Here is a 72,089-nt window from a genome sequence, read left to right on the forward strand (position 1 = left end):
TCTGTTTGACTCAATGCCCAGGCGTATCAAGGCCGTTATTACGGCCAGAGGTGGTTCTTCAGGGTACTGATTTCTTAGAATCTATGCACCCAAATTGCGTGAAAATGTAATCACATGTCAGTTCTAGTATAATATGTTTGTCCAATGAATACCCGTTTATCATCTGCATTTCTTCTTGGTGTAGCAATTTAATGGCCAGTAGTGTAGTTGGACTTGCTTCAAGGCCTTCTTTTCGAAATCTCCCATGGACAAATTCTCCATAGCCAGCGGTAAATCACACCCTATAGTGATACCATCCGTCTGTTCATAATAATTTCCAGTGAACAGGGAGGAAGTTTAGGTGAACACAAACTCTAATAGTCTTGTCAGGTTGGTTTCGAATTTCTTGCTTATCAGTTTCATGGATTCATTTAGTGTTATGCTGACTAAAGGTGGAAACTTCATCAAAACTCACCAATAGATCGTCAAATATGAGGAAAAGTTCTTGTAGATGTTGCAGAAAATGAATGGAATTATGGATATGGTGTTGGAATTTCCTCACAGATGGACTCAGGACAGCATCAGTGTTTGGTCAAGTGATATGTTGCTGCCCCTGTATTGCTGACTATTGGCCGCAGTGGGATGCCCTCTTTGTGGATGTTTTGTGGTCGACACACATTGTGGAACAGCAGTTCACGGTTGAAGTTTCTTAACGATTTTCGAATAGAAGGTTCTGCATAGAACTTCGATGACGTTTCTTTGATAGCGACTTGTCGCATCTCCTTCATAATACTTGCCTATAAGCTACGTCATTGAGAAATCAATAATTCACTATGTTCCAAGCGTATGAGTAACAACTTAGCGTTCCCTTATCAGCAGACAGGACGACCAAATCTAGACAGACACATAACTCGCGCATTTCAGTTCTTTTTGCTTTTGAAATGTTGTTCTTCGATGGTGTGGCGTGGTCAGGGCACAAGCGTTTTCACGACGTATTTTCGACCTCGTTCACTGGTAGAGCGTAAATGGCCTGTTCACACTGCTCATGATGTCCACAATCGGTAGTGATATTGAAGTGGAGGACAGGGGGAGAGAAAGTTTAGTCCTTTCCCAAACATCGAAATTACTACATCGTTAATCGTCTTACGTGTTTTTACGTCGACTTGCAAGACTTTCATACTTCGACGTCTGCTTGGTTGTAGCTTTTTATTTTATTTTATTTATTTATTGTTCCGTGGGACCAAATTAAGGAGAAGTCTCCACAGTCATGGAACGAGTCAATACATGAAATTATAACACGTTAGTAGAAACAGATAAAATGAAATATAAAAAACATATTCAGGCGACAAGTCGTAAGTTTAAATAAAGAAAATCAACAATGTAACACTGGAATTTGCTTAATTTTTTAGCTCTTCCAAGAGCTCATCGACAGAATAGAAGGAGTGAGCCATGAGGAAACTCTTCAGTTTAGACTTAAAAGAATTTGGGCTACTGCTAAGATTTTTGAGTTCTTGTGGTAGCTTATTGAAAATGGATGCAGCGGAACACTGCACTCCTTTCTGCACAAAAGTCAAGGAAGTGCATTCCACATGCAGATTCGATTTCTCCCTAGTATTAACTGATTGAAAGCTGCTAACTCTTGGGAATAGGCTAATATTGCTAACAACAAACGACATTAAAGAAAATATATACTGTGAGGGCAATGTCAGAATTTCCAGACTATTGAATAGGGGTCGACAAGAGGTTCTCGAACTTACACCACATATAGCTCGAACAGCCCGTTTTTGAGCCAAAAATACCCTTTTTGAATCAGAAGAATTACCCCAAAAAATAATACCATACGACATAAGCGTATGAAAATATGCGAAGTAAACTACTTTTCGTGTTGAACTGTCACTTATTTCAGATACTGTTATAATGGTAAATAAAGCAGCATTTAGTTTCTGAACAAGATCCTGGACATGGGCTTTCCGCAACAGCTTACTATCTATCCGAACCCCTAGGAACTTGAATTGTTCCGTCTCGCTTATAATATGCCCATTCTATCTGATCAAAATATCGGTTCTTGTTGAACTGTGAGTTAGAAACTGTAAAAATTGAGTCTTACTGTGATTTAGCATCAAATTATTTTCCACAAGCCACGAACTTACTTCATGAACTACATTATTTGATACTGTTTCAACATTACACACAAGATCCTTCACTACCAAGCTGGTGTCATCAGCAAACAGAAATATTTTTGAATCACCTGTGATACTAGAAGGCATATCATTTATATAAATAAGAAACAACAGTGACCCCAGCACCGCCCCTTGGGGAACGCCCCACTTAAGGGTGCCCCATTGGAACATCGGAACTGAACATCACTACCACTCTCAATATTGCGGAGAATTGCCTTCTGCTTTCTGTTCTTAAAGTAAGAGGCGAACCAATTGTAAGCTACTCCCCTTACTCCATAATGGTCCAACTTCTGCAGTAATATTTTGTGGTCAATACAGTCAAAAGCCTTCGTTAAATCAAAGAAAACACCTAGCGTTCGCAACCTTTTATTTAATTCGTCCAAAGCCTCACAGAGAAAAGATAATATAGCATTTTCAGTTGTTAAATCATTTCTAAAACCAAACTTTACATTTGACAGCAAATTATGTGAATTTAAATGCTCCAGTAACCTTGTATATACAACTTTCTCGATAACTTTAGCAAACATCGATGGCATAGAAATAGGTCTAAAATTGCCAACATTATCCCTGTCTCCCTTTTTATAAAGTGGCTTCACTACCGAGTACTTTAATGGGTCAGGAAACCGACCACTCCTTAAGGAAAAGCTACAGATATGGCTAAGTACTGGGCTAACATACACAGAACAATACTTCAGTATTCTGCTAGATACCCCGTCATATCCATGAGAGTTCTTGGTCTTTAGTGATTTAATTATTAACTCAATCTCCCTCTTGTCAGTATCATGGAGGAGCATTTCAGGTAACAGTCCCGGAACACTTTTTTCTAAGAGCGCTATATGATTCCCTGTTGGCACCAGGTTTCTATTTAGTTCAACTGCTATATTCAGAAAGTGATTATTAAATACTGTACATATATGCGACTTATCAGTAGCACGGACATTCCCACTACGCACTGATTCCATATCCTCGACCTGTCTCTGCAGACTAGCCACTTCCTTTACGACTGACCATATGATTTTAATTTTATCCTGAGACTTAGCTATTCTATCTGCATACCACATACTTTTTGTGTTATGGGTCGACAGAAGTGCCGACACAGTGTTGTTATGATGGGCCGAATAGGCACGCTATCAGCTCCCCCAGAATACCGCGAAGTCTGAAACAGGATGCTCAATGAATGCTAATAAGAAAAGAACGGAGCGTCTCATATACTTAACTTTATTCTCTTGTGTGGTACATCTCTATGGTGAATACAAGTAAGACTCTCTCCAGATATGGTTAACTGCGCCTTGCTAGGTCGTAGCTATGGACTTAGCTGAAGGCTATTCTAACTGTCTCTCGGCAAATGAGAGGAAGGCTTCGTACGTCTAGTCGCTAGCAATGTCGTCCGTACAACTGGGGCGAGTGCTAGTCCGTCTTTCGAGACCTGCCATGTGGTGGCGCTAGGTCTGCAAGTACTGATGGCGGCGACACGCGGGTCCGACATGTACTAATGGACCGCGGCCGATTTAAGCTACCACCTAGCAAGTGTGGTGTCTGGCGGTGACACCACATTTTGCCTTCCTAATAACATTTTAAGCACCTTACAATACTGTTTGTAATGGGCTGCTGCATTTAGATTTTACTGTTTCTAACGTTTTGATATAATTGCCACTTTGACTTACAAGATATTCTTATCCCTCAAGTCAGCCACCCAGGATGTCTGTTTGTGCTAGTACCCTGTTTTGAACGTTCTAACGGAAAGCAACTTTCAAAGAGCACGAGAAAAGTCTTGAGAAAAGCATTATATTTATCGTCTACTGTATCAGTGCTATAAACATCTTGCCACTCTTGTTCCTTGATAAGGTTTACAAAGGTCTCTACAGCAACTGGATCAGCTTTCCTAAACCGTTGATGACTATATTTAACATGTCTTGCAGCACAAAAATCTTTTAGAGTTAAAATTTGTGCATCATGATCTGAAAGGCCATTCACCTTTTTGCTAACAGAATTCCCTTCTAGTAATGAGGAATGAACAAAAATGTTGTGTATGGTTGTTCTACTGTTCCCTTGCACTCTCGTTGGAAAGAATACGGTTTGCATAAGATTATATGAATTAAGGAGGTCTACCAGCATCCTTTTCCTTGCACAATCACTTATACAATTAATGTTGAAGTCACCACATATAACTAATTTCTTGTATTTTCTATAAAGTGAACCAAGAACCTCCTCTAGCTTTAGCAAAAAATGTTGTGAAATCAGAGTCTGGGGATCTATAAATAACAACAGTTAGAAGTTTAGCTCCATTAAATTTAACCACACCTGCACAACATTCAAACACCTTTCCAGTGCAGTACTTTGAAACATCAATTGACTCAAATGGGATGCCGTTTTTCACATACGTGGCTACTCCCCCACACCGCAAAGAGCTCCTACAAAAGCTGCCAGCCAACCTGTATCCTGGTAAAGGAAGCCTCTGAATTATCTCCTTATTTAAGAAGTGTTCAGATATACCAATAATTTCAGAGTCAACACCTATAAGCAGTTCACTAACTTTATCTCTAATACCTTGTATATTTTGATGAAATATACTAATTCCCTCATTACTCGGATACCTAAGCTTTGTCAAAAGTGGTTCCTTTGTTAGAGAGACTTCCCTTAAGCAGAAATACCTATCAGCTGACCTCAATCTAAAAAAGGTGCAGCTCTAACACCCACTACTGCAGGAATTTTCCCATAAGTGATCCCACCACCCCCACCTATGCTGTCACCTATAAGCTTTGCCAGCCTCCCCTTCCCAAACCTGTTGAGGTGCAGGCCATGTCTAGTGAAACCCGTCCTGCTGAGAGACTCCACCGATACCACTGAAATGTGACCCATGCTTTCTGTTATCAGCGCACCCCCAAGTCTCATGTTATTACGCCTGACGGCTGTATTAAGATGAGGCCGATCGTGACGCTGAAACAGTTGTAACCTCCCCCTCACTTATCGACCTTAATGACAGTGAAAAATTAAACCGCGTGTACCTAATGGAAATTTGGGAAAAGCAATCGTCACCGAAGTTAATGTGTCGGTAAAGAGGGAGGAAAGGGTTACATCTAAATGAAAGGAAAAATGCTAATGAAACTGGTGGAAATTAATTTTGAAAAGGGGTAAAGTTAATAAAGAAAGTAAATGTGCGGCCGTTACGTTAACAATTAACTAGAGGTAATTAGATATTTGAGATTTGGGGAAATTACGGTCACCAGTCCTAAGGACAATTACTATAGTAACTGAAAAAGAAAGGTTATTACACATATAATTAGCACTAGAAGCGTGGCAACTGAAGGTTGACACGTGTAGTGTGAAAATTGAAAGTTTGTCAGAAGTAATAAATTTCGCTACACTCTGACGTAATTTAGCAAAAGAATTAATAAAACCGGAAAATCGAAAGTTAATTTAGTTACTGAAGTTAATAGTGAGCTTTCTTTCTGAAGCACATCGAAATTCAGTAAAATATGGTTAGTCTTGGACTACCTCAACAATCATTTCAAAAGCTACTTGAATCTATGCAATTTAGAAATAAGAGATTTAACTTTGAACTTGAATTAAATGATTCTGAACAATTAACAATAGTAAAATTTAGTACGTACCAAGCTGAGCTGCAGTCACAGGTAAGCTAAAATACGGTAACAAAACTCGCACTCTTAATTTGTGCTTGTGCAATCTAAATATTGTAGCCAGCTATGATTACCTTAACCGAACTTTGAAATTAAAGCAATGAAATCGAATGATTCTGGCGTTTGAATTTCAACGACACTCAGGTTCATTCCAGAAGAGGAAGGGCCCTGCTTGGTAATGCAATTGGGACAATGAGCAACAAAGGTTCATGCTAAGTTGCTGTAATTTTGGGATGCAACAATTTTAAAAGTTTGAAAAGCTGAGGTCTGCCATACAGTTCTAAAACTTTACGTGCTTCCAGTCTTCCTTGTTGGTTGATTGAAGGTTTGAAGCCGTCGATCGAGGAGGTGGCGACAATCACTCATTGTCGGCCGTCGCTGTTGCAGAAACTGGATGTCGGCGCGCCTTCTTCTCGACACGGTCACCAGACGAAACGGGCTCTTGATGTGCGCCAGCTAATGCTTACCGTCCGCGACACCATGTCAGAAACTATCATCGCAAGTCGAGCGCAATTACATGCTGCCAAACCCTGAAAGCGCGGCAACTCGCGGGAGCTCCACATAACACACCTGCTCCACTCGCTACTCCTGGCAGACTCTCCCTGCTCAGCCCGCGCTCCACACGGTAGAGTTAACACTACCAAAGATCCTAAACACTTTCGTTCTCCATACGACCTATCGATGTATTTGTTCGATAGCATAGTTTTCCCTAGGCCAGACCCAGCGTATAAATACAAATAATATTCACAAAACAAACCAACATAAATGCATATATATATATATATATATATATAAACAGTAAAACAATTACAATATACAAAGAGACAGAAATGTCATATCTTCAGGTGACAAAATAAGGAAAAAAATTTGCAGTGCAATAGATGGAAATAGGATATGCATTTCCGGCGTTACACGGTTCCACGAAATGCACATTCGTGTTGCCAGTCTGAGTGGCTATCTTTTCCAGGTCATCATCTATGTCATACTCCCCATCCCTATCAATACTATTACCAGCCCCACCCACAATCACTACCTGATCCTCTTTAGTAAAATCCCTACATAACCCCCCTATGTTAACAGTCACCTGAGCCAATCCTGCATTAGGCTTCACAATGCTGGTGACCTGGTACTCACTCCCCAACACTTCCTGCAACTGCTGCCCCACACCTCTGCCATGAGAACTACCTAACAGCAGAACCTTCTTCTTCCTCTTCGACTTTGCAACTGTTCTAGCCACCGTAACTACTGAGGTCTGCTGCATACTTCCTACATCTACAGCTACTAGAGATTCCTCTCCACTAGACTCTGACAGTTGGTCATATCTATGGCAAACACCAATAGTAAAACTATATGAAAATCTTCTTCTCCTAGCAGATCTATTGCCAACAGCCAGCTCCCATTCCCCAACCCCCTTCTCCCTCCTCATCCTCCTGTGCGTTTTTCAACTGCACTTGAAGAGTACAGATCTTACGCTCCTGCTCCTCTATCAACTTACTCTTGCTACATAACCTGCAGTTCCAGGAGAGGATCTCACCAGAATGCCCACTGGCTTCTCCACTGCATTCCCCCCAGTGAAAATACTTCGAACCAGACTGAAGCGCCTAGAACCGCTCGACCACACCGGCCGGCCCCGTGGCACGTAGCTAGTATGCTATACGCATGATTTGCATGCCAAAATCACTTGCAGTCTGTTAGGATCTCCGAATTGTATTGCGATTCATTGAATCATGCTTAAAATTTGCCTTCATTTTCATTTGAAATTGTTTAAATAATAATTTATCTGAAAAGACATTGCGTAATTCTGACGTACGGTTTGGTTTATGCCATACAAATGACGTCACAGATCACCATTGCATAAGAAGCTGCATCTTCTGCAGGTAGGCAGTTTTCCCAGGAGTTGAGAGTAGTTCGTAGCTGAGTGATGGGAGGGAAGGGTGGTGGTTCTGATTGACAGTTACGGATAACACTGTGTATATTAGTTTTTGAGAAGTAGTGTGGTGACAGCAATGATTAGATCTGCATTAAACTTGAGCAAATAAATGTTTGTATTTGGTGCTGAAGGGTAAGAATAATAAATACACATTGCAAAGTGTTACAGTTTGTTACTGAAACCACTCGGATCACTGCAGTCGTTATATGAAACGGTAGATTTGAAACCCTACACAAAGTGACTACAAGAAGATAAATATCCGAGGGAATTATGGATTTGGGAAACTCGATGGAGACTCGATTTATGTGCCACAAAGAAACCATAAGGAGAACTCAGTCTGGATACTACTGGTTGGATTTCACTTATCTGTGTTAAATGTACTATGTGGGAAGAGCGCAGTCCATGCTGACACTTGTAATCAGATACTACCATCCTCGTTCAGGGCTTAGTAAACTTCCGTTCAGTTTCCCTCGACTTCATATAGTCCCCAACACCTTTCACAACAGTACTGCGGAAAGTCGTGGCAGAAGGCAGAACTTTTCAGAGAACCGCTAGTACGGATAGAAGAAGTTGACCAATGAAAATGCCCTCAGTCCAGTGTAAAGCGAACCTTTGTGCTGACTGGCTGAAGGGCTGGAATGTTGAAATATTTTCAATAGGAACTAAAGCTGTATGCCGAAGCGGGACTCTAAACCTGCAACCTTTGCCTTTAGCGGACAAGTGCTCTGCCGACTGAGCTATCCAAGCACGACTCACTATCTGGTTTCCGATATATTATGGCGTTTGCAATATCAGTAAATCAGCCGGCAGCCCTCGTGAATGTAAAAGGGACATCGTAGGTCCTGTGCCGAGGATGAGCTGTTGACAACGTTATTAGAGACTGATTTGGAAGGTTAGTGGTTCACAGCAATCGGCAGAGTTATTTCTCCAGAAAGGAAAGCTAGTAAGAAATTTTAAGTTCGTTTCCCACGAGCGCGCATGGAATTCTGAATAACAGTTTCCGCTTTTCTAACCGAGTCTTACGGCTTCGTGAGTACACACGTGATTAGCTGGAGCCGGCTTCATATTAAACAGTGGAGATATGGCTAACTAGAAATGAGAAGAGTGTTAATTATGAGTAGCAAACTGCATTTTTATTTACTGGAAACTTTGATTTTGTTGTGGTCCTTGATCTGTGTAAGAGTGAAATGTTATTCTGTGTTGCCTTTGTGGAGATATCTTCGGGCGTTACAAGAAGACGAAGACGGTGTTGAAGACGGTTTAATGATTGCTAGTGGTGCCCAGTGGCCAGATCTCGCAATTTCTATTTTTGTGGTTAAATTGCTACAGGACGACTGTTATTGCCTTCGGAGCTGCGGCTATTTTAGCCTCGATTTGCCGTTCGAAGTGGGACTGGTGTCCCTTCTGAACTGTAGTGTTGCCGTGTTTAACTCGGATCCGCCAATATAAGTTTGCATGTTAACGTGTGTTATGAATTCGACTCGCGCGCCACATATCGCTGTGATTCGAATCCCGGACTCTCGAAATATTTTGCAAGACGCGGAAACGTCTGTGATAGATGGTTGAAGAGTGTTTCTGACTGACTATCTTGTTTCCATTCGTTATTGATCAAACTCAGGTATTTCTGCGTTTATACGCAGTATCCCTGATGTCCTTACTTTTACAACCCTCAGTAAATCTGTCCTCAACGAGAAGATGGTGTGAACACCACAGAGATTTACAAGGCATGTTCCTATTGCAGGTGGTAAGCTTTTGCTTTCCTCTGATCTCTGAACTTCCCCAGTCAGGTTAAAGACTAATCCAAAGTCCGGACCACAGAGAGACTCGGGATTTTTCGTATGTAAAAATCTGGCCAGAAGTTACAGAAGCTGAGGGTGATGGAAGAGAAAATACTATTATGAGCGATGAGCACTCAACCCCGATCTTCAGAATGTGCAGTATGGCACTTCGGCAATTAAGCTATCGTCGTATGGTCAACACCTCACAGTTCACTTGAAAGATCTTCCCGCAAGGCTAGTTCTTCAACTTTAGAAAAAAAGTGAATGTCGCTTACTGTTAGGCACAGATTGTAGAATGGATTTGCCCAAACTGCGCATTTGAAAGGGTGTGTCGTAACATTCCGGAGGCTGTTGGTGTTAGGATTCGGAGAAACAGCTGTCAAATACGCCACGCCAAACTCTTCCTTGGTTATGCGACCAGCTTTCTTTCTTTCGGGTCAAGCTATGTGAAGGAACTGACGTGTTTCTACACCCGTCTTTCTAAGAGAAAGCATGTAACAGAGCGAAGTGGAATTGTTCTACTACGTGAACCACTCCTGATACCAGTATTTTCTTTTCACTTTCTGGCTACTTTTCAATAATAGTGCATACAGCAGAACTACAATAAATATCTAAGCTCATATTCAAGGTATACTTTGTTGAACTTTATTATTCACAGTTTACTTTATCGACCGCTCATGACAATAGTGTAAATACTTCATGTAGAGACAATTTATTTCAATAAATATTCTTACCTTACGATAGCTGTGAACTACGTACACGTCAAATGTCAACAGCACTAAAAATTGTATGTTTTTAGAGTGACATAGCTTGTATAAAAGCCTTCATTCTCCACTTTTCAACGAACGTTTTACTTTTTTGTAAAAACTTGTGTTTCAAGTGTCATTCATATTCAAAATTTTGATTTCCTAGAATCTCTCAATCCTCAAGGGTAATGCTGCCAAAATACTAATGGTATGAATTTGTAGCCCTGGTAGTTCTGATTACGAAAATGCATAATTCTCTTAAATTAATGTATTAGTTAACAAAACATGACAAACAGACAATTTAACCTTCCGCAAAAATCTTGATGGGATTTGAAAATCACAATGTACATGAAAATTACTCTCTCATAAAACACTGAAGGCCCCACGGCATCCTCAGACCTTAGGCGTCACCAGATGCAGCTACGGAGGGCTATGTGGTCAGCACACCGCTCTCCCAGCCGTCGTCAGTTTTCGTGACCGGAGCCGCCACTTCTCCATTGGCCTCACAAGGGCTGAGTGCACGCCGCTTGCCAACAGCGCTCGGCAGACCGGACGCTCACCCACCAAGCGCTAGCCAAGCTCGACAGCGCTTAACTTCGTTGAGCTGACGGGAACCGGTGTTACCGCTGCGGTAAGGCCGTTGGCACATCTGTAATTTATACTTATTTAAAAAGACACAGCTTTTCGTTAAACATATATACGTCACTGGCTATTGAATCTTTGTCTTTTATATTAATACCCAGTATGTAATAGCTTCATTTTTAATGTTTTCTAATTTCTACAACGCAGGCGTCTATAAATATGCGTAGCGCACAAAGAACCGTATTTTTACTTGACAGAGCAAATAAGCAATTGTTAACATCCCACACAGACGATGAATGGACATCACTGAGTTCCATTATGATAGACGTAGAGGAATTATAGGCAAAGTCTGAACGGACTTTAAGTCGAGCTCTGGGGAAGTGTGTCCCGAGTAAGTGGATTAAGGACGGAAAAGACCCACCGTGCCGCGCCGAGCGGTCGCGCGGTTTGAGGCGCCATGTCACGGATTTCGCGCCCCCTCCCGCCGGAGGTTTGAGTCCTCCCTCGGGCATGGATGTGTGTATTGTTCTTACCATAAGTTAGTTAAAGTCAGTTTAAGTAGTGTGAAACTATAGGGACCGATGACCTAAGCAGTTTGGTCCCTTAGGAATTCACACACATTTACGCATTTAGACCCATCGTGGTATAATAACAAAATTCGGAAAATTCTGAAGAAGCAAAGAATTTTGCAGTCTCGGTTCAAAAGATAACGCCCAAATGACGATAAGCAAAGGTTAGTAGAGATTCGTGTGTTCGTAAAAAGATCGATGCGCGAAGCATACGAACACGAGAAAATTCCGGTTCTACGTAAAATCGTTAAGAGGGTCGATGACTTCTATGCAGTCACTTGTTGACCAGTCTAAGGTGGCAGTTGAATATATTAAAACGAAAGCCGAAATTTTAAATTTCGCATTTAAGAAATCTTTCACGGAAATTTGTAAATTTGTGGTAAGTTCTTATGGGACCAAACTGCTGAAGTCATCGGTCCCTAGGCTTACAAAAAAAATGGCTCTGAGCACTATGGGACTTAACATCTTAGGTCATCAGTCCCCTAGAACTTACTGTAGAACTACTTAAACCCAGCTAACCTAAGTACATCACACACATCCATGCCCGAGGCAGGATTCGAACCTGCGACCGTAGCAGTCCCGCGGTTCCGGACTGCAGCGCCTAGAACCGCATGACCAACGCGGCTGGCCCCTAGCCTTACACACTAATTAATCTAACTTAAACTAACTTACGCTAAGGACAACACACACACCCATGCCCGAGGGAGGACTCGAACCTCCGACGGGGGGAGCCGTGCGAACTATGGCAATGCGCCTAAGACCGCACGGTTACCCCGCGCGGCAATCGTTCACGCAGGAGAATCGTACAAATATACCGTCGTTTGACCACCGCACGGACTCCCGAATGAACGAACTAGTAATAAGCATCCCTGGCGTTGAGAAACAACTGAAAGTACTGTATGGAATCCTAGTGCGGTTTTTCAAGGAGTACCCTATGGCGCCTTACCTATCTAGGTGGCATTTATCGCGACTCTCTCGCCCAGCACAAAGTCCCAAGCGACTGGTAGAAAACGCAGGTGACCCCATTATATAAGAAGGGCAAAGGAACGGACCCGCAGAATTATAGGACAATATTCCTAACATCGTTTTACTGCAGTATATTTGAATATATTCTCAGTCCGGACTTAACAAAATTTCTTGAGACCGAGAATCTTATGTTCACGAATCAGCATTCTTTTAGAAAGCATCGCTCGTGCGAAACTAAGATTGCCCTTTTCTTACGTGATATACTGCGAATTATAGATGAAGGGGAACAGGCAAATTCCATATTTCTAGATTCCAGAAAGCGCTTGCCATGGTGCCCCATTACGGGCTATTAAAGAAGATAACAAGCATATGGAATAGGTTCACAGATATTTGAGTGGCTCGAAGACTTCTTAAGTAACAGGACCCAGTAGTTGTCCTCAATGACGAGTATTCATCAGAAACAAGGATGGCCGATTTCGGTTTATTGGGGGATTCTAGGAAAGTCTGGTTCATATGAAAAACAGACCGCATATGGGATGCTAGTGCAACCTGTTCTTGAGTACTGCTCGAGCATTTGGGATCAATAACAGGTCGGATTAAAGGAAGACATGGAAGAAATTCAGAAACGAACTGCTAGATTTCTTACTGGTAGTTTCGATCAAGCGAAGTAAGACTTCGAGGAGGAACTACAACAGCAAGTGAATGGACATAGTAGAATAGTCATGGGCGACTTGAATGCACACGTAGGTAGTGAAAGCAAAGGATACGAAAATGTACTGTGTGCAGAAGGATGGAGAAGTAGAAATGAAGAAGAATGCTGGAATTCTGGAAGAGAATTGGTTTAGAGGCAGGTACGTCCTGGTTTCGGAAGAAACAGAGCCACTAAGTAACGTGGTACAGCAAGAATCTAGCGCAGAAATCTTTCGTGGATTGGGAAATGGGAAGGACTGTATGGAATATCAAGGTACTACCGTCTGACGCATTGGACACTGAACATCGGCTACTGATGATGAGAGTGGAAGAAGACAGAGAACCAGGGAAGGAGTATTAGGCTATGGAAACTGAAGGAAAAGGAAGTCAAGGAAGGATACCAGGAGATTACAATGGAAGGGTACCAACGGATGAACCAAAAACAGGGAAGAGGAATGGGAACAATTTAAATGTGCTATGGTACACGAAAGAACAAGTTGCAGACAACTGTGGAAGGAGATGCTGTGATGGAATGAAATAGCCAAGGATGTAGTGGGAAGGAAGAATAAGTCCTTCTAATTGTGGTTCCAAGAAGGGACCGAATTAGCATCAGAGGAATATAAGAAAAAGAAGAAAAAGGCAAATAAGACAGTGGCTGAGGAGAGAAGAAAGTGCATGCTAAAATGGATAAAGATGACAGAAGAAGATAGCAAAGGAAGTAAGAAACTGCTTTATAGAATGGTCAAAAGGAAGAGGAGATGTTAGAGAGAGAATGAGGCAGTGAGGATAAAAGATGGGAAAGTGTCAACAACATTGAGGTTTTGAAGATAAAGTGGAAATAGTACTTTGAGCACTTGCTAAATGTGAACGGACTTGGAGTTGATAATACTAGATTAAAGATGGTATAAGCAAACACTTCGGGGGGGGGGGGGGGTAGGACTTAACATTGAAAGATATAGAAGGGCACTGGACAAGATGAATGGTGGAAAGGCACCAAGTGTGAACGAAGCAAGCGTCGAAATGGTGAAGGCAGTGAGGGAGGTTGGGAAACAGTGGCTGTATTGTTTGATGAGGGTAGTGTGGAATGAGAAGCAGACTTCAGAAGAATGGAAGAGGACACTAATTGTCCTCATATTCAAGAAAGAGAGTGGGAAGGATTATAGAAACTACAGGGGAATGACATTGTACCAAGGTATATGAAAAGATCCTGGAGACCAGAATCCGAGAAGTCGAGAACAAATAGAGAGAGCAATAGTATCGCTACAGACCTGGGAGGTCAACTATTGACTTCATATTTGCAACGAGGCAGCTCTTGGAGCATCATTATGAATCTGAGGAAGACCTTTTGATAGCCTTTCTCGTGATAAAAGGCATTGGATAGCGTTGTAGGAGAAAGGTCTGGGAAGCATTGGAAAAAAGGAGCGGAAAGAGAGAGAACAAGCAGAGGAGATGTACCGTGAAAGTCTGAGTTGTGTAAAGTGCAAAGTGAAAGGACGGATTGGTTTCAGAAAACAAGTGGTGTTAAACAGGACATAGAGGGCTTGGATGAGATAATGACTAGGGGGCAGAAAAAGCTGAAGAAGACAAGATGAAAGCAATGGTGTTTGCGGATGACTCGATGCTTTTGGAGAAACAGGGAAGAGGAGATTTTGGAACAGCTGGATGCGTGGGAAGAAAGGCGAGACAGTATGGAAAGAAATTTAATGTAAACAAATGTTAGATTCTAGTTATAGCTAGAATGAAAGATAGTCCCACTAGCGGAATAGGGGTTGGAGGTGAACGATTGAAGAAGGTGGAAGATGTCGAGTACTTGGGGGAGGGGGAGGAAGGAGTGTGATAGACGAAAATAGAAGAAATAAGAAAGAGATGAGCGAAAGTGACAGAAAGGCAGAAGGATACCTGCGAAGTGTCTGGGATGAGTTAGTTCGTCTTCGCTCCAAACTCCAGCATCCGACATTACTACCTTCTCTGGGTTTCGGCTCTTGGGGAAGAACGGCCTGTCATTCCTCCACAGACATTCAGATCTCCCACTGAAAGTGACCCCAGAGACTTCAAGGCGAAGGATGGACACATCCCATGTTAATGTCCGCAAATAAATGTCCGGATACTTCTGATCAGGTAGTGCATTTACAATTAATCTTTATACATAAACAGCGTTTTCTGTCCTTCCGACAATGGAAATCGTACTTTCTTTATTTGTATCCATCTCGGACATCATCTGCGTTTTTCTGAGGGCAGAGCTGCAGAAAAACTCGCAGAGACGAAGAACTGACCATTTACTGAAACGTACAGACTAAAATAGTTGTGACTGAAATCCGCAACGCGACTTCCGGGCGATTGACGTGTGTGCCTTTTTTTGCAGTGGTCGGTTCGGTAGAACACTCTAAGACAAAAAAAGAAAACTACGCATCACGAAGGAATAATCAGAATGGGGTGGAAATCCGTAGGTGAGATGTACATTTACAGAAAAACAAATGATTACAGTTTCAGTAATATTGGATGATTTATTCAACAGAAAGAGCTTTGCAAGTTCCCAATTGGCGCAATGGATAGTCGAAATCACGAGCTGGTTGGAAGGCCCTGTTGATAATCCTCCAAACATTCTCAATTGGGGAGGGATGCGACGGCCTTGCTGGCCAAGGTAGGATTTGGCAAGCACGAAGACCAGCAGTAGAAACCCTCGCCGCGAGAGGGCGGGCATTATCTTGCTGGAATGTAAGCCCAGCATGACTTGCCATGAAGGACAACACAACGGACCGTAGAATATCGTCGACGTACAGCTGTGCTCTAAGGATGCCACAGATGACAACCAAACGGGTCCTGCTATGAAATGAAATGAAAATCCAGACTATGGTTGTCGGGCGATATGGGAGCGACAGTTAACGTTATCTCACCGCTGCCTGGGGTAACTCCAGACACGTCTTCTGCTTTGGATCTCATTGAATGGAGTAGAACTGTCTTTAGAGATTAGTCTACATTCGAACTAAGTCCAGATGACCAGCCATGCTGTACCTGGAGACGACAAAAACAGATGCAGAATACCAGATGGCACGACAGCCAGGAGTGATGGTCCCTTTGGTTGTCATCCACGGCACCGTTACAGCAAGGCGCCACTTCGACGATTTTCGACGCGCCATTTTGTTCCCCTTCATGGCAAGCCATCCCGGGCTTACATTTCGGCAAGATAAAGCCCACCCGCACGTGGCGAGAGCATCTACTGCTTATCTTCGAACTACGTTGGTCAGCAAGAACGACTGATCTCTCACCAGTTGAGAACGTTTGGAGAATTATCTACATCTACATCTACATTTATACTCCGCAAGCCACCCAACGGTGTGTGGCGGAGGGCACTTTACGTGCCACTGACATTACCTTCCTTTCCTGTTCCAGTCGCGTATGGTTCGCGGGAAGAACGACTCCGGAAAGCCTCCGTGCGCGCTCGAATCTCTCTAATTTTACATTCGTGATCTCCTCGGGAGGTATAAGTAGGGGGAAGCTATATATTCGATACCTCATCCAGAAACGCACCCTCTCAAAACCTGAACAGCAAGCTACACCGCGATGCAGAGCGCCTCTCTTGCAGAGTGTGCCACTTGAGTTTGCTAAACATCTCCGTAACGCTATCACGCTTACCAAATAACCCTGTGACGAAACGCGCCGCTCTTCTTTGGATCTTCTCTATCTCCTCTGCAACCCGACCTGGTACAGGTCCCACACTGATGAGCAATACTCAAGTATAGGTCGAACGAGTGTTTTGTAAGCCACCTCCTTTGTTGATGGACGACATTTTCTAAGGGCTCTCCCAATGAATCTCAACCTGGCACCCGCCTTACCAACAATTAATTTTATATAATCATTCCACTTCAAATCGTTCCGTACGCATACTCCCACATATTTTACAGAAGTAACGGCTACCAGTATTTGTTCCGCTATCATATAATCATACAATAAAGGATCCTTCTTTCTATGTATTCGCAATATATTACATTTGTCTATGTTAAGTGTCAGTTGCCACTCCCTGCACCAAGTGCCTATTCGCTGCAGATCTTCCTGCATTTCGCTGCAATTTTCTAATGCTGCAACTTCTCTGTATACTACAGCACCATCCGCGAAAAGCCGCATGGAACTTCCGACACTATCTACTAGGTTATTTATACACTGTATATTGTGAAAAGCAATGGTTCCATAACACTCCCCTGTGGCACGCCAGAGGTTACTTTAACGTCTGTAGACGTCTCTCCATTGAGAACAACATGCTGTGTTCTGTTTGCTAAATCTCCTCAATCCAGCCACACAGCTGGTTTGATATTCCGTAGGCTCTTACTTTGTTTATCAGGCGACAGTGCGGAACTGTATCGAACGCCTTCCGGGAGTCAAGGAAAATGGCATCTACCTGGGAGCCAATTTTCTGGGTCTCATGAACAAATAAAGCGAGTTTGGTCTCACACGATAGCTGTTTCCGGAATCCATGTTGATTCCTACAGAGTAGATTCTGGGTTTCCAGAAATGACATGTTACGCGAGCAAAAAACATGTTCTAAAATTCTACAACAGCTCGTTGTCAGAGATATAGGCCTATTGTTTTGCACGTCTGCTCGACGACCCTTCTTGAAAACTGGAACTACCTGTGCTCTTTTCCAATTATTTGGAACCTTCCGTTCCTCTAGAGACTTGCGGTACACGGCTGTTAGAAGGGGGGCAAGTTCTTTCGCGTACTCTGTGTAGAATCGAATTGGTATCCCGTCAGGTCCAGTGGACTTTCCTCTGTTGAGTGATTTCCGTTGCTTTTCTATTCCTTGGCCACTTATTTCGGCGTCAGCCATTATTTCGTACGTACGTTATCAGTACAGCCCTCCAACGAGCTCAGGATTTTGACTATCTAACGGACAAAATTTGGCTCAATATGCCTCAGGAGGACATCCAATAACTGCCAACCAATACTAAACCGAATAACTGCTTGCATAAGGCCAGAGGTGGCCCAACATGGTACTGACTGGCGCAATTTCTCTTGAATAAAGCATCTAGTATTTCTGAAATATACACTACTGGCCATTAAAATTGCTTCACTACGAAGATAACGTGCTACAGGCGCGAAATTTAACCTACAGGAAGAAGATGCTGTGATATGCAAATGATAAGCTTTTCAGAGCATTCACACAAAGTTAGCACCAGTGGCGACATCTACAACGTGCTGACGTAAGGAAATTTCCAATCGATTTCTCATACACAAACAGCAGTTGACCAGCGTTGCCTGGTGAAACGTTGTTGTGATGCCTCGTGAAAGGAGGAGAAATGCGTACTGTCACGTTTCCGACTTTGATAAAGGTCGGATTGTAGCCTATCGCGATTGCGGTTTATCGTATCGCGACATTGCTGCTCGCGTTGGTCGAGATGCAATGACTGTTAGCAGAATATGGAATCGGTGGGTTCAAGAGGGTAATACGGAACGCCGTGCTGGATCCTAACGGCCCCGTATCGCTAGCCGTCGAGATGATATGCATCTTATCCGCATGGCTGTAACGGATCGTGCAGCCACGTCTCGATTCCTGAGTCAACAGATGAGGATGTTTGCATGACAACTACCATCTGCACGAACAGTTCGACGACGTTTGCAGCAGCATGGAGTATCAGCTCGGAGACCGTGGCTGCAGTTACCCTTGACGCTGTATCACAGACAGGAGCGCCTGCGATGGTGTACTCTACAACGAACCTGGGTGCACGAATGGCATAACGTCATTTTTTCGGATCAATCCAGGTTCTGTTTACAGCATAATGATGGTCGCAGTCCTGTTTGGCGACATCGCACATTGGAAACGTGTATTCGTCATCGCCATACTGGCGTATAACCCAGCGTGATGGTATGGGGTGCCATTGGCTACACGTCTCGATCACCTCTTGTTCGCATTGACGGCACATTGAACAGTGGATGTTACATTTCAGATGTTTTACGACCCGTGGCTCTACCCTTTATTCGATCTCTGCGAAACCCTACACTTCAGCAGGATAATGCACGACTGCATGTTGCAGGTCCTGTATGGGTCTTTCTGGATACGGAAAATGTTCGACTGCTGCCCTGGCCAGCAGATTCTCCAAATATCTCACCAACTGAAAGCGTCTGGTCGATGGTGGCCGAGCAACTGGCTCGTCACAATACGCCAGTCACTCCTCTTGATGAACTGTGGTATCGTGTTGAAGCTGCATGGGCAGCTGTAGCTGTACACGCCATCCAAGGTTTGTTAGACTCAATGGCCAGGCGTATCAAGGCCGTTATTACGGTCTGAGGTGGTTCTGGGTACTGATTTCTCAAGATCTATGCACCCAAATTGCGTGAAAATGTAATCACATGTCAGTTCTAGTATAATATATTTGCCCAGTGAATACCCGTTTATCATCTGCATTTCTTCTTGGTGTAGCAATTTTAATGGCCAGTAGTGCAGTAATTTTTTGTCTGTACACTACATCACCGATTTCGGTCCCATTCGGATGATTCTTTCTTGTTTTTTGTGTTTGTGCGTATTTTTAGGTGTGTAGAGGACTGCTTACGCCGCGTACGTCTTGAGGAGTGCCGGGCGACTTTCGTACCTCAGACACTATTGTGGCCGGCTGGCCACTGTGCAGGCTGCATCGAGGTGAATGCGTGAAGCGCTGCACAGGAACTGAGTGTCTCGCTGAAGAGACCTCGCGTTGTTTCTTCTCGGAGGAGGGCGCAGTGGCAGGAGGGCGTTTTGCCAGGTGGGCGCGCTGTTTAGGACGAGAGCGCGGCTGCTTCCTGCGCGAGCAGGCGCCGGGTCTCGCAGTAGGCGCCGGACCGGGGGCCCGGGAGCTGCCGGCCCCGTTATTAAAAAAGAAAAACGAGGGGCCGACACAAAAAAGCCGGCTGCGCCGTGTCGCGAGGCGCCCCAACACAATTTGCGCGCCGAGGAGCTCGACAATGGGGCGGCGGCGGCGGCGGGTCGCCATTCAATCTGGGCGCGCCCCCGCGACACGCCACAGAAAAAGCATATCCCGGTTTTTAATTCGTTCATCGCTGAATGAACTTGTAGATGATTTGATGGAGCCGAGCTGAGGCGAGCCGGGGAGAAGGCGCGGCGGCCGAGGTCGGAGGCGGCGAGGGCGGCCGGAATACTCGCAAACACATCTGTGTGTGGTTGTGTGTGTCTGCCGGCGGCGTCGGCGGCGTCGGCTGTGTGCCGGTGGGCGAAGCACGCGCGGCCGGCTGAGCGGGCGAGGAGCCGGGGAGAAGGGAAGAAAGCGGGGAGGAGAGGGAGAGGGCGAGAGCCGCGGCTGCCTCTTCCTCCTCCTCCCTCCTGATGCATTTACTCATCGCATTCGTTGTTATGCTCGCGGGGGCGGCGGCGGCGGCGGCGGCGCTGCTGCAGGAGCCCGCGGGCCTCGCTGCCAGAAAGAAAGAAAGGAAGAGTCGGCCGGAGTAATGAAAATTATGCATTAGTTCATATTCGAAAAGGGTTCCTCTCTAGCAGGCATTCTTCTCACAAAGCATTTTTTACTTTTCATTTCTTTTTTTCCCCCTCTTTTTCTTTTTCTTTCTGTTTTTTTTTTTCTTTTCTTTTTCCCTGTCGTCGCTGTTGCAGGCGGCCGGGGCGGGCCCGGCGGCTCGGAATTAGATGAGTGGGAGCAGAGCAGAGGAGGGCGGGAAAGCGCGCTGTGTGCAGAATGGGCGCAGCCGGCCGGAAACGCGGGGGCGGCGGGGGCGCGCGCGGGGGCGGCGGGGGCGGCGCCGCTTCGACGCCCGGCGCGGCTCGGTCCCAAAAACTGCGCGTCGGCGCCGGGGCGGGGGGCGAGGGCTCGGGTCTGCTGTCGTGCGACTCCTCCCGTACCAGACAAAGGGCAACGCGCGGGCCGGGCCGCCTCACCTGTTACTGTACTCTCACGGCGGAAAGTAAACATTACGTAGGCTGTCATTAAACTTCGGTCACGAGCTGTCCCTAAAGCCGTCGGCACACGGACCGTGCTGTCGAACGTTAACGTTGAGCGTGCCAAGTTCAACGTGCTGCTGAACGCTCACAAGGGAACCTCCCCATCGCACCCCCTTCAGATTTAGTTATAAGTTGGCACAGCGGATAGGCCTTCAAAAACTGAACACAGATCAATCGAGAAAACAGGAAGAAGTTGTGTGGAACTATGAAAAAATAAGCAAAATATACAAACTGAGTAGTCCATGTGCAAGATAGGCAACATCAAGGATAGCGGAGGCTCTAGAGCGACGTGGTGCCGTGGTTAGCGTGACTAGCTGCGGAACAAGAGATCGTTGGTTCACGTCTTCCCTCGAGTGAAAATTTTACTTTATTTATTTTCGCAAAGTTATGATCTGTCCGTTCGTTCATTGACGTCTCTGTTCACTGTAATAAGTTTAGTGTCTGTGCTTTGCGACCGCACCGCAAAAGCATGCGATTAGTAGACGAAAGGACGTGCCCCTCCAATGGGAATCGAAAACATTTGATCGCAAGGTCATATGTCAACCGATTCCACCACAGGAAAGCACGTCTGATACATTCTATACGACACTGGTGACGGTATGTGCGTCACATGACAGGAATATGTTGTCGTCCCACCTAACTTGTACACTTGGCGAATGGGCAAAAAGATTCTTCTACCTTGCCCGATTTAGGTTTTCTTGTGGATGTGATAATCACTCCCAAAAAGCGATGAAAACATAAGAGTTTGTCACATAAACTGAAAAATAAAACTTCTCACTCGAGGGAAGACTTGAACCAAGGACCTCTCGTTCCGCAGGTGCTCACGCTAACCACGTGACCACGGCGCTCCTTCGCTCAGACTATCCTTGATGTTGCCTGTCTTGCACATGGACTACTCAGTTTGTATATTTTGCTTATATTTTCATAGTTCCACACAACTTCTTCCTGTTTTCTCGATTGATCTGTGTTCTGTTTTTCAAGGCCTATCCACTGTGCCAACTTATAACTAAATATGAGGGGGGTGCGATGGGGACGTTCCCTTGTCAGGAACTATGTGACTTGGGCATACGGTACGTGGGCCCCAGCGTGGTACGCGCGATCGCAACGCACTCCATCGGCAGTTTGAGGGATGTTCCTAGTTCGTAAATCACACTGTTTACTTAACGGGCGTGCCTAAAATTCCCAAGTTATAAAACGCACTTTTCCTCCGTCGTCCACGAAAAAGAAAGTACCACGTCCAATCAATAAGGACACAGGGTTATAAAAGTTCCATCACAAACAGTGCGGTACAAATTTGGAATACTTCTCCGCGTAAGATAAACATTATTTCATCATTCCCACCTTTTAGTAAAACCCCAAAGTCAGTCTTACTTGATCACTGTTCCTACCCAGTATCAGAATCTCTGCGCCATGTGAATTACGAAGCGTAAAAGAAAAAGGAGCAAAATATCTTTGTACAAGTAGCGTAAGCTGTCCTGTAGATTAAGCCAATCGAACAAAGTCACCCCTCAAAAAAAGGTGAACTTATATTTACATAACATCAAATATTATAGCATATACTTATATTAAATTAATAATAAAGTATCAGAACCTAATAAAAACCCGAGTGTTAGGGAAAAAAATTGGGAATGTTGAGACGCGTACCTCAGCCCCAACAACGACTCATTGCTGGACAGATTCGCTACTCATTACGCTTAACCAACAACAGACTCAGGTTTCTTAATCTTATTGTACTACCCCTCGCTAAAAACGTTAATCTTACCCCTTGCTAAAAACATTAATCTTAGATAATTATGTTAATTGAAATTTAATCATAACATTGTACCAAGAACAATGAGTTTTGTGTTGATCTTCAGTGTGTCGCTGCCTTCAAATAGCCTACTCTCATAATACGCTCGTTACAATAATTATTTTGCCACGAATATGATGTTTCTCATTATTTTATTGGAACGAATCACACAACTAACAACGGGTTTTCCAGTGATTCTCAATTTGCTGATGCTCAGAAACGGCATATATACATATAGGCTTGAAATGAATGCCAATATGGCGCCTCACAACTCTGTGCTGAAGGGAGACGGCGTGCGTGTGACGTAGGCAGCGTTGTGCCATCTCATTGGTCAACGCTCAGACGCACGCTCAGAATATCTGACATGCCAGATACTGCTCTGCACGTTCGGAAAGACTCCCGAACGTGCTATTCCACGCTATGACGTCAGAAACTGGGCACACTCAACGCTCAACGTTCGCATGCACGGTCCGTGTGCCGACGGCTTAAGCATCTCCGATGTCAGTTCAGAGATTATGTATCAAACGTAGGCAAAAATACTACGAATCAGTACAACTACAGTGCGGTGAGAAAATGTGTGAAATGCTTGTAAAGATGTTGCAGGGCAGGTTGTACTGAGACATAAATGAAAAAAAAAATCGATACGTTGCTCCGTTTCCGAGTTATTTAGCGTAGATTTTAGCCAATCGGGGCGTCGCGCGCTCACACTGAAGCGGCCTGCCAGGGGCGGTGTTGCCCAACGAGTACTGTGTCTCGTTAGCTGAAACTTGAATTTATGCGCGCGACGATCTTATTGGCTAACTTCAATGCTAAATAACTCGGAAACGGCGCAACGTATCGAATTTTTTTCTTAACATTTATGTCTCAGTACAATCTGCCCTACAACATCACGACAAGCGTTTCAGACATTTTCTGACCACCCTGCATAGCTGTTAAATATCAAAGTCACTAAAAATGTTACGAAACGTATTTTTAATTTGAGACGTAGGTAAGGGAATGAACCTTTAATATTCAATGACGTATTCAATCGTTTGTAGCCTACTGCCCATTAAAATTGCGGTCCGATGAAGAACAACAAATACACAGTTTTGTACCGAAAATGGTTCAAATGGCTCTGAGCACTATGGGACTTAACTTCTGAGGTCATCAGTCCCCTAGAACTTAGAACTTCTTAAATCTAACTAACCTAAGGACATCATACACATCCATGTCCGAGGCAGAATTCGAACCTGCGATCGTAGCGGTCGCGCGGTTCCAGCCTGTAGCGCCTAGAACCGCTCGGCCTCTCTGGCCGACAGTTTTATTTATCGTTTGTGTACAGTATAGTAGGGAGAACATACGATTAAATTTTTAGGCGATTTGGGCGGTATACAGTGTGCAAGAAGGTAGGACACATGTCTGCCACCTCCGGCAACGACAACGGTTCTAAATCGGCTGGATATCGAATCGAACTGAGCTCAGATGACAGATAAGAGTATGTATTTTTCGTGCTGCGAGAGGCTACCAATAGTACTGGCTCACGAATGATGGAAGACCCTCAGCAACCGACGACCAAAATTTTTTTCTGAGGTATTTGCTGGCCTGCGTAGCATCCTAGGTAGGTCAAGACAGCGCCATCTTCTCGAAAGGCTATTACAGATAACGTACAGTCACCATCTTTAATGTATCCCAAACGCAACAGCTCCTTTCCAGATTACCAGCTGGCTGTGCGAACCATGTGATGGTATTGTGTGCACAGGTGCAGCCCATGCCATCACACTATGTGCTGGGCCCGTGTAATGGTGACAGATGTCATCAGCCAACTTTCGTCCCATGTACAAATACGTCCATCATAATACTGCACTCAGCACCACGATTCGTCCAAAACATGACACGGTACCAGTCCTGTGTCGTTCACCGCCCCTCTCCTACGTCACAGGAGAGGTCGCCGTGCTGACATTCGCGGTCTACAGACGTCGTGTGATACTTGTCTTGCTGCAGACAAGTCCATTTCCTCACTCTAACTACGTGACTTGACTGTACGATCATGCATAGCCAAGCGAACAGTATGTTTCTCCTCTCGGGCGCTAGTCGCATGGGCCCATTGAAATCCATCACGGCGATGAATATGGCCCTCTGAACCTCCGTCTCGATAGGCCACGATGTCGACGCTGTCGAATTCTGGCACGTGCTGGTAGACTATTATCCTTCTTATATCAGCCAAAGCACGATCTTCTCACAAAAAACAGTAGCATGCGATTTCTGAATGAGAACCCCATTGTGTAACCATTCCTTATATACATAATGTACATGTCGCTAATCTTGCCCACTTTGTACGATTGCACTGAAACCCTAAACATTAGCATGTAAAGCGCGTTATACACTTCATGTCAAAAAGGAACGAATGTCTCACATTGGACATTGGACCACGTAAGAGCGTGACGTGAGATTCCCTTGCACCAATGCACAATATATATGGTGTGCTACGCCCTATTTCTCTCTGTCCGCTTGCTTCCTGTTGCTCCATCCTGGGACGTGGTCGTAATGGGACGATGTTCGAGCGGTGACACCATGTCAGCTCTCCCCGACCGAAGCGTGTAATCGCAGAGATATTGCGAAGTTGTAGAATATAATCAGATTTACGGTTTCAGGAGGAGGATCGCATAAAAACTGTCCTTCGAAACGAGCAAACAAGAAAGCTAAATGTTAGAGTGAGGAGATTAGTCATAAAATAGACTAAGCGTAGTACTGTATTAATTACAATCCAGATGCTGCAAGAACATGGTGAGGAAGTATGTGAAAAAAGTGTCTGAAGTGTAATCGGTGAAGAACTGTGCAAGGGAAGAAAGGCAAGTCAACAAAATGAACCGAGGCAAAAGCTCCAGTATGCAAGGACCTACCTTAACGATAGGTCACAGTGTTGGAATAGAGTTATGTTTGGTTATTTGGTAGAGGAAATTCAATGTATTTTCAGCAGACAGAGTCACGTAAGCCAAATCACGAACTGCAAGGTACACACTTGCAACCTGTTGTAAAAAAATAAAATAAAGTAAAATAAAATAAAAAACAGCACGGGAAGTATTTGATGTAAGGCTGTATTTCATGATCTGGAGTGGGGAGATCACTTTCACCTCACTGAAACATAATTAACATAATTAAGCAAAACGATTTAGTAAACTCGAACTAGAAAAGTAGATAATAAATGATCCCGTAGCTTCCCCCGAGCAAACTCACTTACCTTTAGCTTGCGGCAAGACACACATTATTTACAGCAGATTTCGTTAATACTACAGAAAAGAATAGGAACATGATATGTTATTGCAAGTGTATGACAGGGCAAAGAACGTTACATATTTCCCGGGAAATGTATATATTTTTATTGACGAGGAAATGGCGTTTCACAGAATGGGCTGGAGTATCCTCCTGAAGACATTAAAACATGTTGGTGTAAAGAAAAAAGAATGGCTCTGAGCACTATGGGACTCAACATCTGAGGTCATCAGTCCCCTATAACGTAGAACTACGTAAACCTAACTAACCTAAGGACATCGCCGGCCGCGGTGGCCGAGCGGTTGTAGGCGCTTCAGTCTGGAACGGCGTGACCGCTACGGTCGCAGGTTCGAATCTTGCCTCGGGCATGGATATGTGTGATAGATTAGTTAGGTTCAAGCAGTTCTAAGTTCTAGGGGACCGATGGCCTCAGATGTTGAGTCCCATGGTGCTCAGAGCCGTTTGAACCATTTAAATCTTTGGACATCACACATATCCATGCCCGAGGCAGGATTCGAAACTGCGACCGTAGCGGTCGCGCGGTTCAAGACTGTAGCGTCTATAACCGCACGGTCACAAATGAATTGTACACAAGATATGAAGTGCAAGGGCTAGAAACAGATGAGTCATGTCGTGTAGGCTTTCACGGCCGGCGTCTTCATTTGTTAAAACTTCCGGGCCGAGATGCCTTGGTCGATCTGTAAAGCTTCTTCTTCCTGACGTCTGCTCCTTATATGTAAACGGGACCTCCACGCCTGGTAGCCAGTCGGGAGACGTAGCCCGCAGTTGGCAACGAAACGTCGGAAAGAAGACGTTTTGCACATGGACGACGGCCTATCAGCCCGGAAGTTTTAACTAATGAGATGAGTCATGTATTTTGAGCGGCATTGGAAAAGGATGTTTTGTATCACCAGTTCTTTTCAGCATTTGTTCTGCTAAACTAACAAACCAAGCATTAAGAAAAACATGGAAGGATAAAGACAATTAAGTATGCAGGTGATGACGCAATGTTGTTTGAACCACAAGAAGAGCTACGGAATCGTAAATTTGGAAAAGGATATGGAATGAGATCAAAAGTATGCGGACCCCTACTTGCTGACATTAATAAAGGGTGTGACCACTCAGGGCGTGTCCAGTCTTCGCCTTCTTAAAGGCTGGGTACCTTTCAGGCTAAAGAAAAATCAAGACACTTTCATAGGATTTGTCGACCTGGAAAAAGCGTTCGACAATATAAAATGGTGCAAGCTGTTCGAGATTCTGAAAAGAAGTAGGGGTATCTATAGGGAGAGACGGGTCATATACAATATGTACAACAACCAAGAGGGAATAATAGGAGTGGACGATCAAGAACGAAGTGCTCATATTAAGAAGGGTGTAAGACAAGGCTGTAGCCTTTCGCCCCTACTCTTCAATCTGTACATCGAGGAAGCAATGATGGAAATAAAAGAAAGGTTCATGAGTGGAATTGAAATACAAGGTGAAAGGATATCAATGATACGATTCGCTGATGACATTGCTATCCTGAGTGAAAGTGAAGAAGAATTAAATGTGCTGAACGGAATGAACAGTCTAATGAGTACACAGTGTGGTTTGAGAGTAAATCGGAGAAAGACGAAGGTAATGAGAAGTAGTAGAAATGAGAACAGCGAGAAACTTAACATCAGGATTGATGGTCACGAAGTCAATGAAGTTACCTAGGCAGTAAAATAACCAATGACGGACGGAGCAAGGAGGACATCGAAAGGTGACTCGCTATGGCAAAAAAGGCATTTCTGGCCAAGAGAAGTCTACTAATATCAAATACCGGCCTTAATTTGAGAAAGAAATTTCTGAGGATGTACGTCTGGAGTACAGCATTGTATGGTAGTGAAACATGGACTGTGGGAAAACCGAAACAGAAGAGAATCGAAGCATTTGAGATGTGGTGCTATAGACGAATGTTGAAAATTAGGTAGACTGATAAGGTAAGGAATGAGGAGGTTCTACGCAGAATCGGAGAGGAAAGAAATATGTGGAAAACACTGATAAGGAGAAGGGACAGGATGATAGGACATCTGCTAAGACATGAGGGAATGACTTCCATGGTACTAGAGGGAGCTGTAGAGGGCAAAAACTGTAGAGGAAGACAGAGATTGGAATACGTCAAGCAAATAATTGAGGACGTAGGTTGCAAGTGCTACTCTGAGATGAAGAGGTTAGCACAGGAAAGGAATTTGTGGCGGGCCGCATCAAACCAGTCAGTAGACTGATGACCAAAAAAAAAAAAAAAAACCTTTTAGTGAGGTGTCAGAAAGTCTGTGGAGGAACGGCAGCCCATTCTTCCTCAAGAGCCGAAACCAGAGAAGATACAGATATTATAGGTGGAGCCTGCAGCAAAATCGACGTTCTAATTCACCCCAGAGATGTTCCATTGCGTTCAGGTCGGGATTCTAGGCAGGCCAGTCAATTTCCGGAATGTTATCGTACACAGTCAATTACTCACTGATTCTGCTTTATGACAGGGTGCATTGATATCCTTATACAAGAAATCTTTGATCCAGAACTGTTCCTCTACTGTGCGCAGTACACAGTGTTGTAAATTGTGTTCATATCCAACCGAATTTAGTGATATTTTAGCCACCAGAAGGAGACAATAGAGTAACCACTAAGACAATGCCACACAGTAAGACCGCCTCCTCCGTTCGTCACTGTTGTCCGTAACACATCCCAGAAGCTCCCATTTCACCAGAGAAGGCAAGGCTGGAGTTATGGAAGAAGTAGACGCCTCACCTGCAGACGCCAGAAGCTGAAGAACTACCATCTGAACACAACGAGAGCTGGCTGGTGTGGAAATCTTTAAACAGATTACGATCAGGAGTTGGACGATCCAGAGACAACCTGAAGAGATGGGGCTTCATAACAGAAGATACGTCCTTTGATTGTGGACAAGAACAAACCACAAGCCACATGCTTCAGTGCACATACTGCACGAAGATTGATCTCCTGCAAGCCACTCCAAGCGCCTTGGAGGTTGCAAAAGGTTGCAAAGTACTGGGAACATGTAATATAAATACAATTTGTATATATATATATATATATATATATATATATATATATATATATATATATATTGATGTGTATGGCTACTGTAAATTTGTATGTTTCTGATTCGAGAATAATAATAATAATGACGGCGGGTAACATTCTGCAGGAATCCACAGTCTCCTACACTTCCATCGGACTCCCACAGGATGTAGCGTACTTCAGGGTATAGCGTACTTCATCACTTCCCAGTCATGCACTATCCAGCAGCGTCGGTGTTTACAGCGTCTCGAGCGTATCTTACCACTGAATATAGAAATGTAGGATTAATGACGAGCTGCTCAACCGTTGTGCACAATGTTTCTTCATTCCATACGCACACTCATTGAGTTGGCTGGACTACTGATAGCACTTTGGAACTCGCGAGTGATTCCTTCCGCTGATTCCGTGCGATTTTTTCCAACCACGCTCCGCAACGCTCGACGGTCCCTCTCCGTCAGTACACGAGCTCCGCCTGCTCTCGGTTCAGCTGTGGTTGTTCCTTCGCGTTTCAACTTTATAACCTCATCACCAACAGTCGCCCTGTGCGTACTATTGAAGCGTTGAAATATCTTTGACGGATTCGTCCTTCACGTAGCATCCAGTGACTGGTCCACGTTAGAAGTCACTGACCTCTCGCGCCCGGCCCTTACTGCTGTACTGCTGTCACTGCTTCTCTACTCACAATACGATACTCCCCGCCTCCTTTTATAATGGCGGGTCCTCCTCTCGTGGCATCCAGTAGCCAGTCCCGCACTACATAGGAATGATCCGCCTACTTTTTATCAGTGTATAGAATACCTACATCTTCATCTACATTTATACTCCGCAAGCCACCCAACGGTGTGTGGCGGATGGCACTTTACGTGCCACTGTCATTACCTCCCTTTCCTGTTCCAGTCGCGTATGGTTCGCGGGAAGAACGACTCCGGAAAGTCTCCGTGCGCGCTCGAATCTCTCTAATTTTACATTCGTGATCTCCTCGGGAGGTATAAGTAGGGGGAAGCAATATATTCGATACCTCATCCAGAAACGCACCCTCTCGAAACCTGGCCAGCAAGCTACACCGCGGTGCAGAGCGCCTATCCTGCAGAGTCTGCCACTTGGATTTGCTAAACATCTCCATAACGCTATCGCGCTTACCAAATGACCCTGTGATGAAACGCGCCGATCTTCTTTGGATCTTCTCTACCTCCTCTGTCAACCCGACCTGGTACGGATCCCACACTGATGAGCAATACTCAAGTATAGGTCGAACGAGTGTTTTGTAAGCCACCTCCTTTGTTGATGGACTACATTTTCTAAGGACTCTCCCAATGAATCTCAACCTGGCACCCGCCTTACCAACAATTAATTTTATATGATCATTCCACTTCAAATCGTTCCGTACGCATACTCCCAGATATTTTACAAAAGTAACTGCTACCAGTGTTTGTTCCGCTATCATATAATCATACAATAAAGGATCCTTCTTTCTATGTATTCGCAATATATTACATTTGTCTATGTTAAGGGTCAGTTGCCACTCCCTGCACCAAGTACATATTCGCTGCAGATCTTCCTGCATTTCGCTGCAATTTTCTAATGCTGCAACTTCTTTGTATACTGCAGCATCATCCGAGAAAAGCCGCATGGAACTTCCGACACTATCTACTATGTCATTTATATATATATTGTGAAAAGCAATGGTCCCATAACACTCCCCTGTGGCACGCCAGAGGTTACTTTAACGTCTGTAGACGTCTCTCCATTGAGAACAACATGCTGTGTTCTGTTTGCTGAATCTCCTCAATCCAGCCACACACCTGGTTTGATATTCCGTAGGCTCTTACTTTGTTTATCAGGCGACAGTGCGGAACTGTATCGAACGCCTTTCGGAAGTCAAGGAAAATGGCATCTAACTGGGAGCCTTTATCTAATATTTTGAGTGTCTCATGAACAAATAAAGCGAGTTGGATCTCATACGATCGCTGTTTCCGGAATCTATGTTGATTCCTACAGAGTAGATTCTGGGTTTCCAGAAATGACATGATACGCGAGCAAAAAACATGTTCTAAAATTCTACAACAGCTCGATGTCAGAGATATAGGCCTATTGTTTTGCGCGTCTGCTCGATGACCCTTCTTGAAAACTGGAACTACCTGTGCTCTCTTCCAATTATTTGGAACCTTCCGTTCCTCTAGAGACTTGCGGTACACAGCTGTTAGAAGGCGGGCAAGTTCTTTCGCGTACTCTGTGTAGAATCGAATTGGTATCCCGTCAGGTCCAGTGGACTTTCCTCTTTTCTATTCCTTGGACACTTATTTCAATGTCAGATATTTTTTCGTTCCTGCGGTGATTTAGAGAAGGAACTGCAGTGCGGTCTTCCGCTGTGAAACAGCTTTGGAAAAAGCAAAGTGATGAGCATCACAAAACGTGAAGTTTCCGTAAAAGGAATATTGGAAGGGAAATCTTTGAACCAAGTGAAACCTTTTTTTGTAGTTCGTAAGTTTGATGATAGAAAATGGAATCTGTGTCGAGGAAATAGGAAGGAGAATGTCAATAAGTAAAAGAGTTTATTGTGAAAAGTTTGTTGACGGCAATAAGAATTTGATTGTATAAGGAAGTGATTCATCAGATGTTTTATCTGGACTGTAGTATGGTATGACAGTAAATAATGGACAGTCAAAAAGAAAGGGGAAAGTATTAGGATAACTTCGAAATGAGGTTGTGAGAAAAATGCTGAAAGTGAAATCGGCTGACAGAATGACAATCGAAGAAGTGTTTCTAACAATAGTAGAGTAAAGATGATTAGGGGAAATGACAATGAGAAAAACATATTGGTTGCGGAGAAGATTGACCTACATGAAATAAAATCGTCATAACTTCTGAACGGTTTGCGTTAGGACGTTCAGACTCCACGATTGGCCGCGGAGCATGATGGGAATTAGTATGCGCATTGTTGCTGGGTTTAGCGACGAAGCTCACTTTCATCTGAATGGGTTGGTCAATAAGCAAAATTGTCGCATTTAGGGGGGACTGAGAGTCCGCATTTCGCGATCGAGAAGCCGCCTCATTCTCAATAGGTGGCCGTGTGGTGTAATGTCCAGTCACGGAATAATCGGTGCGAAATTCTTCGATGGCACGGAGACTGCCGAACGGTAGATTTTAATTTACCAGATATAGACTGGGAGACTCAAACGTTTATAACGGGTTTCAGGGACAAAGAATCGAGTGAATTTTTTTTAAGTGCATTATCTGGAATCTACCTTGAGCAGTTAAACAGAGAACCGACTCGTGGCGATAACATATTAGACCTTCTGGTGACAAACAGACCCGAACTATTTGAAACAGTTAACGCAGAACAGGGAATCAGCGATCATAAAGTGGTTACAGCATCGGTGATCTCATCCGTAAATATAAATATTAAAAAAGTTAGGAAGATTTTTCTGTTTAGCAAAAGCGACAAAAAGCAGATTTCAGAGTACTTGACGGCTCAACAAAAAAATGTTCAAATGTGTGTGAAATCTTATGGGACTTAACTGCTTAAGTCAGCAGTCCCTAAGTTTACACACTACTTAACCTAAATTATCCTAAGGACAAATACACACACACATGCCCGAGGGAGGACTCGAACCTCCGCCGGGACCAGCCGCACAGTCCATGACTGCAGCGCCTTAGACCGCTCGCCTAATCCCGCGCGGCGACGGCTCAACACAAAAGTTTAGTCTCAAGTACAGATAGTGTTGAGGATCAGTAGTGGACAAAGTTCAAAACCATCGTACAATATGCATTATATGAGTATGTGCCAAGCAAGATCGTAAGAGATGGAAAAGAGCCACCGAGGTACAACAACCGAGTTAGAAAACTGCTGCGGAAGCAAAGGGAAATTCGCAGCAAACAAAAACATAGCCAAGGCCTTGCAGAGAAACAAAAATTACATGAAGCGAAATGTAGTGTGAGGAGGGCTATGTGAGAGGCATTCAATAAATTCGAAAGTAAAGTTCTATGTACTGACTTGGCAGAAAATGTCAAAGCGGTAGGTGGATCAAAACAAAATGTCCAGACACTCTGTGACCAAAATGCTACTGAAACAGAGAATGACAGACTAAAGGCCGAAATACTAAATGTCTTTTTCCAAAGCTGTTTCACAGAGGAAGACTGCACTGTAGTTTCTTCTCTAGATTGTCGTACAGATGACAAAATGGTAGATATCTAAACAGATGATAGAGGGATAGAAAAACAATTAAAATCGCTCAAAAGAGGAAAGGCCGCTGGACCTGATGGGATACCAGTTCGATTTTACACAGAGTACACGAAGGAACTTGCCCCCCTTCTTGCAGCGGTGTACCGTAGGTCTCTAGAAGAGCATAGCGTTCCAAAAGATCGGAAAATGTCGTATAATGACTTTTCTGGAGACTAGAAATCTACTCTGTAGGAATCAGCATGGGTTTCGAAAAAGACGATCGTCCGAAACCCAGCTCGCACTACTCGTCCACGAGACTCAGAGGGCCATAGACACGGGTTCCCAGGTAGATGCCGTGTTTCTTGAGTCCCGCAAGGCGTTTGATACAGTTCTCCACAGTCATTTAATGAACAAAGTAAGATCATATGGACTATCAGACCAATTGTGTGATTGGATTGAAGAGTTCCTAGATAACACAACGCAGCATGTCATTCTCAATGGAGAGAAGGCCTCCGAAGTAAGAGTGATTTCAGGTGTGCCGCAGGGGAGTGTCGTAGGACCGTTGCTATTCACAATATATATAAATGACCTTGTGGATAACATCGGAAGTTCATTGAGGCTTTTTGCGGATGATGCTGTAGTATATTGAGAGGTTGTAACAATGGAAAATTGTACTGAAATGCAGGAGGATCTGCAACCAATTGACGCATGGTGCAGGGAATGGCAATTGAACCTCAATGTAGACAAGTCTAATGTGCTGCGAATACATAGAAAGAAAGTTCCTTTAACATTTAGCTACAATATAGCAGGTCAGCAACTGGAAGCAGTTAATTCCATAAATTATCTGGGAGTAGGCATTAGGAGTGATTTGAAATGGAATGCCCATATAAAATTAATCGTCGGTAAAGCAGATGCCAGACTGAGATTCATTGGAAGAATCCTAAGGAAATGCAATCCGAAAACAAAGGAAGTAGGTTACAGTACACTTGTTCGCCCACTGCTTGAATACTGCTCACCGGTGTGGGATCCGTACCAGATAGGGTTGATAGAATAGATAGAGAAGATCCAACGGAGAGCAGCACGCTTCGTTACAGGATCATTTACTAATCGCGAAAGCGTTACGGAGATGATAGATAAACTCCAGTGGAAGACTCTGCAGGAGAGACGCTCAGTAGCTCGGTACGGGCTTTTGTTAAAGTTTCGAGAACATACCTTCACCAAGGAGTCAAGCAATATATTGCTCCCTCCTACGTAAATCTCGCGAAGAGACCATGAGGATAAAATCAGAGAGATCAGAGCCCACACAGAGGCATACCGACAATCTTTCTTTCCACGAACAATAAGAGACAGGAATAGAAGGGGGAACCGATAGAGGTACTCAAAGTACCCTCCGCCACACACCGTCAGGTGGCTTGCAGAGTATAGATGTAGATGTAGATTTACGTGAAGGTTTTGGAAGATGATTTCGTCCTCATTATCCAAAGTGATCCTGATTTCTATAAGATGTAGTTCATTCAAGACGGAGTTCGACGCCATCGAAGTAGGTGGGTGTTTGATGTCCTGGAGGAGGACTTTGGGGACCGCAGTCTAGCTCTGTGGTACCTAGAGGCCTCGATTGGCCACCATATTGTCCGGATCTGAACACATGCGTCTCCTTTTTGTGGGGCTGTACTAAAGACAAGACAGCATCGATGTCCCGACACTTCCGCGACTCATGCAGATTTCCGCTGTTCTTCTGCGCCACATCTTCGTCAATGATGGCAAGCATATCGAACTCGTTATAACCTAAATCCGAATATCTGTAGTGACGTTTACATGTTGAATAAAGTGTGTGCACGCCGTATAGTTTGTAACTAATTTACGTTTCTTTTCGTATAGTTCAGTAATTGTAACCCTGAACATGCAGCCAAGTCATCGAAAGGAAGATTGCAGATAAGTGGGTGAAAGGAAGATGCAGACCTGGAATACTGGATGACTTATGCAGTTAGCAGCAGAGCAAGGACAACGGAAAGTGGGGAGTGACCAGATGACACCCAACGCAAGACAGAAATACCAAAGTGTGGCAAAGTATCCACGTCTTTAGCTGTGAGCTTCTAAGAAGTTCTTCGAAAGCTGCAGACAAATCTCTTCCACACATGCCTTGCAAGCGCCCACTTCCCCTTCCTTTCCTTGTAACCTCTACCTCCGCCTCTTGCAGTATAACAATTGCTGTAAGATTTTTTTTGTCGCTCTCGTTTTGTGGAATATCTTTCTGTATACAGCCGGCCTCTGTGACCGAGCGGTTCTAGGCGCTTCAGTCATGAACCGCGTGACCGCCACGCTCGCAGGTTCGAATCCTGCCTCGGGCATGGCTGTGTGTGATGTCCTTAGGTTAGTTAGGTCTAAGTAGGTCTAAGTCTAGCAGACTGATGACCTCAGACGTTAAGCCCCATAGTGCTCAGAGCCATTTGAACCATTTTTCCACTACACACCTCTCACCAGTATACACTTGAGTACCACCTAAATCATGTCTCAAAGGACATCCACATACTCCCTTTTCTCTTTTACACTGCAAACACTAAACCACTCGCTATTGGGTCACACCACTGGCACAGTGGAAAACAGGGTGACACTTGTTTTAGCAATTTAACTGCACTCGTAGAAATGGCGGTAGATGAAGCACAGTGTTGTAGTCCGTTGCACGACCAACAATTCCGGGTCTACTTTTATCCGCTCTGAATGAGAGACGCTGTTGTAACCTTAAACACTTTGCGCAACATTTCGACAGTGTGGGCGTTCTTGAAAACAAGGACTCTTCTCTCTTCCGCTTCCGAATGCTTCGGCCGCGCATTCGAGGATTTTGTCGATTTTTCAGTGCCTTATTTTTATTTGAAATTATGATTATATGAAACTACTATATTTTATCGTAATTCAACAACGTACTACTTTTTATGGGATGTGAAGAATTCACACAGTAAAAATGTATAAAAGTGGGATATCCCGAGTCACTGATTACTAAACACGGAGTGACATTGACAGAAATTGTTCATTTAACTGGAATCGCAGGAAAAACAAAGTAAAATCGTATGGCAGGAATGGCGAGGAGTCACGAAAGGGCACCTCCTGTTTCGGACGGTTTTACCCGTCCTCCAACTCGCAGGCAGCTTAACTTCGTGAAGTATAAGAGCTGTGTGGGTAAGTGTACCTGTTAAGTATAGATGAAAGTTGAGTTGTGTGTGGGTAGCGCAGTGTCGTGTTCGTGTTGGATATGGTGAGAGAAGGGGGAACGTGAACCCTGGTGCCGGCACACGGCCCACTCTTGTCGAACAGTACCGAGGGCCTGCCTAGCTTAACGTCCGCATCCGACGGATCGATCACCATCAACAGAGTCACATGCCCTCACTTCGTGAGACACTGTGGCGAGGTTGCAATTTAGCCCAGGACATTGACGCACGGAGTATTGGTCATCACCCCTCATGATCCCTCTGCCATGAAGGCAAAGGAAAAATTGTCAACGGCGCTCGTCGTGCCCGGATGTCACCCTTCCAAGTACTGGCCACTCCCAATGCCGCTTAACTTCAGTGACCTGACAGGAACCGGTGTATCCACTCCGGCACGGCCGTTGACTGGCACGAGGGAATACACTGGCGAATGTCGTCTATTCTAAAAAGTACAGTTGCCTCGCGTATTATTATCTGCTGCTCCTGCCACCAGCAACCAATTAAAGGGCAACCGGAACACACATTGTGAAAATGACGTCACAGAGGGAGAAGGGGAACGTCTCCAGTTCCAGGAAATGCAGACACGCCACCAGTTATATGGAGACTGAGATAGTTTCCTCAAATGTCCACAGTTGTCACGGTGCGTTCAATTACAGCCACACGTCTACGGAAACCAAAGTGAATGTCACCCATCGCGTACCACTGCCTCCACAAAGCTGCGCATCCATCGACTTGCTGTTAAAGAAATGTGATTCATCGGACCAGATGACAGATTTCCATTGATGCGTTGTCCAGTCTTCATCCACTGCTATCGTAACTGATGTATCGTTGGGTGAAGATTGGAAACAGTACGTATCGTCTGCTGCAGAGCTCAATGTTCAACAGTGTGCACTGAATGGTGTGCTCTGAAACACTTGCGCTTGCAGCAGCATTCCACTCTGTTGTCAGATATGCCACAGATCGGTGCCTATCGTGCTTTATAGAGTGGACAAACTTCTGACCTCCACGTTCTATGATGAGGCGTGGACGTCCAATACCTTCTCGTCCACTCGTGGTGTCACGCCCCTTCAGCCACTTTCCGTAGGTGCTGGCTAAAGTAGCGCGCGAGCAGCACACCAGCTTCGCTGTTTCAAGATGATCATCCCCACTTGTAGAACCGTAATAATTTAGCCATTTTCTGTGCATTTCCCAATTTTCGGTCCGTATCACCGCTAGAATGACTTCCCATTCGTCTCTGCTCCGCCTCATACTTACCTCACGGCACCACGCCACGTGCTGCAACGTCAAACTTGCAGTGCGCTGTGTCCATTATGTTTTGGATGTTCAGTGTAGGTGCAGATTAAAAAAACCAAAGCACAGTATTAATAATGTTACACCACAGACAACTGGCTGATCATACGTTCCTTGACATCCTGAAGGCACTCGATAAATTTTCCGATCGTCGCTTCCTGAACAAAACCCGAGCATCAGACGAAGTCTCTCGATATCATTGCAGGTACGACTATGTATCGTCGGGAGTACGGCAATGCAGTTCCTACAGCTTAATGCTATCGAAGATAACAAGGAAGTTAGACAAAAATGGTTCAAATGGTTCAAATGGCTCTGAGCACTATGGGACTTAACTGCTGTGGTCATCAGTCCCCTAGAACTTAGAACTACTTAAACCTAACTAACCTAAGGACATCACACACATCCATGCCCGAGGCAGGATTCGAACCTGCGACCGTAGCGGTCACGCGGTTCCAGACTGTAGCGCCTAGAAACGCACGGCCCCTCCGGCCGGCGGAAGGTAGACACGCTGGATTTTTTAAAACCAAACGTGACCCCCTTGGGTTCGTTGAGGTCGCAGAGAGCGTTCAACGCATATTGAGTAGAAACGAGTGAGCGAGCTGTGTCAGGGAGACCCCTGCCGGCGACCACGTGAAGCAGCGTCTTGCAGCTTGAACCAGAATAAACGATTAGGTCCGATTCGCAAGTTAAAATTCGCACCAAGTTTCTATCTCCATTCGTGTGCAAGATGTGGTCTTGGAATATCGAATGAATCTTCCTGAAACACCTTGTAATCTGAGTTCTGTTTGCGCATATAACTTTTTTCCTCTTCATTTCAGTGAACGGAAACTGCAACGACATGAAGAAGGTGATTTCTGGAATTCGTACAAGAACATTATTTTATGAAGTTTCGTTTCCAGTGATTTACCAGTAAATCCCTCATTCCTTAAACAACCGAACTCCTATATTTAAAACAGTTTCAAACGTTTGATTACTTTACAAATGAATTAGTATGTTAAATAAACACAGCAAAAAACTTTAGCATCACACCGGTTCCCAGAACTCCAGAAGATAGATGCTGACTGTGGATATTGTATCAGAGACAGTCTCTTTGACTGTTCAGAAATGTCACTAAACCCATACAAAAATGTAAACAACCATGCATGAGTAGCGCTTATTAGACGGAAGGGGTCTGAGAGCCGATCAGTTCCAGTCATCCCACCAGGAAGGAAGTATACGGCTCGTGTTGTCTGTAGTTCAACCATGCCTAGACAGTCAACACCGCAGTTCGGTCGTGTCCGCATTGTTACTTTGTGACAGGAAGGGGTCTCAACAAGGGAAGTATCCAGACGTCTCGGAGTGAACAAAAGCGATGTTGTTCGGACGTGGAGGAGATACAGAGAGACAGGAACTGTCGATGACGTGCCTCGCACAGGCCGCCCAAGAGCTACTACTACAGTGGATGACCGCTTTCTACGGATTATAGCTCGGAGGAACCCTGACAGCAACACCATCGTGTTGAATAATGCTTTTCGTGCAGCCACAGGACGTCGTGTTACGACTCGAACTGTGCACAATACGCTGCATGATGCACAGCTTCACTCCTGACGTCCATGGCGAGGTCCTTCTTTGCAACCATGACACCACGCAGCGCGGTACAGATGGGCCCAACAACATGCCGAATGGACCGCTCAGGATCGGCATCACGTTCTCTTCACCGACGAGTGTCGCATATGCTTTCAACCAGCCAATCGTCGGAGACGTGTAAGGAAGCAACCCGGTCAGGCTGAATGCCTTAGACGCGCCGTCCAGCGTGTGCAGGTGGAGGTTCCCTGCTGTTTTGGGGTGGCACTAAGTGGGGCCGACGTAAGCCGCTGGTGGTTATTAAAGGCCCCTTAACAACTGTACGATACGTGAATGCCAGCCTCCGACCAATTGTGCAACCATATCGGCAGCATATTGTCGAGGCATTCGTCTTCATGGACGACAAGCGCGTTAGACCCACTGTGCAGGAGTGCAGCAAAGTGGAGGTTCCCTGGGGAATTATGTGAGGCCGACGTACGCCGATGGTGTTCATGGCAGGCGCCGCAACGGCTGTACGATATGTGAATGCCATCTCCGACCGACAGTGCAACCATATCGGCAGCATATTGGTGACGCATTCGTCTTCATGGACAACAATTCGCACCCCCATCGTGCACATCTTGTGAATGACTTCCTTCAGCATAACGACATCGGTCGACTCCAGTGGCCAGCATGTTTTCCAGACATGAAACCTATCGAGCGTGCCTGAGATAGATTGAAAAGGGCTATTTATGGACGATGTGACCTGCCAAACACTGTGAGGGATCTACGCCGAATCGCCGCTGAGGAGTGGGACAGTCTGGAACAACAGTGCCTTGATGAACTTGTGGATAGTATGCCACGAGGAATACAGGCATGCATCAATGCAAGAGGAGGTGCTACTGGGTATTAGAGGTACCGGTGTGTACAGCAATCTGGATCACCACCTCTGAAGGTCTCGCTGTATGGTGGTACAACATGCAATGTGTGAAACTTCCTGGCAGATTAAAACTGTGAGCCGGACCGAGACTCGTACTCGGGACCTTTGCCTTTCGCGGTCAAGTGCTCTACCGCTGAGCTACCCAAGCAGGACTCACGCCCCGCCCTCACAGCTTTACATCCGCCAGTATCTTGTTTCCTACTTTCCAAACTTCCGAGTTCGAGTCTCGGCCCGGCACATAGTTTTAATCTGCCAGGAAGTTTCATATCAGCGCACATTCCGCTGCAGAGCGAAAATCTCATTATCCAATGTGTGGTTTTCAAGAGTAATAAAAAGGGCGGAAAAAATGTTTATGTTGATCTCTATTCCAATTTTCAGTACAGATTCCGGAACTCTCAGAACTGAGGTGATGCAAAACTTTTTTTGATGTGTGTATTTGACGTGAAACAAGTAAGCGAGAAAAAATTAAGAAAAGGTTTGAAATTATACTTGAAATTTACCAGAAGTCGCTAAGTGCTCTCATTATCAAACCTATATGACTACAGACGGAGTATTTCGCATATGCTGGCTCCAGTACATACACATTTTCTAACTATAATACTTGCCTCACTGTGTTAAACCTTTAACTTAAGATTATAGCTCCTTATGAGAACATTTTAATTTTTAAACTCACTTAATAATATATGAAATATTTAAAATTATTTTTGACCCTGGAAGCTGTTAGATAGGCGACCTGGAACTGAGATCGAGCACCTTGAACCACCAACCAGGTAGGTCGTTCAGTGATACGCAGTACATATTGTATCAGTTTTCGGGTAACTCTAACTCCTCAGAAAATCCTGTACTTTCGGTATTTATTTGTGACAATAGGCTTTTCGGCGGAGATAGATACTGAAATCGTGATTGTTGTGTAGGACTTCAGCAAGGGTGAGGCTCTCTGTACTAAAGCACAAATGACGGAGTAAGAGCCACAAATAGGCAGCGTCTGCTTAGCGTCACATAGTGAACAGGCTCCGAGTGAGCGTGGTCCAAGTGGCGGCCACTGGCCGTCCTATACTGTGGCAAAAGAGAAAGAGGACGCTCACGGTACGGAGCCGCTGGCTCAGTGGGCTTGCTCCATTACGTCCGCCGGATCCCGCGCACCCGCTATTGGTGTCTGTCGGGAAATGCAGTTCCGTTGTCAACTTTGACACCCGAGGGGTTGTACTGATACGTGATACTAGAATGATATTTTAATCCTCCTGCCTCCGCTACAACATATTTCTTTTATTTCGAAGTACAGGACACGTTTCAGACTATGCGTCCATTTTTAATTGTCTCCCGCTTAGGACATCTGCATCTACATGGTTACTCTGCAATTCACACTTAAGTGCTTGGCAGAGGGTTCATCGAGCCATTTTCATACTACTTCTCTACCATTCCACTCTCTAATGGCGCGTGGGAAAAAGGAATACCTAAATCTTTCCGTTCGAACTCTGATTGACATTATTTTATTAACGTAGGTGCGTGTCAACAAAATATTTTCGCATTCGGAAGAGAAAGTGGGTGATTGAAATTTCGTAAATAAATCTCGCCGCAAAGAAAACGGCCTTTGTTTCAGTGACTGTCACCCTAACTTTCGTATCATATCAGTGACACTCTCACCCCTGTTGCGCGATAACACGAAACGAGCTGTCCTTCTTTGCACTTTTTCGATGTCCTGGTAAGGATCCCACACCGCGCAGCAATATTCCAGCAGAAGACGGACAAGTGTAATGTAGGCTGTCTCTTTAGTGTGTCTGACGCATCTTCTAAGTGTTCTGCCAACAAGGCCTTCCCCACAATATTATCTACGTGGTCTTTCCAATTTAAGTTGCTCGTAATTGTTATTGCAAGGTATTTAGTCGAATTGACAGCCCTTAGATTTGTGTGATTTGTCGTATACCCAAAATTTATCGGATTTCTTTTAGTACCCATGTAGATGATCTCGCACTTTTCTTTGTTTAGTGCCAATTGCCACTTTTCGCACCATACAGAAATTCTCTCTAGATCATTTTGCAATTGGAATTGATCGTCTGATGATTTTACTAGACGGTCAATTACAGCGTCATCTGCAAACAGTCTAAGGGGGCTGCTCAGATTATCACCTAGATCATATATGTAAATCAGGAACAGCAGAGGGCCTATGACACTACCTTGCGGAACGGCAGATATCACCTCGGTTCTACTCGATGATTTACCATTTATCATTACGAAGTGAAAAACGTATTTTAAATTATCACAATACATATATAGATCCAACCTAGGTAATGAAAGCTAAAAGGACATGAAACATGCGGCTGCAGAAGTAAGAATGGGGATCATACTGATTCTGTTACACCAGCATACCAGCTTGCCAATATACATGAGTAAACAGGCTGAAACTGAACGAAACGAACTTCGATATATAAGAGGCCACATAAAAGATAAGTAAATTTGATGTATCCATGTGTAAAAAATCAGATTAAGCTTTTTTGGGCCCGGTGGAGTTTGTATATTCCCCCGCATCGCGTTCGATGGATTACAGCTAACTCGGCACAGAAATAAATGTGATGTAAAGCGCGTAAATATGCGGAAAGATCCGTTGTAATTGTACTGCGCGATAATCGATAAATCAGTGGAATCAATGGCTATGTTAACGTATCTGGGAGTGATCTATGGAGGAACGACCATGTAAATTCTTAAATCGAGCCGTAGGGAAGGCGGATGTCAAAATAAGATTTTTTTGGGGAGAATCCGAAGTAAGTATAAATTCACACAGGAAATACGATAAGGTGGCAAAAGTTGTGGGATGCCTCTTAATATCGTACTGGACCTGCTTATGCTTGGCGTAGTGTAGCGACTCGACGTGGCATTGACTCAACAACTCGTTGGATGTCCACTGCAAAAGTTTTGAGCCATGCTGTCTGTACAGCTGTACGTAATTGCGAAAGCGCTGCCGGTGCTGGATTTTGTGCACGTACTGACCTCTCGATGACGTCCCACAAATATTCGGTGGGATTCATGTCGGGGGTCTGAGTGGCCAAATCATTCGCTCGACCGTCCAGAATGATCTTCAAACAAAGAGTGAACAATTGTGGCCCGGTGACATGGCGCACTGAAATGAAAATGAAATGATCGTATGGCATTGTTGACCGGGAGGCCCCATGCGGGGAAGTTCGGCCGCCGTATTGCAAGTTGACGCCACTTCGGCGACTTGCGCGTCAATGATGATGAAATGATGATGAACACACAACGCCCCGTCATCACGAGGCAGAGAAAATCCCTGACCCCGTCGGGAATCGAACCCGGGACCCCGCGCGCAGGAAGCGAGAACGCTACCGCAAGACCACGAGCTGCAGGCATGGCGCACTGTCATCCTTAGTTGAAGTTCACATGAACTGCTGCAAATGATCTCCAACTAACCGTACATAACTATTTCCAATCAATGATCGGTTCATTTGGACCAGAGGACCCAGTCTATTTCACGCAAACACAGCCCTCACCGTTTTCGAGCCACCACCAGTTTGCGCAGTGCTTTGTTGACAACGTGGGCCCATGGCTTCATGGGGTCTGCGCCACACTCTAACCGAACCACCAACTCTTACCAACCGAAATCCAGACTCATCTGACCAGACCACGGTTTTCAGTCTTCTAGGGCCCAACCAACATGGTCACAAGCCATGAAGAGGCGCTGCTGGCGACGTCGTGCTTTTAGCAAAGGCACTCGCGTCGATCTCTGCTGCCAACAACCAACTCTTATCAACTGAAATCGGGACTCATCTGAGCAGACCACGGTTTTCAATCATCTAGGGCCCAACCAACATAGTCACAAGCCCTGACGAGGCGCTGCTGGGGACGTCGTGCTGTTAGCAAAGGCTCTCGCGTCGATCTCTGCTGCCAACCACCAACTCTTACCAAATGAAATCGGGACTCATCTGACCAGACCACGGTTTTCAGTTTTCTAAGGCCCAACCAACATGGTCACAAGCCCTGAAGAGGCGCTGCAGGCGGCGTCGTGCTGTTACCGAAGACACTCGCGTCGACCTCTGCTGCCATAGCCCATTAACGCCCAATTTCGCCGCACTGATCTAACGGATGCGTTCGTCGTACGCCACACATTGATTTCCGCGATTATTTCATGCACTGTTGCTTGTCTGTCAGCACTCATAACTCTACGCAAACACTTTGCTGCCGGTCTTTAAGTGAAGGCGGTCGGCCACTGCGTTGTCCGTGGTGAGAGGTAATGCCTGTAGTTTGGTATACTCGGCACACTGCTGACACTGTTCATCACTGGATACTGAATTCCCTAATGATTTCTGAAATGGAATGTCCCATGAGTCTAGCTCCAACAATCATTCCGCGTTGAATGTCTGTTAATTCTCATCGTGCGACCATAATCATGCCACTGATCGGATCTGCTTTCCAAATAGCCTTCGTTCTTTTAAAATAAGCAATACTATCAAAAAACACTTGAGTTATGAAAATTATATTATTCAGTACATCATACATTGTGAAGCACACCACCTATTTGTCTAATTATGGTTATACAGGGTGTTACAAAAAGGTACGGCCAAACTTTCAGGAAACATTCCTCACACACAAATAAAGAAAAGATGTTATGTGGACATGTGTCCGGAAACGCTTAATTTCCATGTTAGAGCTCATTTTAGTTTCGTCAGTATGTACTGTACTTCCTCGATTCACCGCCAGTTGGCCCAATTGAAGGAAGGTTGTTGACTTCGGTGCTTGTGTTGACATGCAACTCATTGCTCTACAGTACTAGCATCAAGGACATCAGTACGTAGCATCAACAGGTTAGTGTTCATCACGAACGTGGTTTTGCAGTCAGTGCAATGTTTACAAATGCGGAGTTGGCAGATGCCCATTTGATCTGTGGATTAGCACGGGGCAATAGCCGTGGCGCGGTACGTTTGTATCGACACAGATTTCCAGAACGAAGGTGTCCCGACAGGAAGACGTTCGAAGCAATTGATCGGCGTCTTAGGGAGCACGGAACATTCCAGCCTATAACTCGCGACTGGGGAAGACCTAGAACGACGAGGACACCTGCAATGGAAGAGGAAATTCTTCGTGCAGTTGACGATAACCTAAATGTCAGCGTCAGAAAAGTTGCTGCTGTACAAGGTAACGTTGATCACGTCACTGTATGGAGAGTGCTACGGGAGAACCAGTTGTTTCCGTACCATGTACAGCGTGTGCAGGCACTATCAGCAGCAGATTGGCCTCCACGGATACACATGTGCGAATGGTTCATCCAACAATGTGTCAATCCTCATTTCAGTGCAAATGTTCTCTTTACGGATGAGGCTTCATTCCAACGTGATCAAATTGTAAATTTTCACAATCAACATGTGTGGGCTGACGAGAATCCGCACGCAAATGTGCTAACACGTCATCAACACAGTTTTTCTGTGAACGTTTGGGCAGGCATTGTTGGTGATGTCTTGATTGGGATCCATGTTCTTCCACCTACGCTCAGTGGAGCACTTTATCATGATTTCATGCGGGATACTCTACCTGTGCTGCTAGAACATGTGCCTTTACAAGTACGACACAACATGTGGTTCATGCACGATGGAGCTCCTGCACATTTCAGTCGAAGTGTTCGTACGCTTCTCAACATCAGATTCGGTGACCGATGGATTGGTAGAGGCGGACCAATTCCATGGCCTCCACGCTCTCCTGACCTCAACACTCTCGACTTTGATTTATGGGGGCATTTGAAAGCTCTTGTCTACGCAACCCCGGTACCAAATGTAGAGACTCTTCGTCCTCGTATTGTGGACGGCTGCGATACAATACGCCATTCTCCAGGGCTGCATCAGCGCATCAGGGATTCCATGCGACGGAGGGTGGATGCATGTATCCTCGCTAACGGAGGCCATTTTGAACATTTCCTGTAACAAAGTGTTTGAAGTCACGCTGGTACAGTCTGTTCCTGTGTGTTTCCATTCCATGATTAATGTGACTTGAAGAGAAGTAATAAAATGAGCTGTAACATGGAAAGTAAGCGTTTCCGGACACATGTCCACATAACATATTTTCTTTCTTTGTGTGTGAGGAATGTTTCCTGAAAGTTTGGCCGTACCTTTTTGTAACACCCTGTATAAGGACGCCAATACCAAAAATCCGCAACTTACAAATTGTGACATGGACGTGGTGTACAGAAAAACGTACGACAGCGTAAACATAGTATCGAGAATTGGTTTCCTTACACGTCAACGCTACATTACTCACAGAGGCTACACAGGTGTGAACTGTAGTTTATTAGGTATGGTATAATGCAGTTGTTAATTGTAGTTTTTCCTTTATATTTGCTATAATACATCTGACAACGACGAATGCCGAAACTGGTAGTAATTATAAAGCCCGTGTGCGATCAGTGACTCAAATAATTGTAATGCAGTGGGAGATGTTACAACATCTGGGTAGAAAGACGGCCTGCCTCACAAAATTCTTAGAGTTCATATTCCAGAACGATTCAGGATATATACTTCTCCTCGCTTAATGATTACGACAGTAAAGTTTAAAAAATTCGAGCTCGTAAAGAAAGTAGTTCCCTTGTACCACCGGTACACTACATTCCCTCCGCCACACACCGCACGATAATTTGTAGAGCACAAATGTGGTGGACGTATAGGGTGACTGTTTGTATCAAATAGAAGTCCTTAATTGAGTAGGTTACTTGAATGTTACCTAGCCGGCCGCGGTGACGGAGCGGTTCTAGGCGCTTCAGTCCGAAACCGCGCGACTCCTACGGTCGCAGGTTCGAATCCTGCCTCGGTCATGCATGTGTGTGATGTCCTTAGGTTAGTTAGGTTTAAGTAGTTCTAAGCTCTAGGGGACTGATGACCTCAGATGTTAAGTCCCATAGTGCTCAGAGCCATTTTGAATGTTACTTCAGCGTCGCTTCAGGAAACTGACGTGGAATGTCTGCCACAGCCATCGATTTCGTAGGAGGTGGTTTCAACTGTTGAATGACCATTCCACTTTAGATTCCGACTGTTTCCACTAAGCACTTAAAGTGGACACTGGGGCAGTTTCTTTCGTAAGGCTTCATCTGATTCTCGTTGAACAAATCGAATCTGCAAGACCTGATTGCCTAGAAATCACTACAAGCTAAATGAAAAAAATAGGTTATGTACGGAGTGATGTAAATTATTAAAGTTTCCTTGGCTCCCAGCAACGTCAAATGATTACTACCCCATGAGCTTCCAGCCAAGTGCTTCCTGGGCGTACTAGATAGTAAATCTATCGGCTTGCGCGAATCCAGACACTTGGTATGGGGTTGGAAGGCCGTTTGTCCTCATCACAGGATAAACAGCTGGACCAGTGGGTGGGTCGGGAGTTTGTATCTCTCTCCTGAAGCTTTCATAGGCTTATAGGATTCAGCCGTCACCTCGTTTCTTGACTTTGGTTGTTTCTGTTACTGGTCAGGACGATTATTTGTCCTTCCGTACTGATTTCAACTCACGTACCATGAAGCTGAAACGTCCGCTATCTATTGCGTTTTCGGTAATACATTTAGTACTGATATTAGCTTCCACACGATAACTGGTTCGCAGCAACTACCTAGATAGGTCGTGTCAGGAAACAGTACAAAGACCTCATCCTTACGTAGCCTTCCTGCCTGCTGTGACGTCAGAGGTGCCGAGTCCACTGCCAAGTAAAGCGGGCGTTTAGCTGGCGGCTCCTGAAGAGACGCAAAACAAAATCACTCCTCAGGCTTTCAGCGATGATAAGACAGCTCACGAGGCCTGTAATACAGATCTGTAGTAAATAGGATTTGTAATAGTTGCCACCCGACAATATGAACAATACGGTTCCAGTTAAGCCGCGCCTGGTTGTCGTGAACCTTTCCCCAGAGCAAGAGAAGGTGAACAAGTACAGTCTACAAGTCGTCTGCTTCACTACAAAAGAAGCATCCCGTTTGATGACTGGCTCTCAACTGACGAACGGAGCTAAGTTTCCTCAGGACATGAGACGGTCGAGCAGGGAGGTTGAAATGTTTTCACGTTACGAACAAACCTACCTTCCGTTAAGCTGTAGCATCTTTGACGGCTCAGGAGTGCAGAGAACACACGCCTGGACGCGTTCACACACTGTACTGTGTTCATGGTAGGGACGTTGGCACAGACAGCCCAGTGCTGCCGCTGCCTGGAATTTTTTGAAGTGGGATCAAAAATGTCGGTATCCTGTAAAGAAGATTAGTAGGATGGAGCTACCCAGCATTAAACGTTCCTTGGGGAACGCTGCAAATTGTGATCACTAATGATATGACAGGAAAGTAACAAGAACGGGGGACGAAGAACAAAACTCCCGAACATGTCCAGGGATTCATTCGGGGAACTGATTGGATTTTGATTCGAGGTCATGCTAAGTATCATGCACAGGCTTTCTGATCGGAGACGAGTGCTTTTTTTTTTTAGTTTTTTTTTCTGGTAGCACTCTCTGCCCGTGTGGAAAGGGAGGTACGTCCTGTGCATTGTGGAGTGGAAGCAAAGCTGCATCAAACCAGTATCTGGACTGAAGACTACAACAACAACAACAACAACAACAAGAATACATATAACACATAAAAGGTCCGATCCCTTCTTCTAGGCAAGTTGTGCCACAAATTTCTCTTCTCCCCAATTCTATTCAATACCTTCTCATTAGTTATGTGATCTACCCATCTAATCTTCAGCATCCTTCTGTAGCACCACATTTCGAAAGCATCTATTCTCTTTTTGTCTAAACTATTTACCGTCCATGTTTCACGTCCATACATGGCTACACTCCATACAAATATTTTCAGAAATGACTTCCTGACACTTAAATCTATACTCGATGTTAACAAATTTATCTTCTTCAGAAACGCTTTCCTTGCCATTGCCAGTCTACATTTTATATCCTCTCTACTTCGACCATCATCAGTTATTTTGCTCCCCAAATAGCAAAACTCCTTTACTACTTTAAGTGTCTCATTTCCTAATCTAATACCCTCGGCATCACCCGACTTAATTCGACTACATTCCATTATCCTCGTTTTGCTTTTGTAGATGTTCATCTTATATGCTCCTTTCAAGACACTGTCCATTCCGTTCAACTGCTCTTCCAGGTCCTTTGCTGTCTCTGACAGAATTACAATGTCATCGGCGAACCTTAAAGTTTTTATTTCTTCTCCATGTATTTTAATTCCTACTTCAAATATTTATTTTGTTTCCTTTACTGCTTGCTCAATATACAGATTGAATAACATCGCGGATAGGCTACAACCCTACTCACTCCCTTCGCAACCACTGCTTCCCTTTCATGCCTCTCGACTCTTGTAACTGCCATCTGGTTTCTGTATGAATTGTAAATAGCCTTTCGATCCCTGTATTTTACCGCTGCCACCTTCAGAATTTGAAAGAGGGTATTCCAGTCAACATTTTCAAAGGCTTTCTCTAAGTCTACAAAAGCTAGAAACGTGGGTTTGCCTTTCCTTAATCTATTTTCTAAGTCATAGGGTCAGTATTGCCTCATGTGTTCCAACATTTCTACGGAATCCAAACTGATCTTCCCCGAGGTCGGCTTCTACCAGTTTTTCCATTCGTCTGTAAAGAATTCGTTTTAGTATTTTGCAGCCGTGCGTATGAAGGGAACCCTGCAAATTAGAGGTATCAAGATAGTTATATCAAGATTAAGTAACGTCAATGGCTTAACGCATTCGTATACAACTGTGCTGACTGTTAATCAGGATGGTAAATTGACTGCAAAGATAGCAATTGTGCTGCGAGAAGTTGGAGGTGCGCTATCCCCTACGATTCTTTCTAGTGTGCGTTATCTTGCAAGAGAAGTAGGGAATATTTACGTCACAGCAAGTAATAGTGGGAAAACTGGCGTAAAAGAACTACAACTATGGTATGAACGCTGCTTTTGGCTAGTGGCTGGTGAAAATAACATGCTTTTGCCTGAGTCCTGGTCTGTGTGTAAAAATCGTACTCCTTTATAGCAAACTATCCCTCCCGAAAAGTGTGTGACATGCAGTTCAAAAATGGCTCTGAGCACTATGGTCATTAGTCCCCTAGAACTTAGAACTACTTAAACCTAACTAACCTAAGGACAGCACACAACACCCAGCCATCACGAGGCACAGAAAATCCTTGACCCCACCCGGAATCGAATCCGGGAACCCGGGCGTGGGAAGCGAGAACGCTACCGCACGACCAGACATGCAGTTCATACCACATGGAACCAACGGACATATTCAGGCTCTGGATGTTTGTTGTTTCAGTGCCTATGAAACACATTATCGCATTATCTGCAGTTATGCCTTAAAGGATAGCCAGTTTCAAGATAAGCTCCACGACAGGCGGTTTCGCATTCTGTTGCATGTGATCACATTCTATCAGTTCTCATCACTCTGTTGCGCCAATATGATTCTATATGCATTCATTAAGAGTGGATACCTAGCTGAACGGATTGTATCTCCCAAAGAGTTCGCCACCGATCTTGATAGAGGGAACCTTCGTGATCACTGTCGTGCACCATCTTTCATCCGGTGTGTTCACGGTGCAAGTTAATGGTTTGTTCTGAACATTTCTTGAATGTCGATGATGTCAATTTTGTGGAGTGTAATACATACATCTCATAGAAGGTTGATCTCAGCGCTTCCCGGACACTCATTTTGTCTCGTCCTCCTGATGCACATGGTGAGTCATTAGCAGCTAATATTTTTTCTGTCATATTGTAACACAACGCCTCACACTCAAGGGGTTCCTCCTGAGTGGTGTCTAGCCAAGTAAATCGGCCTTGAGAAATATGTATTCATAATTTATAAACCACTTACAATGGAATAAACACAATTATTGTTACACCATATCCATGTGGTGTCATGTTGTCTGAATTACTACATTTCTGGTGCCCAGCATAAGGCCACTCCAGTTTATCCTTATTTGTCGCATTTCAGACCGAACGTGGCACCATTCCATTTGCACACATACTTTAGAGTATGTGAGGCTAACAGTACGCACTGTAGAGAAAAGATAAATAAAACAAGAGCGATTTTATGAACTATGAATGTCCATGAGAGGTTTTTCGAGATAGTGTAAGTAAAACTACGCTATCTCGAAAAACGTCTCATGGAGAAGCACAGTTCATAAAACGACCATCGAATTACGCTCGTCGACACTTCTGTCATTATGAGGACGATCTGTCCCTAGTTTATGTAATAAATTATAGTATACAGCTCAATGGTAAGGAGAGGCGAGCTATAGAGTGGCGCAGCAACAGTCGTCCTAGGAAAGCTAGACAGGTGCAGCAAGGATTAGCGAGCACGTTAACCAAAGTAAACAGAGAGCTTACTTAACTTGTATTTCTCCAACCGAAAGAAGACTCATAACAAATGATAAAACAAGAAATAAAGTCCAGCTATCAGTGTCACAAGGAAGAAGCACGAATGAAGGTTTCATAGCGTGGTGGCTAAAAGCACAAATGGGTCGAGCAGCAGCCACCGGTTGTCCTATACTGCAGCATCAGGAGTGTTCATGGTACAGAGCTACTAAAGTGCGCGTCATTTATGTTGGCGGCCGAGTTTAGGTTCGTTCTGCGCATCTGACGTCACAAAACACAGTCAGCCAATGAACAGAGAACGACGTTGCCAGATCTCGACCGCAGTGCAGAGCACGGACGAGTGTCCTCAGTTTTAGAAACGTTCAGTCATAAATAAAGTAATAGAAAAAAAGCAATGTCTTGATAGCAGACTTTCTTTTATAGAATGTTTGGAAAAAGCATTCTTCATACCAACTGCTTCATATTCTACTAATTAATTAAACCAAACAAGCAATAAGACTCCTAATTCAGGCGACAGCAAGGAAAGGTGTTTGTATCAATCTCACGAACCGCTTTTTCGCAATAAAGAACAGCGGTAATTGTTTATTTCCTATTGTACTTCGACGAAGCGTGAGTAATTCATAGTCATACCAACAGTGTTTGTCAGTATTTTGCGTGACATGTTAGAATCCTCATGGAGGTTTATTATAGAACCAGTTGCGTTAGCGTAATGGTTAAGGTGCTGGGCTGTTGAGCCAAAGGTTAAGAGTTCGAACCTTGTGTGGTGCTTAATATTCTTTATTTGAAAACAATATTGAAGTGCTTTACATCACGAATTTTATTCGTTTGAATGCAATTTTTTGAAATTTCTAGTGCTTTGTCTCTTCATTAACCCTTTCGTTGCTGCAGACACGTGCTCCCCGCATTCCGCGCTGTGCGCTATTTTGTCACTGCACTCGCCTGTGCACACACATGGTGTTACCACTTTGACACACTTATCATTCGATTTCACAAAAACTATTTGGCCCAAAAATTTGATGTTTACACGGCAATATTCCATCTTTCGCGACTGTAATAAAAGTTTTATTTACACCAGGCGCGTTTGGCTTTATTTTAAAGCACTTCAATCAATGAAATGAATGGCACATACACAATGGTTCTCATGTTCTCTTTCTTGTTTTTGTTCCACAGTCACAGTTTTACCAATGGTATTGAAATATATTTCTCTTCTGCAACTGTAATAAGCGACTTATTTAGACCAGACGCGTTTCTCTCTTTTGAAGTATCATCAGTGGACAGTATTTTGTCTCCTCCATTGCCAAGTCACCTTTCGTAGTTTTGTGCTGCGGTAACACAATATTCAACGTTTGTGTTGGCTGATCAGTGTTTTAGCAAATAAATGCTGTTTGTGTGTGCCACACACAAAAATTATATTTGACATAGCTCAGAGCACTTCACTGATAGACGGTATGTTCAAGTCCTAATGTTTTTGTAAGTCTACAGTTTTGTTTAATGTATTTTGTCTACATCCTTTTGATTGATTGAAGTGCTTCAAAATAAAGCCAAACGTGCCCAGTGTAAATAAAACTTTTGTTACAGTCGCGAAAGATGAAATATTTCTCAATATTACATACGACACCTATGTGGTACTTAAATTAAATGAGATATTGTTATACAGTAAATTTTATATGAAATTTAGGTATCTTGTCCACATTTCATTCTCAACATTGTGGCAACTAAAATCGACCATACGGAAAGTATATTCTATGGACTTTTACCTCTGCAAACTCTTCAAAATTTCCAGTGGTTTACTATATTTAATGCTGCATAATAATTACGTTGAACATCGAAATAAAATTAAGTCATTTATGGGAGGAAGGTATCAGTCAAGAAGATGCGTAAAAATCTAATTTTTGGGCCAAATAGTTTTTGTGGAATCGAATGATAAGAGTGTCAAAGCAGTCGGAACACCATGTGTCTACACAGGCGAGCAGTGCAGTGATAAAATCGCGCATTGCGCGGAATGCGGGGAGCACGTCTCTGTAGCAGCGAAAGGGTTAATGCGGCCGTGGTGGCTTTACTTCATAAACTGCGCGCTCTCCCCTAAACGTAAGTTTGCGAACTATACTATACCATGGCGCTGCTTCTCTTGACGCGTGCGTCGTGTGCAACTGGCAACGCAGCAATCTCCCGCGTCTGGGCGGGCATGCGCGAGCCGTCAAGATAAAAGAATTGAACTATAGAAGCGTGGCGCAGCGGGCACGCTCCATTGGGTCCGTCTCTTTTTTGTACTGTTAGTCACTTTTCAGTCTTCAAACTGTACTTCTATGCTCTTACGTAGACAAGAAGTTACCATGTCTGCTGCTGTCAATAAAACATTGCTTTTACTTCATGTACTAAATAATGTTCATCTTAATAGTCATCTGTCTATATTTTCAGTGTTAAGTAGCCTACTTGTATTTGCGATTACTATATGGCACTCTTGGTGTAATGTTCACCTGCCCGTAGTAACGCGAACATCTCAGTCTGCTGTTACCGGTGGCTTGACATGAGTGAGCAGCCCATTGTGGCTTGCTTTGCATGTGTTCTTTTTTTTTCAGTCTGGAACTGCACGACCACTACGGTCGCAGGTTCGAATCCTGCCTCGGGCATGGATGTTTGTGATGTCCTTAGGTTAGTTAGGTTTAAGTAGTTCTAAGTTCTAGGCGACTGATGACCTCAGAAATTAAGTCCCATAGTGCTCAGAGCCATTTTTTGTCCTATTTAAAAAAAAAATTGTGACTAAAGCTTCATCGCTTGATATTTATTTTATACGTGACATGTAAGTAGCTACTGTCTCTTTCTTGTACTGTTAGTCAGTACTTATACTTTTATAAAAAAAAAATCCCGTAATTTTCTATTTATGTTGTGGGCCAGCTTGAATGTTTTACTTCTGATGAAGGCACTCATAGTAGTGCCAAAATCATGTCAAAAGACTTAATTTTTGCCACCGAGGGCTGTAATTGCTTTAATTTTAATTCAAAGTATCTTATTACAAACTGCGTTTTTTGTTTTGCTTTCAGGTGCAAAGACATTCAGGCTTTGTGGTTGACCACCACGTGAAAACATTACATAAAGTTGTTCATGTGAGAAACACAATTCTTTTAAATTCGGTATGCAGCACTGGAATGTTTGCCCTTGTGCCTTATTGATTGTCATACAGTACACAAAATTAACGGAAAATTAGAGACTTCTAGAAGCGAATGGTGAATTAGTTGAAATGAACGGAGTTCGCGATATGAATACTTACTTGCCTTTTTCATTTTTGGTTGATATTCCCGCTTCTACAACGTCGTATAGACATGCTGGGCCATTCTGGGGACACTGAGCAACTGTAGTAATTCTGTTGGAAATTTTACGCCTTCATCTTGGTTTATCTATTTATCAGTGAATTTAAAAAAAAATTCTTTGCCTGCTATCATACTCTTTATTCCCTGTTACGTTTGTTGAACTATATCATGAGTATACTTGTCTTTGTTTTTGTGGGCTGTAATTGTTCGTTCACACAACCATTCTTTACTCCGCAGTTTCTCTCTATAAAAAACTACGTCGGAAAAGGCCCCGGAAAGGCTAATTTTTATCGACCGATCCTCAGCCGTTGGGCGTCACTGGATGCTGACATGAAGGGGCACGAGGACAGCACACCGCTCTCCCGGCCGTTGTCAGATTTCGTAACTGAAACCGGTACTCTTCAATCAGACAGCTCCTCAATGGGCTTCGCAAGGACTGAGTGCACCCCAGTTGCCAACAGCGCTCGGCAGACTCGGACGGTCACCCATACAACTGCCAGCCAAGCCCGACGGCGCTTAACTTCGGTGATCTGACGAGAACCGGTGTCACCACTGCGGCAAGGCCGTTGGCTCTCTCTAGAAGCTGAAACAGTTTTTCGATTAGTATTTTCCCTGTCTGTACTACATTGGGCTATTTAACGATTACGACGATTTTGCTGAAGTGCGGACCAATACGATATGCGCCGTTTTCGATGATGATGATAATGATGTTTGGTTTGTGGGGCGCTCAACTGCGTGGTTATCAGCGCCCGTACAATTATCCAATCTTTGCTCAGCCCAATTTCGCCACTTTCCTGGATGATGATGAAATGATGAGGACAACACAAACACCCAGTCATCTCGAGGCAGGTGAAAATCCCTGACCCCGCCGGGAATCGAACCCGGGACCCCGTGCTCCGGAAGCGAGAACGCTACCGCGAGACCACGATAGGCGGACACCGTTTTCGAGATGTATTCTAGGACACTGGAGAATATTCTACAGTACTGGCCATTAAAATTGCTATACCAAGAAGAAATGCAGATGATAAACGGGTATTCATTGGACAAATATATTGTACTAGAACTGACATGTGATTACATTTTCACGCAATTTGGGTGCATGGATCCTGAGAAATCAGTACCCAGAACTACCACCTCTGGCCGTAATAACGGCCTTGATACGCCTGGCCATTGAGTCAACAAGAGCTTGGATGGCTTCAACACGATACCACAGTACATCAAGAGTAGTGACTGGCGTATTGTGACGGGCCAGTTGCTCGGCCACCATTGACCACACGTTTTCAATTGGTGAGAGATCTGGAGAATGTGCTGGCCAGAGCAGCAGTCGAACATTTTCTGTATCCAGAAAGGCCCGCACAAGACCTGCAGCATGCGGTTGTGCATAATCCTGCTGAAATGTAGGGTTTGGCAGGGATCGAATGAAGGGTAGAGCCACTGGTTGCAACACATCTGAAATGTAACGTCCACTGTTGAAAGTGCCGTCAATGCGAACAAGAGATGACCGAGACTTATAACCAAAGACCCCCATACTATCACGCCGGGTGATACGCCAGTATGGCGATGACGTATACACGCTTCCAATATGTGTTCACCGCGATGTCGCCAAACATGGATGCGACCATCGTGATGCTGTAAACACAACCTGGATTCATCCGAAAAAAATGACATTTTGCATTCGTGCAGTCAGGTTTGTCGTTGAGTACACCATCGCATTCGCTCCTGTCTGTGATGCAGTGTCAAGGGTAACCGTAGCCGTGGTCTCCGAGCTGATACTCCATGCTGCTGCAAATGTCGTCGAACTGTTCGTGCAGATGGTTGTTGTCTTGCAAACGTCCCCGTCTGTTGACTCAGTGATCGAGCCGTGGCTCCACGATCCGTTACAGCCATGCGGATAAGATGCCTGTCATATCGATTGCTAGTGATACGAGGATGTTGGAATCCAGCACGGCGTTCCGTATTACCCTCCTGAACCCACCGATTCCATATTCTGCTAACAGTCATTGGATCTCGACCAACGCGAGCAGCAATGTCGCGATACGATAAACCGCAATCGCGATAGGCTACAATCCGACCTTTATCAACGCCGGAAACGTGATGGTACGCATTTCTCCTCCTTACTCGAGGCATCACTACTACGTTTCTCCAGGCAACGCCGGTCAAGTGCTGTTTGTGCATGAGAAATCAGTTGGAAACTTTCCTCATGTCAGCACGTTGTAGGTGTCGCCACCGGCGCCAACCTTGTGTGAATGCTCTGAAAAGCTAATCATTTGCATATCACAGCATCATCTTCCTGTCGGTTAAATTTCGCACGTCATCTTCGTTGTGAAACAATTTTAATGGCCAGTAGTGTATAACGTTCGGACACGTTCGACAATATCTGTAAAAGTTTGAGAGCAATCCAGATAAAACCGACTGCTTTATGACGGTGACCACTAGAAACATTCATGTCGCCACAACGACAATTACCATCGCACAACGATTGCAGCGACGTTTGGTGTGTCTGTGCGTGCGTGCGTGTGTGTGTGTGTGTGTGTGTGTGTGTGTGTGTGTGTGTGTGTGTGTGTGTGTTGTTTGTGTGTGTTGACTGTGGTCTCCGATGACGACTTGGGCACGCCACAGGATCGAGGACGCCGATGTTGGCCGAGGAGACAGCTCTGTGCCCAGCAACGACGGTGACCCCACAGCTAACATGTCCTCACATCCTTGCGTCAAGTGTCGCTGTCGGCAGCATAGTTCGTCAGCATCCGTACCACTCGTCTAGGAAGTTATTTTTTCCACCGATTGTCTATAGCAGAGGTCTCCAAACTTGTTAGTCCGCGGGCCACATTGACTCCTCCACGAAGTCATAAGGGCCAAGATCTAACTAGTGGGATTAACGCACCCTAGCACTCCATAATCACCGAAATGTAAGGCTAAAGGAAAGATGAAATCGCAAAAATCTAAGGTTGTGGGAATATCTAGCACTGAAACGAACTACGATTTTTATTTAATGACATAATTTTGATTGGTGGACGTACCTGACCGAAATTCTGACGTATTTTATTCTGGCGAATTTCACGGACAAAAAAGTATGTCACTGCACATTCTTCACGAAAGCGTCCTGCAAAGTTAACGAAATCTCAAAATCATTGTTAGCAACACTACTACTGCAAGACGTAACAGAGGTGGAGTATGTCAACGCATTGTTATTTCAAATGGCGCAACAATAAGTTTAGTTATGTAGTCTTGTAGCGAGTAGCAGAGCCAATATCGCGATGTATTGGTCGCGATAGGCCTCGAAACTCAACTGTTGGCAGTATAGGTACCACCTCAAATATTTGGCGGGCCGGATACCGGGGATGTACGGCCAGCTAACGCGGGCCGGTTTGCCGACCCCATATTTATGACTATATGAACTCAGACGTTGAATAACATCTTAGACCCGTAACCTGTGGTTTCCGATAGAAATACTTTCGCAGAGGTAACAGTAGACGTTTTGTGGTGTCACCGTGTAAGTGCGGGCGCGGAGGAGCAACACTTCTTAAAAAAAAAAAAAAAATTCAGTTACCAAGTGAAAACGACCGAGGAACGATCGGCCGATTAATTATTGGAATATAATGACTTGAAGCGACCGGAAGCCCGAGAAGATTTTATTAACAATTTTAGTTTCCGGACAGAACAGAAGCTGTCCGTAATATCCTTTTTGTGTTCGTATTAACGCACATTTCTGGAAATGCAGGATGCCACGTAAGACTTTTCTCTAGAGAATGAGAGCTCTGACACACGGAGCGCTAACTAATTATATGCGGAGACTTTTTAAAGGGGAGACGAACGCTTTTTTTTTAATTTTTGCGCTGGCGGCTCCCTTTGCCTGTGCAGAGAACGGAGGACCGTCCGCGCAAGGAACGCCGAGTGGGGTTCAGTGAGGAGCTGGAGGCGCCGGCTGAGGCTGCGTAATCAGCTTAATCAGCAGCGGCTGCCGCCCCCGCCGCCCACGCCGCACCCGCCGCCCCTGCCGCCCGCGCTCACGTAATTAGCACGCCAGCCATCAGGCGCTTCTTTTGAGGCGCGGCGGCAGCAGGTGTCGGCGCCGCTCAAAGCGCCTCTCCCGCCCCCGCCGCGCACACGAGTAACTAGCCCGGCCGCCTGCCGCTCCCCACGGCCGCGATCAAAACGTCCTCAAGTGGCTCCTTTACCTGCGCGGGCGCGCGCCGACTTCCCGCGCCCGATTTTCTGGCCCACAGAGGCGGCCACCGCCCGAAATTATTGTGAGATGCGATGCGGCGGCTCTTCCCAGGTAAAACACTTTGCTAATGGCCCGGGCAGCGGCACGCGGATTATTAGCCGAACCGCCGAAACCGGGGCTCTGTCCCGCGCGGGAATGCGCATAACTTCTGGAAATGGCCGGAGAAGCGATCCGGCTAAGTTCGTTTGGCGAGAGGCCGCTTTGAAGGAGGAGCGTTTCGACCGTTCGAAGTAATCATCGGAAGCGAGTGAGACCTGCCATATGCAGCATACGTGTAGGACTGAGGTGGCGGCCGATTCCGGAACAAGTGCTGCTCTGCGATCCTGACTGGCGATCGACCTCTCCTCTCAGACTCTACTTTGCTTCGCGTTTGAGATCCGTGAGAAATCGGCACCGCTGTAATTCGGTGTTCCGCAAGCCCACGGTACATTACTTAACGAGGCACGGCCCGTATCCAGTTCAGTTCACATATTCAATAGGAACGACAGTGGTATATCTGTCTAGATAAACTGCGAACTTCTAAGGCATCGCGAATCGTGGACCAATGTAGACAATGTCACTAACGCAGTTTCCAGAAGTAAGAAGAAAAATGTTCAAATGTGCGTGAAATATTATGGGACTTAACTGGTAAGGTCATCAGTCCCTAAGCTTACGCACTACTTAACCTAAATTATCCTAAGAACAAACACACACACCCATGCCCGAGGGAGGACTCGAACCTCCGTCGGGACCAGCCGCACAGTCCATGACTGCAGCGCCCCAGACCGCTCGGCTAATCCCACGCTTCAAGGAAGAAGACAAATCTGCTAATATACGACACCTACCATTACGCCCCCACCCCTCTCCCTCCTGCATCTTGCACAGCATAATCATAGCAGCTTGAGTGTGACAACAATCTAGAGAAGTTTCCCGAATGAGATTTTCACACTGCAGCGGAGTGTGTGCTGATATGAAACTTCCTGACAGATTAAAACTATGTGCCGGACCGAGACTCGAACTCGGGACCTTTACCTTTCGCGGGCAAGTTCTCTACCAACTGAGCTACCCAAGCACGACTCACGCCCCCTCCTCACAGCCTTACTTCTGCCAGTAAATCTTCTCCTACCTTCCAAACCTCACAGAAGCTCTTCTGCGAACCTTGCAGAACTAGCACTCCAGGAAGAAAGGATACTGCGGAGACATGGCTTACATATATCCTTTCTTCCAGGAGTGGTAGTTCTGCAAGGTTCGCAGAAGAGCTTCTGTGAGGTTTGGATGGTAGGAGACGAGGTACTGTCAGAATTGAAGCTGTGAAGGCGTTTTGTGAGTCGTGCTTGGGTAGCTCAGTTGCTAGAGCACTTGCCCGCGAAAGGCAAAGGTCCTGAGTTCGAGTCTCGGTCCGGCACACAGTTTTTATCTATCAGGAAGTTTCGAAACTGAAGTTGTGTGGATAGGAATTGCACGAACGCGAGTGTTGTGTTATAGGACGTATTCGTCCAATAAACATCACAACGCCACACCACACACAACCTGCAGTACTTTATCACTCCCACGCTGACAGAACATCCAATATGGCAGACGCCTTATCGGCGGAAAAGAAGAGATGTGCGTAAAACTGGACGAGGAGGAGTAGATTAGTGTTTAACATCCTGTCGACACTGAGGTCATTTGAGACAGAGCACAAGCTCGGATTAGGAAAGGATGGGGAAGGAAATCGGCCGTGCCCTTTCAAAGGAATCATCCTGGCATTTTCCTCAAGCGACTTAGGGAAATCACGAAAAACCTAAATCCAGATGGCCGAACACGGGTTTCAATCGTCGTCCTCCCGAATGCGAGTTGTAACGTAACATCCTCCTCTGGTATTACTTATCCTCAACAGCGCTTCCCGATACCAGCATTATTTTATATTATTTTTTTTCGAATTTTGGCCAGGTCAGTATTATCTCAGTTGCTTTTCTGATAACTTTCATATCATTTTATACACAGTATGTTATATTTCAAGCTAAAATTTATGAAAAGGAATTACTATATACAATTTTATAGTTTCGATGTTATAATCGATAACTATTAGTTCTGATTGTACAGTTAATTTTTTTAGAAACTTTTTAAATTACGTCTTATTTGCACACTTAAAATTTCTGTTATTAATAACGCAATCGTGTACTGTTTATTACGTTTATTTCTGGATTCATTTATGAAACAATAATCGAAATTAATAAAGTAACGAAAACTAGTATGAATTCATTTGTTAACAAACATTCTAAACCCTTTAAAATATTGTTTTTTTCCGCAGAGTGTGAGAGTCGTAAGCTTGCCTCTGATATTATCGGACGTATTTTTGTATAATAGGTGCGAAAAATGTAATTTCGGATTTGTTACTGAGAAAAATCGAAATACTGTATGATATACTAAAAGGTGAGAAAATCTGTGGAAAATGTATTTACGTAAAAAACTGTGCAACAACAATCTTCCAATTTATTTAGTCTGAAGCAACCGTGAGGACCTGATGTTAGATTTTCAGTTTCAAGAATCAGACCCCTAAGCAAGAAGAACTGGAGCCATCTCAACATGACAAGCTAAGTAAACTTGAAAGTTTATTGTAATCCTCTCTCCTCTCAAATCTTTGCTTATTTATTACTTGGACTGGGCAGTGTTTAATGTGCACAATAGATGCAAGAGGAAAGGAGGCGAGATTACAGAGTCCAGTGTGCTAACCACTGGGCTACCTACTTCGGTGTGCCTAGAAAAGAGGTGCGTCACATATCCAGTGTAATATAGTGCCAGAGACAACCCCTACGCCAATCCTAGTCACTGCATTCCAGCACCTAAAATTGTGATGGCTGTTACAGAGGTTCAATAGTAATGAACTAGGACACCACTATCCATACATATGTAATGGATGGTTAGAATTAAAGCGATAACGTTGCGAGTGCAGCATTGTGGGCTGTATATATCACCGGACGCCGAAAAGTCGTAAGTGTGCTCGTTAAACTGTGCGCTTGCGGACAATGGTGACAAAATTAAGTTCCACTTCCTGACACCAGCAGAAAATTCGGTGCTACAAGAAGTCAGAATGTGGCCTGATTTGGACCGGAAGACTTGCCTTTCATAAGTGATTTGAGTTGTTTCTCAACACCTAAGATATCTAGTTTTACGTCACTCATGCTAACAGCTGTTCTGGTTTCGAATTCTGGAATATTTACTTAGTCTTCTTTCGTGAAGGAATTACGGAAAACTGTATTCAGTAACTCCGCTTTATTGGCACCATCATCGGTAACATTTCCATCGCTATCCCGCAGTGACGGTATTGACTGTTTTTTGCCACTAGTGTACTTTACATACGACCAGAATCTCTTTAGGTTTTCTACCATATTTTGAGACAATGTTTCATTGTGGAAACTATTAAAAACATCTCGCATTGACGTCCGCACTATACTTCGAGTTTCCGTGAAACTTAGCCAGTCTTGGATACTTTGCGTTCTTCTGAATTTGGAATGCTTTTCCGTTGCTTCTGCAACAGTGTTCTGACGTGTTTGGTGTACCATGGTGGATCAGTCCCGTCTCTTATTAACTTATGTGATGTATATCTATTATTGCTGTCGATACTGTAATTTTGAATTTGAGCCATATCTGGTCTACACTTACATCAGGTGCGGGCAGGAATCCTGCACGTGTGCGGTGCACTTGCTCGTGTGCAATTAACAGGTATTCTGCGTGCACACAGGGGCAAGCTGACCACCCGCTTCTCTCCCCTCCCCACCATTCCGTCTCTCCGCTCCTTCCTCTGTAATGCGTTTTATTTCCTGGCTTGCTTTATTGAATGAAGGAATAAGGTTAGTAGGAGTGCTTGAAAGAAATCATGGTTTGAAAGAGTACCTATTACCTACGATACGTTTTATTTAATTATCACAGGTGGGTTTTATAATACGTTTAATGTCTGGAACAAAATTTCTACATACAGACAAACGCAAACAGTTACGTAAATGTTCATCACTGATGTTTACTCTTAACCGAGACTTATTAATTTTCATAACAGAAAAAAATCTGTCACAAACGTATTTCGAGCCAAACATTGACAATAGCTTCGTGGCTTCACGATGGAGACGAGGAAACTCCTACTAAGCAAAGTCGTGATAAAAGTCTATTACACGTCTTGCCAAAAGGAACTTGTCTCTCAGACGAGAATTACATTCCTTTGTCCTTTAAAAACTGATTTATTGGTATTCTCAGCTCAAAACATCTTTTGAGTACATTACCGCGGCTAAGCCAGCGGACTTCAAAAATGGTTCAAATGGCTCTGAGCACTATGGGACTTAACATCTATGGTCATCAGTCCCCTAGAGCTTAGAACTACTTAAACCTAACTAACCTAAGGACATCACACAACACCCAGTCATCACGAGGCAGAGAAAATCCCTGACCCCGCCGGGAATCGAACCCGGGAACCCGGGCGCGGGAAGCGAGAACGCTACCGCGCAACCGCGAGGTGCAGACCAGCAGACTTTACTGTGGTATAGTATGTCACCGTAAGCTTCCCCAGTTTCAGCTAAATATGTGGTTGATTGGTTGGGGAAGGAGACCACACAGCGTGGTCATCGGTCTCATCGAATTAGGGAAGGATGGGGAAGGAAGTCGGCTGTGCCCTTTCAGAGGAACCGTCCCGGCATTTGCCTGGAGTGATTTAGGGAAATCACGGAAAACCTAAATCAGGATGGCCGGACGCGGGATTGAACCGTCGTCCTCCCGAATGCGAGTCCAGTGTCTAACCACTGCGCCACCTCGCTCGGTCTAAATATGTGTGAAACTGTCTATGTGTAAGCCCGTGGGATCTCAAATAATTAACTGCTCGAATAACCACTTGCATGACGTCCGCCAGTTTTGCTGCTTTTGCACAGAGTATTTCTTGGTGCAAAATGCAGTGCATGCTGTAGAATAATTCTTCTGTACGCTGTAGCTTTTTCCTTAGTAATCCAACAAATCCCATTTGTTCCCCTTTCATTGCAGGTGTTCCGTCTGTTGTCACTGACACCAAACGTTCCCAGTTTAAGCCAGCTGAATTGACAGCTTCTTCAACGGCTTTTAGGATGTCCGCGCCGGTGGTCGTGCTTTCTAAGGTATCATATCTAAAAAATCCTCTGTTATGTGCAGAGTAATGTCCACGCCGCGGACATAAATCACTAATTGTGGGGTGTCTAAAATATCTGTGGTTTCATCAAGTGCGATGGAAAATGTAATAAACTCCTGCACTGCACTCCTTAATTGACGGTAAACGTCACCTGCCATGGCACTTATTCGAAGACTTACAGTCCGTCGAGAATGAGTGATAGATCGAAACTGATTTGCATTCAATGGGAAAAGTAAATCAGCAGCGTCATTGATGCACTACTTTATAAATTCACCTTCAGCAAATGGTTTTCCAGCTATCGCTATATTATGCGCAGTCTTACAACTTGCACGTACCGCTGTGCTATCATTGTTGTCAAACAGTGCTCCATAAAATGTTAAATCAGTTAGATGAGAAACATGACGAAAGAAAGTCGCAGATCTCTCGTGACAACAGCAACTTACGTCAGATTCATCTAGTATCGTCAGATCGCTCAGTTAATTTCCCCATCCGCTCAGAATCCGACAATAAATTGTACTCGTCCTTGTGAAATTTGTGATAATGGCGCTCAATACTGAGCTTCCGCTGATCAGCGAGAATACTGCTGCCACTTATTAAACATTTCGAATTTTCACGTTTTTGCACAAAGAAAAAATGATTCTCCCATTCCTTTTTAAAAGAAAGCAAATCTCCACGTCTCCGTTTCCTTGATTCACCCTGCATTTTCCGGTTCTTGAAATACAACGTTCACTACGTACTGGTCGCTTCGCATAAACGTCCGCAGCTTAGCCTGCCGGCTGTCGTCACTGCCCTGTCGACGATTGCACGCGAGCAGCACACGTGCAGCGCTCTGCGCTCGGAGCCGCGTGCAACGTTTGCCCGCCCCTGACTTACATAATTAGCTTGGAAGGAATGGAAACTCTCTCTTAGGAAGGCATCAAGCAAACTGACAGAAAGAGTACTTTGATGTAGAGACCTTCTATAGTTAGAGAAAAGAAAACTGAATATTTGTAAGGTGACGATCAGTTTCTGTTCCTACCTAAAATAGAAACATTTCTTCTTCTCCATCACCCCTGGAAATATGTATCGTCCTCGCTGAACCATCCTGTGTGTCATGAGGTAGCGGATACCATTATTTGGATCTTCAGGAAACCATTACCAGTGTATCTACTGTTGCCCAGGTGGCATATGACGTCGTCGGATCAAAATCGACGTTGACTTTCCAGGTGTATCATTTTTTTCCTGCAGTGTACTATCTGAGAATGCCCGCTGAATGCCGATGTTGTTGACAACAGTCAGCCGCAACTGAGCCCGCACAGAAGACTCGATGCCACCGATATTAATATGCTGCGACACAACGTGGCAGATCGTGGGCAATATGGCTGATGCTTTTGCAAGAAAAGCTCGGGTAGTGCGATACCTTATCAATCGACCTCCGTCCGCTGCACTACGGGTGGTTGCGACGGAAGGTGGAAAAGCAAAGCACCGAAGACAGCTCAGGTCAACAGTCACGGCAGACGAACGGCCAACACACGGGGCGTTCGTAACAATACAAGAGTGGAAGCGCAGCCGTGGGACCAGACTCGCCACCTGACGACCTAGGACCAAGATGACGTCGCCGGGACAAGGGAGCCGTTTGTCTTCTGAAACCTGGGAGCCGGCAGAGAGTGGGAGAGGCAGATTCCAGCACAACGCCAAAGGAACCGGCAAGGCGTGACTACGGACCAGGAGAAGAGGGACAGGGGCGGTCAGATGCGTCGTACAATGTGACGGACAAAGGTTGGTGTCTTTACTATTGATAATCTATTTCAGTTAAGGGGGGTAGGACGTCAAACGGGCCGACTTGGAGCAGGAGAGACACCACAGGTCATTTTAATTTCCACTGTCTATACTTTTACAAATAAATTCATAAAACTTTAACAGCATGACCGGGAAGGATTCAGAATTCATACTCATAGGAGTGGAAGCTCAAAAACGTAACAAAATACTTTTTTTTTACATTTGAAATTTCATCATTTTTTTCACTTACTACTGGCTGCATTTGTTGCTGTAGGTACACTTTTCTTCCTAAGTAAGAGAGATTTTTCGATGACTTTTGCACAGCATACAAACCATAGTTACAGGTGTATGAAATTCTAGAAGTTATTTAATTTATGAAAAAATGAATGAACTGTTACATTTTAAACTTAATGTTTAGAAAAAACTCAAGCTTTATAGTTAATTATATCAAATTTTTCCACAGTTTTTTAATAGATTTGGAAAATTCGAGAATTTCATACACCTGTAACTACTGTTTGTATGCTACGGAAAATTCGTCGAAGAATCTCTCTTATTTAGGAAGAAAAGTGTACCTATAGCAACAAATGCAGCAAGTAATAAGTGAAAAAAATGATGAAATTTCACATGTAAAAAAAAGGTATTTTGCTACGTTTTTGAACTTCCACTGCGATAAATGTGAGTCCTCAATCCTTTCTGGTCATGGTGACAAAGTTTTATGAATTTATTTGTAAAAATATAGACAGTAGAAATTGAAATGTCCTGTGGTGACTCTACTGTTCCAAGTCGGTCCGTTTGACGTCCTACCCCCCTTAACTATAGTGCTTGCCAGTGACGGATAGGACGTAAAGACGTTACAGGAAAATGCTAGTGACAGATCCTGTTATTAAGGTAGTAGGAGTATTCCCCATTAAGATGATGAGATATAGTATTGTGTTAATTATAATAGTGAATTTTGTGTTATTCAAATGTTCAGATGTGTGTGAATTCCTAAGGGACCAAACTGCTTAGGTGCCGGCCGCGGTGGTCGTGCGGTTCTAGGCGCTCCAGTCCGGAGCCGCACTGCTGCTACGGTCGCAGGTTCGAATCCTGCCTCGGGCATGGATGTGTGTGATGTCCTTAGGTTAGTTAGATTTAATTAGTTCTAAGTTCTAGGGGACTGATGACCACAGCAGTTGAGTCCCATAGTGCTCAGAGCCATTTGAACCATTTTTGAAACTGCTTAGGTCATCGATTCCCAGACTTACACACTACTTAAACTAACTTATGCTAGGAACAACAAACACACCCATGCCCGAGGGAGGACTCGAACCTCTGACGGGAGGGGCCACGCAGTCTGTGACATGGCGCCTCCATCCGCCTCTCCGTGCGGCTTTGTGTTATTATTTGTCGATGTATAGGAGAAAATTACTTTTGATAGTAACAATTTGAGTAAGAATACAGCCTGTGTTTAAATTATACGTAAAAGGCTTCAGTGCAGTAAATATATAAATAAACTCTCAGTACATGTCCTGTGTGTTGGTGAGAAATGCACCACTTTTAGCCCACGAAAGGTCGTGGATGGGCGTCCGCTCAACGTCCTCCCAAGTCTTCCTTTAACCTCTGGCCAGCAACGCTACGCCGTTTGCTACCCTCAGCGTTGGCACCTGCCCCCCCCCCCCCCCACCCCCCTCACACTTTGATTCTTTCTCCGAAATTTTTGTTCACTTTCTTCGTCGCTCTTTCGATGTACAAGTCGAATAGTGGCGGAAACACCACTCTTACACAAATTCGTCCTCCTTCACCTTTCACTTCGATTACTCCCGCTTCGGTTTTGCAGATGTTGTCGAGTATTTGTCCGTGTCTGTACTTTATTCCCAATGTTACGAAGATTGTGAACACCTTTTCCACCCAACAATACCGAAGCATTTCTGTTGGTCCACAAACGCTAGGAAAGTATCCTGTTTTATCTCCAGTCAAACTTCCAGTACTAAATGCAATGCAACGTCAGAACTGCTGCTCTGGTCTTCTTCCTTCCTTCCTGAAACCAGAAATGATCATTGTCCATCAGGTCTTCAATTATTCTTTCCATTCCTTTCTGTCTTACCCTAGTCAGCAATTTAAAACCGTGGCGGATCAGAGTAGATCTGTAAAACAGCTACCGAAAATATGCCGCTTGTGGCAAACTCAATTTCCTACATTTTATATCGAGGATTATAATCACAGCCGCCTTCTGTTGTAGAACAAACGCTCGCAGAAATTAGTTACAGGCAATAAGAATCTCAAGTGGACCGATATGTTTTTTATGGACGACAGACGGCTTTGCATGCATCTGTTGATGAGATACACGGCCTTCACCAGCCTCATAGAATTACTACCAACAAATAAAACTCAATTCTGAGCGCTTTGAATATGATTACAGTGATCATCAGGATATGTTAGGTTTAGCAACTGTAGGTACCGTACAAGTTTTGCTTAGGTACCATATCGAGTCTGTAAATGCCGAGGTAATGTTTGATACGTGAGGTACCTCTTCGTTTTTCAGGTATTAGATATAATACAAACCTTTCAATTTAACGAAAAAATAATGGGTGAATGCTGTTTCTGATGACTTTCCCATTACGTCCAACGCTGGGGTGCTATTCCAATGTAAGGGAAAATAAGCAGAAGATATGAACTGAAGTTTGTGTTGGGGAGGGCACTCAACTTGGGTAGTTCGTGAAGCAATGTTGACCATCGTGCTGTGTAATGGTTAGCATTTCTGCCTAGCAAGCAAGAAGACCCGGGTTCGCGTCCCGGCCGCAAGCACAAATTTTAATTCATTTCTTCTGCTTCTATCATTATCTTAGATAATTTCAAAATAGTAATTTCCAGTTAACATCCAAAAAAATTAAATAAACAAAGTAATACCGGGTAAGGTTGCTGCCCATGAGTACTCAATTGACAGGAAAGGTAACCACAATGGAGAGAGGCTAGTGGAGTTCTGCAGAGTATTCGTCCTGGTGCTGAAGTCAATTGCTTTGAAACACCTGTTCAGGAAACAGGAGATCTGGACATCTCAAAACTCAAACCTCGGTGAACTCCAAACTGACCATGTCGCCATTGCAGAGAAAGCGAAATGAGACATCCAGAACATGAAGGTTCTGAGGAATGCCGTCCTAGACTCAGAAACTTCGAAGATCAAAGTTACACTAAATCTACGAAATACTAAGAAGGTTACTTCTAGAGAAAATTATAAGTTCGCCAGAGACAAGGTAAGGAGCAGCCAAGATTGCACCAATAAGCTAGAATCTTTAAATCTGAAGGACTGGGAACGCTTACAAGAGGGTACAGACAGATCAGCTGAGGAGGCTGCCCCACTCACTGAATCAAGAAAGTAAGCTTGGTGGGATTAGAAATGCGATGCAGCAGTACAGCTAAGAGAGGTTGTTTAGCAGAAATGGAAAATTGCCACAAAAATGAGGTGAACAGGATCAGCTTCCTAAACGCGACAAAATCTGTATCAAAACCACGTTTGGGCTGAAGTGTGAAAAAAAGGTAAAAGAAAAAAGAAAATCTCACGCACGTAACTTCTACTAAACCTTCTAGCATAATCTCAACAAAGACAACGCTCTGAGCTTAGAGTTGGCAGATTCCAAAGGGAAACTAGCCCACAGTGACGAAGATACACTACTGGCCATTAAAATTGCTACACCACGAAGATGACGTGCTACAGACTCGAAATTTAACCGACGGGAAGAAAATGCTGTGATATGCAAATGATTAGCTTTTCAGAGCATTCACACAAGGTTGGCACCGGTGGCGACACCTACAACGTGCTGACATGAGGAAAGTTTCCAACGGATTTCTCATACACAAACAGCAACTGACCGGCGTTGTCTGGTGAAATGTTGTTGTGATGCCTCGTGTACGGAGGAGAAATCCGTACCATCACGTTTCCGACTTTGATAAAGGTCGGATTGTAGCCTATCGCGATTGCGGTTTATCGTATCGCGACGTTGCAGGTCGCGTTGGTCGAGATCCAATGACTGTTAGCAGAATATGGAATCGGTGGGTTCAGGAGGGTAATACGGAACGCCGTGCTGGATCCCAACGGCCTCGTATCACTAGCAGTCGAGATGACAGACATCTTATCCGCATGGCTGTAACGGATCGTGCAGCCACGTCTCGATCCCTGAGTCATCAGATGAGGACGTTTGCCAGACAACAACCATCTGCACGAACAGTTCGACGACGTTTGCAGCAGCATGGACTATCAGTTCGGAGACCATGGCTGCGGTTACCCTTGACGCTGCCTCACAGGCAGGAGCGCCTGCGAAGGTGTACTCAACGACGAACCTGGGTGCACGAATGCCAAAACGTCATTTTTTCGGATGAATCCAGGTTCTGTTTACAGCATCATGATGGTCGCATCCGTGTTTGGCGACATCGTGGTGAACGCACATTGGTAGCCTGTATTCGTCATCGCCATACTGGCGTATCACCCGGCGTGATAGTATGGTGCGCCATTGTTTACACGTCTCGGTCACCTCTTGTTCGCACTGACGGCACTTTGAACAGTGGACGTAACATTTCAGATGTGTTACGACCAGTGGCTCTACCCTTCATTCGATCCCTGCGAAACCCTACATTTCAGCAGGATAATGCACGACCGCATGTGCAGGTCCTGTATGGTAATTTCAGGATACAGGAAATGTTCGACTGCTGCCCTGGCCAGCACATTCTCCAGATCTCTCACCAATTGAAAACGTCTGCTCAATGGTGGCCGAGCAACTGGCTCGTCACAATACGCCAGTCACTACGCTTGATGAACTGTGGTATCGTGTTGAAGCTGCATGGGCAGCTGTATCTGTACACGCCATCCAAGCTCTGTTTGACTCAATGCCCAGGCGTATCAAGGCCGTTATTACGGCCAGAGGTGGTTGTTCTGGGTACTGATTTTTCAGAATCTATGCATCCAAATTGCGTGAAAATGTAATCACATATCAGTTCTAGTATTATATATTTGTCGAATGAATACCCGTTTATCATCTGCATTTCTTCTTGGTGTAGCAATTTTAATGGCCAGTAGTGTAATTGACAGATTCTGAAAGCTGTTTTGAATGTCTCCTATACTACGAGGCTCCAGAGACTACATTCGTTTATGAAAGCAATCGAAACATCCGTCCAGATTCCTCTCCACCTATGAAGGAAGAGATCAGGAAGGTCATCCATGCATTGAAGCTCAACAAGGCACCAGGTGAAGCTCAGATGATTGTTGAACTGTGCAATCATGAGCTTTCAAGTTGGTGATACGATAGTTATTGCATTTATTTACTTCGCCACTTTCGGGACTGAGTGAACGATGTTGTCCCGGAAGCCGTATGGTATAACCCAGTAGGTGGCGATGCGATAGATACACACCTCCGGTCACACGACTGACTTCTGCAAGACGTGTAGTGTACGAGCTTGACACTGGTTTTAGCTACAGTAGCTGCATCCCTACAGTGCTTCTATTAAAAAAAATTCTGTGCCTTTTCCGACTCGTGGAGAGCAGGAGAGGGCCCCGGAGGGTCTCCGGGACACGAAATACGCCACTCTGCAGGAAGAGCGGCAGTACTTTTCAACAAATAAACAAACAAACAAAGGCAGAAAACCCGAGACGGGGGGAGGACGTGCCGTGCAAGAAACAGAGGGAGACCCGGTGGACGGCGCGGGCGGCAGCGGGGCAGCGAGCGCGACCAGGTTAGCGGCACAAAGCAGCGCGCAAGACAAGTGATGGAATTAGCGGTGCTGCGGGCGCGCGCGTGTGCGTGTGGCTGCCCCTCCCCTCCCCTCCCCTACCCCCCACCCGGGCGCCCCATTGTCCGCGGGGGGCGTGGTAGCGGCGGCGGGTGCGCGCGCACCTCGTATATATTTACGTTGTTAATTACTCCAAAGTGCCTACCCCGGCACAAAAGGCTGCCTGATTAATGTGCAAGGAAGCGCGCTGCGCCACCCCTCACCCCCACCACGTCCCTCCTCCCGCCGACCCCTCGCGCTGCTACCGCCCCCCCGTCGCCCTCACCCTCCGAATCCTCCCGACGGCTCCCTGTGAGCCCCGGCCCCTTATTAATTTTATGGAGGCACAGAGAAAAACAACTAACGCGATATCTTTTGTTGGTGAAGAAAGG

The 72,089-nt window shown here is 44.7% G+C and overlaps 1 protein-coding gene and 1 pseudogene across 1 annotated transcript; one reads left to right on the forward strand and one right to left on the reverse strand.

The window, feature by feature from the left end:
- Positions 1-20,394: 20,394 nt before the first annotated feature.
- On the forward strand, positions 20,395-58,886 carry LOC126176333 (myb-related transcription factor, partner of profilin-like). The gene is made up of 3 exons (XM_049923484.1): positions 20,395-20,476; positions 20,650-20,968; positions 58,733-58,886. Exons 1-3 carry the CDS (start codon positions 20,395-20,397, stop codon positions 58,884-58,886), a joined length of 555 nt encoding a protein of 184 aa, XP_049779441.1.
- On the reverse strand, positions 55,327-55,445 carry LOC126177786 (5S ribosomal RNA; annotated as a pseudogene).
- Positions 58,887-72,089: the final 13,203 nt, after the last annotated feature.

The sequence above is a fragment of the Schistocerca cancellata genome, chromosome 3 (assembly GCF_023864275.1).
Source record: "Schistocerca cancellata isolate TAMUIC-IGC-003103 chromosome 3, iqSchCanc2.1, whole genome shotgun sequence".
NCBI lineage: Eukaryota > Metazoa > Arthropoda > Insecta > Orthoptera > Acrididae > Schistocerca > Schistocerca cancellata.

Excerpts from the sequence above, each read along its gene's own strand:
- LOC126176333 (XM_049923484.1), top strand. The coding sequence starts at position 20,395 with ATGCTCGCGGGGGCGGCGGCGGCGGCGGCGGCGCTGCTGCAGGAGCCC. Across the intron at positions 20,477-20,649 it reads CAGAAAGAAAGAAAGGAAGA|GCGGCCGGGGCGGGCCCGGC; the intron begins GTCGGCCGGAGT and ends TCGCTGTTGCAG. Across the intron at positions 20,969-58,732 it reads CGGCGGAAAGTAAACATTAC|AGAACGGAGGACCGTCCGCG; the intron begins GTAGGCTGTCAT and ends TTGCCTGTGCAG.